At 42.9% G+C, this 72,089-nt stretch overlaps 3 protein-coding genes across 3 annotated transcripts; 1 reads left to right on the forward strand and 2 right to left on the reverse strand.

Annotated features, from left to right (window-relative positions):
• Positions 1–4,070: 4,070 nt before the first annotated feature.
• On the reverse strand, positions 4,071–5,553 carry LOC125722869 (kelch-like protein 10; the record flags this gene model as incomplete). Its single annotated transcript, XM_048999074.1, has 3 exons — positions 4,071–4,082; positions 4,613–4,711; positions 5,086–5,553. Coding segments are annotated over 3 exons (579 nt in total), but the record flags the coding sequence as incomplete, so codon positions are not given.
• A 5,471-nt stretch (positions 5,554–11,024) lies between these two features.
• LOC125722853 (kelch-like protein 10) lies at positions 11,025–15,340 on the reverse strand. Its single transcript, XM_048999030.1, has 6 exons — positions 15,154–15,340; positions 14,127–14,616; positions 13,153–13,761; positions 12,483–12,632; positions 11,488–11,848; positions 11,025–11,400 (listed from the first exon to the last, which is right to left on the reverse strand). Exons 1-5 carry the CDS (start codon positions 15,312–15,314, stop codon positions 11,543–11,545), a joined length of 1,716 nt encoding a protein of 571 aa, XP_048854987.1. The 5' UTR covers positions 15,315–15,340; the 3' UTR covers positions 11,025–11,400; positions 11,488–11,542.
• An 11,156-nt stretch (positions 15,341–26,496) lies between these two features.
• On the forward strand, positions 26,497–40,214 carry LOC125722870 (kinesin-like protein KIF12). Its single transcript, XM_048999075.1, has 5 exons — positions 26,497–26,526; positions 29,408–29,438; positions 39,562–39,653; positions 39,791–39,932; positions 40,030–40,214. Exons 1-5 carry the CDS (start codon positions 26,497–26,499, stop codon positions 40,200–40,202), a joined length of 468 nt encoding a protein of 155 aa, XP_048855032.1. The 3' UTR covers positions 40,203–40,214.
• The last annotated feature ends 31,875 nt before the right edge of the window (positions 40,215–72,089 follow it).

Consider the following 72,089-nt stretch of genomic DNA (forward strand, 5'->3'; position numbering starts at 1 on the left):
TTAAAGCTGGAGCAGAAGTGATGTCTCTGACTAATTGCTGGTTGTTAGAGACGTACTCAGAATAATGAGAAATAAAGTAAGAATTGTGAGGGAAAAAAAAATCAGAATTTTGACTGAATAAGTCAGAATTCTGAGATAAATGTGTGTTTTTTTTCTACTCCAGATGGCAGAAAACTCTAAAATCAACAAAGCACAAGAGTCATAATTCAGAATGTGTTCATTTAGATCAGAAACAGCTCTGTGGGATGCTTTCATCTAATCAGACTGTACCACATGGTTCATATGTAACACTTTTCTGGAGACCGCAACAAATGGGGGATTCTGAAACTGCCCGTTTGTTTGGAAAATTCCAGTCACCCTGAGTGAAAAAGGGTAGAACTCTCCCTCCTGTCCCACTGGCCTATGATTGATTGCCTGATAGCAGGAAGAGACGGTCTATAGGGGAAAGTAACCTTCAGTTTAACTCACAGAAAGACAATAAATAGTAGCACTTAACAAATGAGAGAATATCAATTGACTAGGACAAACTGAGATGAGCAACAGGAAATATAACTGTAAGCTGATAAGAGAAAAAGAAGGTGAAGGGGAAAATGGAGGGAAATTTGCTGCTTCTGATTGGATGCAAGCATGCAGGTCAGCTGATCCACCTGAATATTTCCAACTCAGCAATCGGTGATGAAGGGTCAGTAGATTGGCTAAGTGCTGGAACCAGAAGCAGAAGCTGGCTTTCATGCTCAGGAGGGTCCTGTGGCATGAAACCTTAGCCAGTTCTTTACGGATATGATGCTCCTTTAGGGGGTGCCATAGACATTCGGTCTGCATATATATTATGTTTTATCAGTGTTTCTTGTGGACCCTCAGACAGTCCATGTTTTTGCTCTCTCCCAGCACCAGCTGTCTGGCAAGGAGCAAAAACGTGGACGGACTGGGGGTTCCTGTGGATCAGGTCGAAGAACATTGTTCTGTATTGTTTTTGTTAAATGACTGATAATCAGAATTTATTTTTGGGGCTTTGGCTGCATCTTGGTTATAATGTTTAATTGAGATATGAATTAATATGGAGAACACCACACACACGGCACAAATTCTATGAAGATACTACTCATGAAATTAATATACCACATGTGATAAAAATACAAATATAAGGGCTTTATTTGTATGAATAAAGCATTTCACATATCTAACACATGTGTCCCCAACAACCGTAGCCAGATATTAAATCCGTTCTAGAAGAGCACACTCATTGCTTGCTGTAAAAGCATGCAGGAGGTCCCAGCTGAGCTCTGCTATAGTTGTGCTCTGTGTATTATTCATTTGGCAGATGCTCTAAGACAGAGAAATGGTTGGAGAGAACAAGGCAATTAACAAATGCATGCAAACAAGTGGCATGTTACCCAACAGGAGCAAACCGCTACAGCATCCGATAACAAAGGAAAGCAATTGTCTTGCCATAATTGCATTTTGATAGCTGTTCTAGTGCCTTAACCTCTATGCTCTGACTCCACTGTAAGGTCCAAGTTCTGTTCCCTCAGTCCATTATTCAAGAGGCATTTTCCTTATTTTGGTGAATGTTTCTGATTCTTGTTAGTGTCCACTGTTTCTGTTGATTAAGTCCAGTGCTGCTAGCCACACCGGCAGATGCGTAACCTGGTTACCCACCAGGCAGGCAGATGGGGGCAGGTGGGCGAGGTGCAGCGTACTGTACGATGCAGGGGGGCACTGTGCAGCAGCTGAAGTTCCTCTTGGGCGTAATCATGTCCTGCGCACGGTACCAGCTGCCTTTCTCTGCATCATAGCATTCCACCTTGGCAGTGACTCTGAACCCATCAGACGCCCATTGCAAACAGCAAGCCGTCCAGCACTGCGATGCCGAAGTAGCTTCTTGGTTTTGTCATGGGAGGCGCAGCGTGCCATTGGTTAGTTGCAGGGTCATAAACCTCCATACTCCACACTGGATGAGCCCCGTTGGTACCGCCCACCTGCGAGACACCAATGGTAAGTGATCACTCAGGTACCAAACGGATAAGTAAATATCAGCTTTCTCAAAGTCAGGAACTCTTAAGGAATTATCGCCCTATAATAGCAGGCTGCACAGAACCTCCCATTGTCTATATAGGACACAAGCTTATAACTAATTTGTGTTCAACATACATGTCAACATAACTGCAGTGAAAAAAGGGGATTTGGGCAACAGAAAATCTGTACAATTCAGTGAAAACTGTCATCCATCAAAAAAAGATATGAGATATAAAAAAAATAATACTTGTAGTCAGACCCTGGAAAAAACAACAACCAGAGCAATTATGTGTGGAACTACAGAATATAACTGTAATCAAAAATCTAAGCTTTACTACCCAAGAATATTCGTTTATAACCCTGATATGCAGGGAGCATACAGTATGTGTATTGAGATGGGCCTTCCCAGCAGGTGATTTTATCCACTGAATTCTTTTGTTTGATTTAAGCGCATTACAATCTGTGACACAGCAGCAGTGACAAAAAATATGAGTCTCAGATAAATCTTGAGATTTGACTCCTTTGTTTCAGAGTACAAGAAAGGAATCACTCACCACATAGATCTTTCCCTGATATGCCACTACTCCAAGGCCATGTCGGCGAGTGCTCATTGGGGTGATCAAGGTCCATTCGCCCGTGAGTGGATCATAGCACTCGGCAGTGGAATTAGTCTGAGCTCCCTTGCTACCCCCACAAATATATATCTAGGAAAAATGGTTCAAAAGTGATGTGTGTTATGCTGTACATGATTGGAGATGGAGATCTAGAAAGCGTAAATGTACATTTAGCTAATGGATGTTTAATCCATCCATCTTCCATAAAAGTTTATTCGGTACAGGGTGGTGGTGAACCTGGAACCTACCACAGGAAGCATATGGGCAAAGGTAGGGAATTTACAGTTAGTTGTGATCATTTCCCTTGTGAACCGCAGCTTAATCAGCTAATTAAGTTCACTAGGTTTGTTTGAATAGGGAAATCTGCAAATTGTTTAGGATTCTGACCCTCCAGGACTGGAATTGGGTAAAGCTCCTATGTTAACACCAGTTATTGTATCTCACAAGTCTTGGGCTGTGGGCAAAATTGCAAAAACACAGAGCTGGACACCACAGCACTGCCCAATGTGCCACTAATGCAGAGCAACAATGCAAGGTCATTTATGTTTTATCTAAACACTGACGTTTACTGAACTTAACAATTATGGATTGAAATCAAGCATTTGAAGACAAAGCGAGCTACTGAGTATGTAACATAATCAATTTCAAGGAGAAAATGTAGGGGGTAACCACAGTCAGACGCCCTCCTATTAACCTACCTTTCCATTCAGGGTGGTGGCACTGGCATCCTGTCGCTCCTCGTTCATGGGCTGGATGATGGTCCATTCGTTGGCTTCTTGGTCGTATCACTCGATTATGATTAGAGGCGAGAAGCGTAAATGGCCACCCATTACATAGATGGAACCATTAATTACGGCCACGCTAACATTTCAGTGGCACCAGTGCATCGGTGCCATGTGCTGCCATGTCCGTGCGACGGGGTCAAATCTGCGTACAATTGTGGCCATCAAAACCCCCAAAACAATACACGAAGCCATTTAAGTACACACTGCCATGGGCGGACTGGCGAGTCTCCTGCCCCTCCGTTACATCGACCCAGTGGTCGGCCCGGGTGTCATAGGCTTCAATCCAATTGGTTTTGCGGAAATTCCAGCCACCAATGGCCAATAAGATGTCAGCGGGCAGGAGTGGGCGGATCAGTGGCCTTTCTTTTTCTTTTAGTGTGTGTGGGGAGCCACAGCCCCATCCCTCAGGACATGAAGCAGACACGGAGGAGGCCCGGAACCCAGACCGCCAGAGGCCCCCCAGGGCATGGGAGCCCCCGGAGGACCACCGCAGGGAGAATAGCAGCCCCTCACCCAGAAAAGGGCAGAGGAGAGCTCCGGAGGGAGGCCATCCGGCAGCCACCGTGCAGGAGCCCCAGGGGGCCGTGGCGGCGAGCCCGCAGGCTCCACTGGCGGCCGGCCCCACCACGGCAAACCAGGCCCTGGGCCCAGAGAATCAAGGGCCCCCCTACCCCCCAGCAAGGGCCCGACAGAGCCAGGAGGGCCAAATCCCGCCAGGCAACCGCCGAGGGCGAGCCAGCACCCACCCGAGCACCCAGCCCCGGACATCGAGAACCACCAACGCACCAGCGGCCGGGGGCCCCATCCACCGGCAGGGAGTGTGGCGGGGGGGAATAGAGCCCGAGATGTTATTTCGGGTGGAGTCTAGGACCCAACCTGACACATGCGTATAGACAAACAGGCACACACATACACAAGCATACGTTCCCACCCTCATGCACACATAAACAAATATTTACACATTCACCCAACATAGAGATACACAGAAATGAACGCTGTACACATACTCTCACTCCCCATATATACTCTATGTGGACCCCATTTTTGTCCTCTGGCGAGGAGACCAGAAGACCACCCCAGACCCCGCAGCAGCCGAGAAGCGCACCAGCCCAGACCCCGACCAGACGGCCAGATCAGTGGCCTTTCAAAGTCAGATTGTGGACTTTTATCGTCGAGATCATATATGATCTTCAATACATCACTGATAATTGGCCTGCACGCCGCATTGGCCTTCACCAGATCGTTAGCTTTGACGATCTTCATAAAGTACGCCGGATCCATACGAGCCATGCGAACCTACACAGGAAACAAGAATGAGAGAATTTCCATGAGTTCCTTTGTGCTTTCTGTGAATCTCTGGAGATGAGCAATTTCTAACATTAAGAATACAGCAGTAAGTGCAAATTGTAATTTCTTTAGCTGAAGCCATTTACATAGAAAGTCTCAGATGTGTCAGCTAACACTTGTTTAATGTAAGATATTTGAGTGTGTTGTTTTCCATTATTTGTTACACTCTCCTCCCAGGTGTAATACCTGGAAGCCTTGGTTGTAGACTTATCGGACATGGAAATGGAGGTTCGGTCTCTAGCTACAGTAATAAGGACTTCACTCAATGAGCATTCTATTGTTATATACACAAGTCAATGCGAACATAGTATAACTATACTCACCTTGGGCAACAGAACTGAAATGTGGGCCTCTCGGGTGGCAGGCTCGTGCTCGATCCACTGGAGGATGGCCTCAAACACCGCATCTTCCTGTTTCACATTCAGCTCATCCTTCTCAATAATGTCGCAAAGTTCTTGCAGGGACAGATCTATGAACTCCTCTGAGATGCTGGCAACCTCCTTGAAGTTCTTAAGGATAAAGCTGAAAACAGACTGGTGCAGCTCGCTGAGGCCGTAACCATCGGCAGTTTTTAAAAGGCCAATGCAGTTCTGAAGGCAGAGCTGCTCATGCAGGAAATCACAGCAGCGCTGCACGATGCCCAGGACACTGAGATAATCAGCAGCTGCCAGGAGGTTCTCCACATTGTCAGCTGTGATGACCACAGAGTACGTGTAGGCGTACTCTATGACCTGCCTCAGTGTTTCTGGGGAAATGCCTGGGAGTTGGTACTCTCGCTTTCCTGAATCACTCCAGCCACTGGCGAACAGAGCCCTGAAACACAATCCAGAAGTGACTCATCTAATAAATATGGGTTTTGCAGGCAAAGTTAAATAAGGGGTTTTCTAAATCTTCTGAACCAGGGACCCCCATATGGAAATCAACCAGAGATAAGGACCCTCTGCTACAGATGATCAAATAGGCATCTAAGAACTAGGGACCAGGGGCTTTAATTCTTATTTTTCCAACATTAGCTCCCCCTTTAATATTTTTCACTTGGGCTGGTGGCCAAGTGCCCCGGAATACTTTGTTTTGCCTGTTTGACATGGTCCCCTTTTCATATCTATACCATTATTATTGTTGTTATTATTATTATTATTATATGTTAAAAGTTAAGGTGGTACACTTAGAAATATTTCTGATCAGCACTGACCTACATTAACATAATTTAATATAATATATATTAATATAAACGTTCTGTCATCGTAGAGCCTTATTGCCAAGGAGAAATCATTGCTAACGAGAGATAAAAACTGACTCCTTGCTGTTTTGGCATCGTCATATATGGGTCACAGCTACTTACTGGAAGTAGGAGCTACAGCCACACAGAATCACTCTATGGGCGTTGAACTGAACACCGTCTGTGATGAGGACCACGTCACAAAGCTGTCCTGCCAGCCGAAGCTTGTTGAACACTTCGAACGCCGGGGACATCAGTACTCGCTCCATGTCGTGTGCCATCATTATTCAAAAATGTGGATGTCTCGTCTCTTTCTCCTTTTTATATCATGTAATGACCAGCAACGGACGTGTACATCAGCATAGTGACGATATGTTCTAAAACGCAAACACTGCACTTTTGTGTCAGTGTCCTAACATACTGATTTTTTTTATTTTTATTCATCTATATTTGCGATTCGAAATTGATTGACCAGATAGTCATGCGCCCTGCTTTTTATTTTTAACAAAATGTGGAAGCCAATGAGAGACTTGCCGATCAAGTTTTCTAACACAGCTACTTTTGAAAAACCGACTTATCCCAGATGAGTTTCACCGGCATTAACTCATTCAAGATGAGGCATCTGATCTCAGATAATTTAATATTACGTAAAATACACCGGTAGGAAAATACCCCCAGTTACAAATTTATTGTGAAAAAATATTTTGTTTGCACAATCAGCTGTACAAGAAGACCAAGTGAAATGTTTTTGGTACATGTATACTATGTTCATCTCAGAATTTATGTTTTAGTTTTGCATTATGTATGAATAGTCAAATCACAAATTCCCCAGATTAAAACACCAATAAATCTAAAATTATTAAATGTATAATATTTTGTCCTCCTGTCTTTTCACTTCGGTTAAGATTCCACAAATTAAAAAAAAATGTACCCTGAATGTACCCTTCACATCTATTTCAGCGAGGCTGCAGAATCATGTGTCGTTAATCGACGTGGGAAATTGCAGCGGGAATGAAACCGTTTCATTTTCATTTGAGAATAGCTTTGTATATTATGTATAAGAATATAAGAAATTCACAAACGAGAGGAGGCCATTTGGCCATCAAGCTCATTTGGGGAGAAGTTAACTAATAGCTCAGAGTTGTTAAAATCTTATCTAGTTCTGATTTAAAGGAAACCAGGGTTTTAGCTTGTGCTACACTAACAGGAAGACTATACCATACTCTAACTACATGCTTTGTAAAGAAGTGCTTCCTCAAATTTGTTTTAAAATGTCCTCCCGCTAATTTCCAGTTATGGCCACGAGATCTGGTATTTAAACTAATATTAAAATAGCCATTTGGCTGAACAGCATCCAGACCTGTTAGAATCTTATACACCTGGATCATGTCCCCCCATAGTCTCCTTTGCTCGAGGCTAAACAGATTCAGCTCAGCTAACCTCTCCTCATAAAACATTCCTCTAAGACCAGGAATTATTCTCGTGGCCCTACGTTGCACCTTTTCCAAGGCAGCAGTGTCCTTCTTAAGGTATGGTGACCAAACCTGCACACAATATTCTAGGTGGGGTCTTACCAAGGAATTTATACGCTGCTCAAAAAATTAAAGGAACACTTTGAAAACACATCAGACATCAATGGGGAAAAAAATCATGCTGGATATCTATACTGATGTAGACTGGGTAATGTGTTAGGAATGAAAGGATGCCACATCGATTGATGGAAATGAAATTATCAACCTACAGAGAGCTGAACTCAAAGCCACCACGAAAATCAAAGTGAAAAATGATGCGGTAGGCTAGTCCATTGGCTGTCATTTTATTACAGTAGCTCAGAATCATACTCAGTAGTTTGTATGCCCCCCACATGGTTGTATGCATGCCTGACAATATCGATCCATGGTCCTAATGAGACCACGGATGGTGTCCTGGGGGGGATCTCCTCTCAGATCTGGACCAGGGTATCTCACAGCTTCTGGACAGTCTGAGGTGCAACCTGGTGCCATTGGATGGATGAAACATAATGTCCCAGAGGTGTTCTATTGGATTTAGGTCAGGCGAGCGTGGGGGGCAGTCAATGGTATCAATTCCTTCATCCTCCAGGAACTGCCTACATGCTCTTGCCACATGAGGCCGGGCATTGTCGTGCACCAGCATAGGGTCTAACAGTGGGTTCAAGGATTTCATCCTGATACCTAATGGCAGTCAAGGTGCCGTTGTCTAGCCTGTAGAGGTCTGTGCGTCCCTCCATGGATATGCCTCCCCAGACCATCACTGACCCACCACCAAACCGGTTGTACTGTAATACGGTGGCCCTCAGCGGCTGGATTTACAGTGAGAAAGACTACCCCAAATGCAGTGGAACAACACGTATTTATTTTCCATGCAGCTCTTCTTACAAGCATCTCACACGTCGAGCGTCTTCACAGCAAAAAAGAAAAAAAAAAACAAAACCCTCTAATGACAACTGGCAGCCTTCAATACTTTCAGCTGTCACAGACTAAACCATTCTTCCACTCACAGGTAATTTCTTAAATCCCCCCCTTCCACCATAGTACACAACACATCAACCTACATAAATAAATATACAACTACATTTCACATTTTCATATTAATAAACATCTTCCTCTTTAATCTTACCCAAAAAACCCATATTATAAAACCCCAAACCCCAGCACAAAAGATTCCCCACCCTTCCTTAAGCCATGGTCTCTCCCGGAACCTTTAAATGGTGTCTGGACCCTAGGGAAATATTTGCCCAAACACCTTGGAGAGAACACAGGAAAGAAAGGTGAGTAACTACATCTTACAATTACTTCTTTGCACCCCCTTTAATTCTAGATCTTTCACCCCCACCCATCTGCATTAGTTGTCCTTACTGGTAAACCTTATTCTCCCTCAATCACCATTCCTTTTCACAGACACCACCACCTTCCTTGATGAGGAGCCGCTGTGCAGTATCTGAAACAAGGCTACCAACTGATTTTAAAATTCCCAATAAATATTCAATAAATAAACTTTGTTTGCAACTGTTCTGTGCAAATCCATGGTTAAAGTCCGAAGCTAAATAAAGTGCTGTTATTAAAAAGGAGGATGTGCTGCTAACGTGCTATACAAATTACAATATAAATAATAGTAAGGGAGTCCTCTTCCTTACACTGGTCATGCTGAACAATGCTGCAGGCAGCATAATGTTCTCCATAGGCTCTCCAGACCCTTTCACATCTGTCACATGTGCTCAGGATGAACCTGCTCTCATCTGTGAAAAGCACAGGGTGCCAGTGGCAGACCTGCAAATTCTGGTATTCTATGGCAAATGGCAATCGAGCTCCATGGTGCTGGGCAGTGAGCACAGGGCCCACTAGAGGACGTTGGGGCCTCAAGCCACCCTCATGAAGTCTGTCTCTGACCAAACAATCAGAAACATTCACACCAGTGGCCTGATGGAGGTCATTTTGTAGGGCTTCAGCAGTGTTCATCCTGTTCCTCCTTGCACAAAAGAGCAGATACCGGTCCTGTTGATGGATTAAGGACCTTCTATGGCCCTCTCCAGCTCTCCTAGAGTAACTGCCTGTCTCCTGGGATCTCCTCCATGCCCTTGAGACTGTGCTGGGAGACACAGCAAACCTTCTGGCAATGGCACGTATTGATGTGCCATCCTGGAGGAGTTGGACTACCTGTGCAACCTCTGTAGGGTCCAGGTATCGCCTCATGCTACCAGTAGTGACACTGACCGTCGCCAAATGCAAAACTAGTGAAAAAACCACCAGAAAAGATGATGAGGGAAAAATGCCAGTGGCCTCCACCTGTTAAACCATTCCTGTTTTGGGGGTCGTCTCATTGTTACCCCTCTAGTTCACCTGTTCATAATTTCATTAGCACCAAAGCAGCTGAAACTGATTAACCACCCCCTCCACTACTTAACTGACCAGATCAATATCCCAGAAGTTTAATGGACTTGATGCTATACTCTAATTAAAAAGTGTTCCTTAAATTTTTTTGAGCAATGTATAATCGTAGCATCACTTCCCTTGTCTTAAACTCCACACACCTAGAGTTGTAACCCAACATCCTATTGGCCTTTTTATTGCTTCCCCACACTGGCGAAAGTGGGACATGGAAGCATCAACATACACACCGAGATCTTTCTCATAATCAGCTACCTTTATTTCAGTGGGACCCGTAAAATATCTGTACTTTATATTTCTGCTCTCTGAATGATTATCTTACATGTATCTACTGTATGTTAAATTTCATCTGACAGGTATCAGCCCAGTCGCTAATTAAATCCAGATCCCGTTGTAGCCTCTCCGCTGCTAGATCAATATCTGCTACGCCACCCACCCTGGTGTCGTCTGCAAATGTAACCAGTTTACTGTATGTATTGGTGTCAATATCATTAATGTAAATTAGGAACAGTACTGGTCCTAAAATTGAACCCTACGGTACCCCACTATGAACGCAGGCCCACTGTCATGCCCGGCTCATACGATCGTTGTGTGCCACGCCCCCTGATTATCCACGTGTGCTTCCCCTATCATGCCCAGCTGTACCTTGTCGTTTCGCCATGTCTTTTGTCTATATCAGTCCACATCTTGCCCTGTCCGATGTCCGTCATTGATGTTAGTGCTGTTGTCATGTCCCGTTCTGCCCATAGCCGTCTTCCCCCTAATAAAACCCCAGTTTTCCCCGTATTCTACCTCCCTGCTTCGTCCTTCCCTGCCTCCTTCCTGCCAGCCTGCCCGTTCGCACACGCAAACTCTGACACCCACAATATAATATTGTGTACAGTACATACTGTAATCAATCCAGAGGTAACATCACTTCTCCAAATTCAAGTTGCCAGTTATGTTTACTGTAGGTCCCAGGGGAAGGGGCTGCACTAAACCAGTATTTCAATTGATTACGAAAAACCTTAGTGCTTAATTAGTAATCACAGATGGTTGCAGCGGAATTTCTGAAGAGAACCGTCAAACGAGAACGAAGGAGTATATTCAAACAACATTTATCCAAAATGGGAAATTTATGACGCTTTCACAAACTAGATAATATAAAAAAGAGAACTTTATTTTAAGTATGCAATGTCAGGAGAAGATTCAACTCCGACCTCCAGCAGAGCTTCTCCCATGTCCTGGAGGACGCAGGGGACATTGAGTCCGAATGGGCCTTGTTCCATGCCTCCGTTGTGGAGGCGGCTGACTGGAGCTGTGGCCGTAAGGTGGTCGGTGCCTGTTGTGGCGGCATTCCCCGAACCCGCTGGTGGACAGCGGTGATGAAATGATGGAATGCGGCTTCGGCGGTCGTCGAGGCAAAAACTCAGGTGTGGGAGGAGCTTAGCGAGGCCATGGAAAATGACTTCCGGACAGCCTTGACTTCAAAGACCTCGATCCCACCAACACACCTTCCAATGAGGAAGCAGAGTCTGGGGAAAAAAAGAGGTGTCAATAGAAACTCACTGTATATTATAGGGAAAGAATTCGGGGTTGGGGGTGTAAATGAGGTTACGTACTGGGCATGCTGTTGTGGGCAGATGGGTTTCTCTCCTCCTTGGTGGCCGTTAGGGACTAACGAGGTGAAGCGTATTTTATGATGCGGGGGTGCGCAGGCACTACGCAGCAGCTGAAGTGTTTTCTGGCTCTGCTCATGTCCTGCGCACGATACCAGCTGCCTGTCCCCGCATCATAACACTCCACCTTGTTAGTTACCCTAAACCCATCGTGGCCGCCCATCACAAACAGGAGGTCGTCCACCACTGCGATGCCAAATTCACTGCGCGGTGTGGACATGGGTGCCACAGCATGCCAGCGGTTTGTGGTAGGGTCATAGACCTCCATGGTCTGCAGGTCATCAGGCCTGTTGATACCGCCCACCTGAGAGATGCCAAAGATTCATTATCACTTGGTTGCCAAAAGGATGGGCAAACATCAACTTTCCCAAAGTCATGAACTCTTAAGCAATTTTCACCCTATGAAGGCAGGCTCTTTAGAACCTCCCATTGTCTATAAATGACACAAGCTTATATACACATGTCAACCTATATGCAATGAAAACATGGATTTGGGCAACAGAATACTTGTATGATTCGGTGAAAACTGTGAGCCTTCAAAAATGACTCCTTATGCTAATATATTTTGCTTTTTTATTGTTATTACTTAAAACGAACACTTGAAGCTAATCAGACACTGAAAAAAACAACAATCTGACCAATTATATCTGGAACTAGGGAAAATAATTAATAAAAAATCTAAACTTTACAGCCCGAGCTAGTAGCAGAGACCCCCAGCAGATCCATTTATAACCCAGAAATAAATGCAGGGAGGCTAAAGAGGGTAGCATATATGTTTTTTATGTGTATTAAGATAAGCCTTTGCAGCAGGTATTTCTGGCATTTAACTGTTTTGTTTGGTTTAAATGCATCACAATGAAAGACACAGCAGCAAAGACAAAAAAACCATGAGTCTTACAGGTAAAATGTGAGATTTGACACAGAAAGGAATCACTCACCGCATAGATCTTCCCTCTATACGCCGTGACTCCAAGGCTGTGACGGGGAGTGCTCATTGGAGTGATCAAGCTCCATTCATTAGTGAGGGGGTCAAAGCACTCCACTGTAGAAAGGCTCTCTGTTCCATTGAAGCCCCCACAGATGTATATCTATGAAAAACAATTTAACTGTGAACACCGTTATACTGTATATGACTGGGGTTTGGAGGTTACAGATGAAGTTCATTGTGACTCAAAAATAAAAGTATATGCTATGCATAGTGTATGACAGGGTTCCCCAGTTCCGGTCCTGGCGGAACACAGTTTGCAGATTTCCCTTCTCAAACACACCATAATCAGCTAATTTTCAGGTTTAGTATGGCTGTTTGAAAAGGGAAATCTGCAAAGAGTTTTGAATTCTGCTCCGCCAGGAACAGAATAAAGGAAACCTGACATGGGAACACCATTTCATCTATCTCACAAGTCTTGGATATGACACCACAGCACTACCCAATGTGCCCCTAATGGAGACCAATAATGCATTTATGCAAATACTTAAATTTATTGAACATAGTAATTATGGATTAAAATCAGCAATCTGAAGAGAAAGAGAACTTATGATTGAGTAAAATACTCAATTTCAAGGGGAAAATGAAGGTAAACACAGGCAGACGCCCTCCCATTACCCTACCTTGCCATTCAGGGTGGTGGCACTGGCATCGTTTCGCCTCTCATTCATGGGCTCGATCTGGGTCCATTTGTTGGTTACTGGGTTGTACCGCTCTACTTTATTGAGGGGCCTGAAACCAATATGGCCACCCATGGCGTAGATGAACCCATCAAGCACGACCACACTAATATTGCAGCGCTGCCAGTGCATTGGGGCCATCTGCTGCCATGCTCGTGTGATCGGGTCATATCTGCGCACGGTATTAATAGAGTTTTGGCCATCAAACCCCCCAATGCAGTACACAAATCCATTATGGTACACCATGCCATGACCAGCTAGGTTGGTCTGCTCCTCCTGCGTGATATCCACCCAGCGGTCGGCCCGTGTGTCATACGCATCGATGCAGTTGGTAGTGCGCATGTTCCAACCACCAACAGCCAGCAAAATGTCAGAGGGCAAGCGTGGGCGGATCAGCGGGTTCTCAAAGTCAGAGAGTGGACTTTCGTCAAGATCATAGATGACCTTTAAGACATCGCTGATAATTCGCCTGCACGCCGCATTGGCCTTCACTAGATCGTTGTTTTTGACGATCTTCATAAAATATTCTGGATCCATACGAGCCATGCGAACCTACACAGAAATCAAGAATGAGAGAATTCCCATGAGTTCCTTAGTGCTTTCTGTGAATCTCTGGAGATGAGCAATTCCTAACATTAAGGATACAGCAGGAAGTGCAAATTTTAATTTCTTTAGCTGTAGCCATTTACATAGAAAGTCTCAGATGTGTCAGCTAACACTTATTTTATGTCAGTGTGTTGTTTTCCATTATTTGTTACACTCTCCTCCCAAGTGTAATACCTGGAAGCCTTGGTTATAGACTTATGGGACATGGAAATGAAGGTTCAGTCTCTAGCTACAGTAATAAAGACTTCACTCAATGAGCATTCTATTGTTATATACACAAGTCAATGCGAACATAGTATAACTATACTCACCTTGGGCAACAGAACTGAAATGTGGGCCTCTCGGGTGGCAGGCTCGTGCTCGATCCAACGGAGGATGGCGTCAAACACCACATCTTCTTCTCTGACATTCAGTTCATCCCGCTCCATGATGTCACAAAGTTCTTCGAGCGTGAGTTCTAGGAAATCGTTTGATGTGATGGCAACCTCCTTAAAGTTCTTCAGGAGGAATTTGAATGCAGACTGGTGCAGCTCATTGAGGCAGTAGACTTCTCCGATTTTGACAAGCCCAACACAGTTGTCAAGGCAGAGATGCTCATGCAGGAAGTCACAGCAGCGCTGTACGATGCCCAGGACACTGAGATAATCAGCAGCTGCCAGGAGGTTCTCCACATTGTCAGCTGTGATGACCACAGAGTATGTGTAGGCGTACTCGATGACCTGCCTCAATGTTTCAGGGGAAATGCCTGGGAGTTGGTACTCCCGCTTTCCTGAATCACTCCAGTCACTGGCGAACAGAGCCCTGAAACACAATCCAGAAGTGACTCATCTAATAAATATGGGTTTTGCAGGCAAAGTTAATTAAGGGGTTTTCTAAATCTTCTGAACCAGGGACCCCCAAATGGAAATAAACCAGAGATAAGGACGCCCTGCTACAGATGATCACATAGGCATCAAAGAACTAGGGACCAGGGGCTTTAACTCTTATTTTTCCAACAGTAGCTCCCCCTTTAATATATTTTAGTTGGGCTGGTGGGCAAGTCCCCTGGAATACTTTGTTTTTCCTGTTTGACATGGTCCCCTTTTTATATATTTATACCATTATTATTGTTATTATTATTATTATTATTATTATATGGTAAAAGTTAAGGTGGTACACTTATCAGAAATATTTCTGATCAGCACTGACCTACATTAATATAATTTAATATAATATATATTAATATAAACTTTCTGTCATCCTAGAGCCTTATTGCCAAGGAGAAGTCATTGCTAATGAGAGATAAAAACTGACTCCTTGCTGTTTTCGCATCTTCATATATGGGTCACAGCTACTTACTGGAAGTAGGAGCTACAGCCACACAGAATCACTCTATGGGCGTTGAACTGAACACCGTCTGCGATGAGGACCATGTCACAGAGCTGTCCTGCCAGCCGAAGCTTGTTGAACACTTCGAACGCCGGGGACATCAGTACTCGCTCCATGTCGTGTGCCATCATTATTCAAAAATGTGGATGTCTCGTCTCTTTCTCCTTTTTATACCACTCGAAATGACGTACATACGTTCTAATACGCAAAAACCGCACTTTTGCGTCACAGTGTTCTAAGATACCGTAACGTTTATTTTTAAATCTATATTTGAGATTCGAAATTTATTGGGGGGAAATATTTTCTATGCGCAATCAGCTGTACAAGAAGAACAAGTGAAATGTTTTTAATATCACTTTTGGTAAATGTATACCGTGCTTATCTTAGCATTTACGTTTTGTATTATGTATGAATTGTCAAATCACGAATTCCCGAAATAAATAAAATAGTTCCTTAATTAATAAAAAAAAAATAAATCATATTTTTTCTCCTCAGCTGCGTTTCTAAAACTGAAAAACAAAAACGGTCCTTCACATGTCTGTCAGGAACGAGGTTAAAGTTCGTATCTTATTCCCTAGTTTCCACCTTAAACATAAGCCACTGAGCAACAAATGTCCACAGGACATTATTTTATGGGCTAAATCTGGTCGGCCCGTTGTGGCCTTTATTTAGAACAAAAATGGTCCTTGAAAATTGGGCTGCGTAGTCCGTCTGTTTTGGTCCACATTTAGCACAAGGCGGACGTATTTATCGGACCGCATATATCCCCAATACAGTCATGAAAACGTATTGCAGCAAGTGTGGAATTATCACAATGATTATTGTGCTGTGTACACTTCACCCAAATCCTGAACGCTATTGCATATAATCGATTATATATTATAGAGCAGTTATGTTACAATCAAGGTACAGTGTGCAATATCACTCCATGTGCTATTGACCATTTTCCTGTTTTATGATCTTTTCTTGAGAAATCGTTTTTTTTTTTTTGTAATTCCTCACTTCTGCCGACTAACTCCTCCACGTTTAATATATTTCCGTGCAGGTTTATAAGTTTGTTTTCCTGCAGCTTCACGGCACCCATCGTTCTTGCGCACCCCCACACAGATGGACGAGTTAAGTTAGAAGTGGATGGGAGTAGCGGCAGGACAGATATTCCGAGGGCGCCCATTGAACGATGTGAGTAATTATTATTTCTCGTTAGAATTCTCACTTAACACAGAATGTTGTGTTTGGCTGAAGTTTAAACAGTCGAGCTGAATTGTGGCAAGATAAGCTGAAGCTGTTCGCGTCCGTCGCTAATGCTCGCGCCATGACTAGCCAGCACATAGTGAAATGGCGAATGGATTTGGCGACATTTTCCGTTTGAATTGAGCACAGAGACGTATTTGGTGTTTTATTTGTGGCCCTGCTTTTACAGTGGACGTGTAGCAAAGTGAAGTTGGGATCAGCTTGCGTCTTTTGCAGCTAACATCACACTCGATATAGCCTAGCCGCAGTGTATGGTGGAATCGTCATTTTTGGTGTACACAACGCAAGAGCGCACGAGTGTTTTATATATTTATATATATATAAACAATTCTACTCTGGCTGAGTTTTTTTATTATTATTATTTTTCATGCTATACTATATACAAACGTTGTACAAGTACATCTTAGGATATAGTTCACTGTGACAATATAAATGGTAGGATGGAACTGAAACAGCAACGACTGTGTTTATGTAATTATTTAGGTCTGTGTATAATATCTTACTGTATCTAAAATCCCAAAGTAAATTAATTACTTTTACCCACCCACACACACACAAGACATATTAAGGATTGTACATTAACATATTTTATCGTAAAAAAAAACTGTTGTCCGAAACATACTGAATTTAACTGGATATAGATATATGCACACACAAACAAACATAATAACTAACATATAAATATAACGTTAAATATAAAACAAGCACACACAGAAGTCAAAATATGACATACATATAAAATGTATGGTCGGTTGATGGCCAGTTTTTCGCTGGTACTTGTGACTAGTGACATGGTGTATTGCAACAGCAATAAAGGGTTCTCATCATCATCTCATCATCAAATAGAACTTTAAATAAATATAACTTTAAATATAAAACAAGCACGCACAGAAGTCAAAATAAGACATACATATAAAATTATTATATTAAATAAGTATAAAAGGCAGATACAATTAAAATAAGGCATTCCTAAATGACACAATTAACATGATTGCACTTTGCACAACACACAGTGATATGAAATAATTGTCATCTATATCAGGACCTTCCTTGACTTCCTTGATGCAAAGTCATCAATAATGTCATCATATGAAATCTGGCCAGCAATTGCATGATTAATGCTGATGATAGCAAGGCCAGTGAGGCGTTCTTGAGACATAGTGGACCTCAGATATGTCTTCACAAGTTTCAGCTTTGAAAAGCTCCTCTCTGCTGAAGCCACAGTTACAGGTAGAGTAACTGCAATTCTCAGAGCAATGCACAAATTTGGGTATATTTCTGAGAGTTCGCTGTCATGCACAAAGTTCAGCAGCTCAAGACAGGTCATAGATTTTGATGGTAAGTCAGACGAATTCTTAATCTCCTGTGCAAGCTCTCCGGCATCCAAGTCTGATTGGTCCTGAAAAAGCTAAGTAGCACCGAGGGTCTTACACTGTTCAGTGAGGTCATCATTTGAGAGATTTGGAAAATGTGTCAGTCCTCCAAATTTCTGTCCCACATTTTCCAATGTGGTGAATCTCTCTTGGATGGAAGACACTGCAGCATCAACAACAACATTAAAAAAGGTCACCTCCAGGTTCTTTAAGTCATCACTCAATGGCTCATCAAATGATTTGTGAGAGAAGTGCCGCTTTGTAGTTCTCTGTCTTTTCTGCTGTAGAACAGCCTCTACGTTCATGTCCTCACACATATCTTTGGCTGACATTTGTGCAGATGCAAAGCCTGTTGCCCTGTACTTGCGGAGACCTCTCTCTGTCTTTTTGAGGAGATTGCCCGCTACATCCACATGCATGTTGGGAGACTGCATGAGCTTGCTCACATGGTGGGTTTGGTTCAGGATGTCACACCACACCACTGTACAAATGCTGAATCTGTCTGATCCCACCTCCTCCTCAATGACTGACTGCAAGTGCCTTTCTGGACACGGTTAATATGCTCTTGCATTATGGGATCAAACCTTGCCATGAGTTCAACTTCTTTTAGAAAATTGCCATTTGATGGAGAAAACAATGTTTCTGTGTGTCCCCTTAGTGCTTAATTTCTGATTGCGAGAGACTGAGTGATAATAGTGAGACGAGTCAGCGCCGCTCTCCATCTTATTTTCTCAGCCTGCAGAAGTGCCATCTCTTGTTTGTTAATTGTTTCACCATTTTTAATCCTCACTACCAGCTCTTTCCATGCTTTCATGGAGTTATGGTGTTCAGGACTATTGTCACGTGAGGTGAGAAGAGAACTGGCATGCTTCCAATCTATCAGCCCAGAACTTGTTAAACGGATGTGTCTTTTAGAAAACAAAAAAAAGCAAAAAAGGCTGTTGTTTTTCTCAGAATATACTAGCCAGCTTTTAGGCATCTTTTCACCGCTAACTAGTGTTTTCTTAAAATACTGCTGGTGGCAACTTCTTCCATCACCCTCATTTCTAGGAAAAACAAAGTCAGGTGCTACCTTACTTGGTCCTTTGCAAAACCAGCGGTATTCGAATGCTGTCAGTGATATCTGAAGGCCAGTTTGCAGGTTCTGTAGGCATGGGCTTATCCTCAGGGGGTTCAGCTCCAGGCATTTCTATGAGCATACATTTGCATTAGCATACACAAGTTATTTTGAATACACAGCATTCATGGTGGCGGAACAGTCTTTGCAAAATATTTTGCCACACACACACTCAGGCAACGCACAATCACACCTGAAGTGGCTGCTATTGGCTCTTCATCCTCGGGATCAGACATTTGTGGAGACACATATGTGGCTGAGGAGGTGGACGGCTCCTCATCTTGGGCGGTGGCAGTGGCAGAGGGTGCTCCAAAATGTTTCAGAAGTGCCCCTGAATAGAAACCCACTATAAAACTCTGATACATGCATGCATCATTTTCATGTTTAAAACAAACATATGATTTTGCCCAATTTATCAAATATTCAGAATTATATGTATAACAAGCATTTAATTGAATAGGCTATCACAACATCAGTGTTTGGAAGCAATGCATTACTCTGTAATTACACTAAGGTGACTTTCCTAAATAATAAAAAAATAATAATAATAATAATCCTTATAGTGTAAGGGATTTTTTTTGCTAAGTCAGCTAGACTACAACAGAATTCTGTCGTCCGGTTTTCGCATAAGATAGTATGCAAACGGCTAACAAACAGCCATTATAATTCGTCATACACTGAGAATAGGACACAAATCAAAAGTACTTGTCCATCTTCCATCTGTGTTAATTTTGCACTCCAATATCAACACCCATCCCCCAGCCCGAGAGTCTGGTGCTTTTGTCTTTGTTTCTTTGTTTTTATTTTGCTTTATTTTGCGCGCTGGTTATTTGACGCCACTCCAGCCAGCCGGAGAATCCCCCGCCGCCCCGCCCATCCTCTCTCCTCTCCGCCCCTCCCCTCTCCTCCCTGTGTGGCAGGCAGCAGGCACACCCCACAAATGGAGGGCACCCTCACTCCCCACAATAGGGCAATATAAAACCAGTCAGTGCCCATGAAATCCCAAAAATGCGCTGGCATGATGTCGGGGCAGCATGGGAGTGCAAAAATATATATATATTTTTTTGCCGATACCCATGATGCTATGAGGCACCAACAACCTTACGGCCACAGCTCCACACTGTTGCCTCAATAATGGAGTCCTGGGACATGGTTCATTCAGGCTCAATATCCCCTGACTATCTGGGGATGCAAGAGAAGTTCTGCCGGAGATGTGAGTTAAAGATTTCCTGGACGAGGACCTCCGCCAGACACTCCCTATGCACCATCACCAGTGCTTGGTCCCATACATCCATCCATCCATCCATCCATTGTCCAAACTGCTTAACCTACTGGGTTGCGGGGGGGTCCAGAGCTTATCCCGGAAGCAATGGGCATGAGGCAGGGAACAACCCAGGATGGGGGGCCAGCCCATTGCAGGGCACACTCACACACCATGCATTCACACATGCACATCTACGGGCAATTTAGCATGCTTGGTCCCCTTGTTAAATATTGAGATTGGGAAAATCTATTGTAGCATTATTTTTAGGGGATTTCCCCAGTCCTAGTCAACTCCATTTCCTGGATGGAACCGTGAGACAGTCAGAGAGACAAACCAAGAAACAAAACTAACGGTGGGTGTTTTCGAATATTATGACTTATGACAAAAATAAATATTTATTAAAATAAGATTTCAGTTTGTACTTTATTCAATTTTTCACATTTCTCATGTTCTGAAAGGGCAACTCTGATGGAATTTTATGCATTGAAATAAAGAAATGACTTGAATTATGAATTTACAGAGTGTACAATATTTCAATTTGAAAATACTGTTGACTGTAGCAATGCCAATGTAGGCCCATACAACTGTAAATAAGAGGGTTCCTTTTTTATTCAGTTTCTTTAATGTGCAAAAGGAACATATCAGTTCAGTCGTGTCATTTGCAAAACATGAAGATTAGAGTTTACACCTGTTCTGTATATTACACAATTAAATGTAATACTGTGACCTGGTTTGAACCCATATGAGACACAGTTTGTTCCGTGCTTTTGGGTTACACGATCAATCTCCTCCCCCGCCTGCAAATTTTATTTGTTCAGACCAAATGTGCCAACTTGAGTGAAGATTGATAGTTTGATCAATGAAGCCATGCATCTCCAGGTAATGGGGGCACATTACCTGCATTGTGAGGGATTGTCAGTTAGGGCACTACGGCCATGTGGCGCGTTTCCCTGAGGGTGATCCGGGTCGCAGGATCCTCATTGCTGAGGACCCAAGCGGCTGGACCAGACCAAGGGGACGCCCACGTACATGTAACACCTACTGTAGCTGTGGCAGATGGATGGCCGATGGATTGGTAGAACTGGACCGTGTATTTGCCTGGGGGATCGCCGGCCAGGATCCCGAGGAGATTCGCTGTGTGGTGGTTGACTTCATACATACAGATTCGATTTTATATCTTACATGAAATGCAAAACACAACAATAATCCTGATGTAGTTTTCTGAAAATCTGTAACAATAGAGTGAAGGAACTGATCAAAGGCTGGGTTACTCATATATGGTATGATGAATACAATTAAGTGTTTGTTTAACCCTTTAGCTAAAAAACACACACACAAATTCCATAGCACAACTGATTATATATATTTTATATATTTTAATCATCCAGCGATATTGTTTAACGTTGTTTCGTTGTTCACATTTCGTGGTGTGTCAACAATGATCAATGAAAAACAAATTAAATTGTTGTTATTCCAGTCCTCCTGCCTGTCGTCTGCCTCAGTCTGTCTGTGGCTGAAGGAGCACAGATGCCCTCCCCAGCTTCCAGATGTCTCTGTATGGTAAAGTGCAGCAGTGTCTATTGGTATCATGGTCTCAGAAAAGAACAGCAGAAAATGACAGGAACAAATGTCCATCATCTGATACTCGGACTCCTGGTGACAGACAAGTAGTCTCTTCCCGCCTCCCAGCCCAGCATTCACCAAATAGCTATAGAGACACTGTTGCATATGCATGAGCTCCTACATAATTGTTAGACTGAACATGTTTCCTTTGTGTGGTTACATTGCAGCATTCTTAGAAAACTAAGAAAGTATCCCAGTGTTCTGTAAGCACTGTACATTTTAGGGAAAGAATTTGAGGGGGGGTGTACTTGAGGTTACCCACCAGGCAGGTGGGTTTATCTCCTCCTGGGTGGCCATGGGGCTACCGAGGTGCAGCGTGCTGTACGATGCAGGGGTGCGCAGGCACTACGCAGCAGCTGAAGTCTCTGTTGGCTCTGCTCATGTCCTGGGCGCTAAACCAGCTGCCTGTCCCCGCATCGTAACACTCCACCTTGGTTGTAACCCAGACGTCATCAGAGCCGCCCATCACAAACAGTAGGTCATCCACCACTGCGATGCCAAAACGGCCTCGTGCCGTGAACATGGGGACCACAGCACGCCAGTGGTTCATCGCAGGGTCATAGGCCTCGACGCTCCGCAGGTAATGTGACCCGTTGGAACCGCCCACCGGGGAGACACCAAAAGCAAGTGATCACTCAGGTACCAAAAGGATAAGCAAATATCAGCTTTACCAAAGTCTCAAACTTTTCAGGAATTTTAGTCCTATGAAAGCAGGCTTCCATTGTCTCACAAGCTTATAACTCATTTGTGTTAAAGACACGTGAACCTAACTGTACCAAAGACAGGGATTAGGGTGGAGGGAAAACCAGCAGAATTAGGGGAAAATCATGAGCCTTCAAAAAAGACTCCTTATGCTCATATATTTTGCTTTTATTATTATTATTACTAAAAATGGCATTTGTAGTTAAACAGACACTGACAAAAACAACAATTATGTCTGGAACTAGAGAATATAAAACTGTGATCAGAAATCGAAACTTTACTACCCGAGCTTGTAGCAGAGTCCCCCAACATATTCGTTTATAACCCAGAAATGAATGCAGGGAGGCTAAAGAGGGTGGTATATATTTTGTACATGCATTCAGATAAGCCTTCACAGTGAGTTATTCTGACAGTGAACATTTTGTTTGGTTTAAGGGAATCACAATCCATGACAGTAGCAAAGACAGATAGGTAAAACTTGAAACTTGTCACCTATGGTTCAAGGTGCAAGAAAGGAGTCACTCACCACATAAATTTTCCCGTGATAAGCAGCGACCCTAAGGCCACGTGGGCGAGTGCTCATGAGAGCGATTATGGTCCATTCGCCAGTGAGTGGGTCATAGCACTCCACAGTAGCATGTGTATCAGCTCCATTGTAGCCGCCACAGATATATATCTAAGAAAACCAATTCAAAAGTGATGAGTGTCATGATGTAAATGATTGAGATGGAGATCCAAAAAGTACAGGGTCGTAGTGAAGCTGGAGCCGACCACAGGAAGCACATGGCACAAGGTAGGAGATTTACAGATAAAGTTCACCGTGACACAAACATAGAAGTATGTGCAATGGATAGTGTAGGACAGGGTTCCCCAATTTCCGTACTAGCGGGCCAGAATCCAATGCAGCTTGCAGATTTCCCATCTCGAGCAAACTATAATCAGCTAATTAACAAGTTTACTAGGTGTGTTTGAATAGGGAAATTTATCTGCAAACTGTTTGGAATCTGGCCCCCAGGGCCGGTATTGGGGAACACCATTTCATCTATCTCACAAGTCTTGGACTTGAGAATGAGGGTAAACACAGTCAGACGCCCTCCCATTAACCTACCTTGCCATTTAAGGTGGTGGCACTGGCATCGTGTCGCCGCTCATGCATGGGCTGGATAATGGTCCGTTCATTAGTTTCCGGGTCGTAGCGCTCGGCTGTGTTGAAGCGCATGAAGCCGTCAAACCCCCCAATGCAGTACACGTATCCATTTAAGTATACTGTGCCATGGCCGGACTGGCGCCTCTCCACCTGCGTAACATCCACCCAGCGGTCGGCCCGGGAGTCGTACGCATCAATCCAGGTGGTTGGGTGGTCAACCCAGCCACCAATAGCCAACAGGATGTCAGAGGGCTGGCGTGGGCGGGTCAACGGGTTTTCAGAATTTGGGCTTTTAAATTCAAGTTCATACATGGCCCTTAAGACATCGTTGACAATGGGCTTGCACGCCGCATTGGCCTTCACTAGATCGTTCATTTTAATGTTCTTCATAAAATATTCCAGATCCATGCGAGCCATCTGAACCTACACAGGAAACAAGAACAAGAGAATGTCCATGAGTTCTTTGATGTTTTTTTTATATATCACTGGAAAAGAGGAACTCTTGAGATAAAAGATCGAACAGCATGTCCAAATTGTAATTTCTCATTTTCATAAGGCTTTAGCTGAAGCCATTTACTTTGAAAGTCTCACTTGTGTCAGCTACAACTTTTTTTAATGTAAGACATTTGAGTGTGTTGTTTTGGAAGCCCAGGTTGTAGACTTATGGGACATGAAAATCTCTAACTACAGTAAAGGAATTTGGTGAATGAACATTTTATTGTTATATCCACATGTCAGTAAGAATGTTGTATAATTATAGTCACCTTGGGCAACATAACTGAAATGTGGGCCTCTCGGGTGGCAGGCTCGTGCTCGATCCACCGGAGGATGGCGTCAAACACAACATCCTCCTGTCTGACATTCAACTCAACCTTCTCAATGATGACACAAAGCTGTTGGAGGGACAGATCCATGAACTCCTCTGAGTTGGTGGCAACCTCATTGAAGTTCTTCAGAATGAAGCTGAAGGCAGACTGGTGCAGCTCGTTGAGGCAGTAGCCATCAGCGAGTTTAAAAAGGCTAATGCAGTTCTGGGTTAGGGTTAGGGTTGGTCGTGCAGGAAGTCGCTACAGAGCTGCACAATGCCCAGGATGTTCAGCTGATCGGCGGCCGCCAGGAGGTTCTCCACGTTGTCAGTCGTGACGAGCACAGAGTACGCGTAGGCGTACTCGATGATCTGCTGCATCGTATCTGGGGAAACGCCTGGGAAGTGGTAGTCCCGTTTTCCTGAATCCTTCCAGTCACCGGTTAACAGAGCCCTGAAGGACAGTACAGATGTGAGTCATGTAATTAATAATAGGGTTTGCAGACAAAGTTAACAAGGGATTTTCTAATTCTTAAGTTGAGGAACCTCCACTACAGATAATCACATATGTACTTAAGAACTAGGAACCAGGACAGAAAGGACTTTAATATTTTTTTTTTGCGGCAGTGGGTCCCCATAAAATTTTTCACTTGGATCTGTGGGCAGTCACCTGCAATATTAGTTTGCCTTTGATTGACGTGGTCCCATTTCAATATTTTTATACTACTACTATAATAATAATAATTATTATACTAATAATTTTAAGTATTATTTTTATTATCATTATATGTCCAATGTTAAGGTGGTTCACTTAATAACTAGCTCAGAAATATTTCTTATTAGCCCTGTACTCTAATTTAACACAATTATGCATTTATGAAACTTTCTGTCATCACAGACGCTCATTGCCGGGGACAAATCATTGCTAAAGAAACAAAACTAACATTGAATGTAAGAAAACAATATATGTGATGTTTAGTAAATTCATTTGAGTTAAAATTGTGTTAAAATTTCTAACACCGATGTTTAAAGGGACTTTAAGGGACTAGTTCATATGTATGCACGTGTATTTTGTGACAAATGTTTTATCACCTATGGAAAAAAAAATAAAGTACATGTATAATTAAAAAGTTTTAGATTTTTCCTATAGGCTTTTCCTTTGAGTAAAAAAAAGCAGTGAAAACGGGCTTTCAGGTAATTTACCTGGAAAAATAAAGTTTAAATAAATGAAATAAATGCTCTAATAGTACACGTAAGTTAGTGGTTTATTTATTGTTAGTTACTGTAATGTTGTGCTGCTTTATTTCTTTAATCGTCTAGTCTATGAGGAAGGCATTCAAGTACGAATTGCAATGTATTTTGTACATGACAATAAACTCTGAATCCTTGGAATAAATGTATTTGATCTTTTTCCTGGCAACTCTCTTTTTATACAGGGCCATTATATACAATAGTAAATTTTTTTCACTGCTGAGAATTTGTACCAGGACTTGGTTATTGTAAATTTAATGTGCATGCAGGTGTTATTTGTATAGATTCATCTACACCCTTCTGGCAGTGCTGCTATCGCAGTCAGGTCTCGCACACTTCGAGCAGTAGTTTTTACTCCACCCCTGCAGCCGCCGGCAGATGGCGCTCCACGTCCCGTCAGCTGCACACAGACCTAAGTCCAAGTCGTTAGTCCAACGCACCCATAGTCTTGTGATGACATGTGATTGAGAAAATGTCATCAGGTGGCTGTTTAGCGGTTCAGAGGATTAGCTGGACTTGATTTTGATTGAATGATACCTGGAGGAAGTTTTAAGGGTAGAGGACCTTGTTTAGAAGCAAGAAGGGGAGAGAGACGGCGGGGTTGTTTCATGAGGCAGGGACGGTGTTGGATGCTCAGTTGACAAGAAAGGATGTTTTGTGCCATGTTGGATTGACTTTCGGATGGAGTGACCAGCGAGGGACGTGTGGAAAGACTTTGTGTGCGTTTTCGGTGGGCTTTTGGGACGCAGATACCCACAGACTGATCTACGGACATACGGGATGGTCTTGGCGGCTACTGGACAGAGGGAAGTTCGGTTGTTGTTTTAATCTTAGATCCTGTGAGTGTGAGTGTGTGTGTGTGTGTGTGTGTGTGTGAGAGAGAGAGAGAGAGAGAGAGAGAGGGAGGTATATTTACTATGGTTTAGCGTGGAAAGTGGGTGGCTTATTGGGAATGTTTTATGTATTGAGCATTTATTTATGCATAATAACGAGGTATGTTAGTCTAACCTATCCCTGCTTTAGACCTTTTGGGGGGTGTGCAACACTGCATGATGGTGGGTGGCGCTAGCTGCTGGCTTGGTGCTCCGTAGGTTAGATAGCATAACCCGTATTCCTGCCTGCATTCACTTAAACCTGGTATCTTTTATGAACAGTATATTTAGTAAAGAATAAAGGAAAGTGTATTTGTTACCGTGTTCTGTGTGGGTTTTTGTGAGGAATCTAGGGACGACGACCTGACCGGTTAAAAGAGGCGGTGGCAGCGTAAGGAAATTGCTGTGACATTACAGTCTATTGGGTGGGTTTCCTGGTAACGGTGACTCTTAGCATCTTGCGAAGACTTCAAAGGTAAACCTTACAACGAGAACACGTGTGTACTTTTCTAGGCGTGCTTCCAGAACAATCCCATAAGACGTTGCTTAAGGGACAGCTTGACTGCGGAATGAAAGAATGTGGTGTTCTCTGTAAATACAACACTGCAGGAAAGCTTCACAAACAGGATTGAGGAGAGCCTAAAAATGAGACGCAATTTGAATAATCTAACCGTAAATTAGATTTTCGCTGATCGGGTGCAGGATCCCGCCTTCCCAGCTTGTAGTATCACAGCTTTTTATTTGTGTGCATACGTTCTTTAAAATGCCTGGTGCGCATGTCATTTGTTTTTGGGATGAGCAATGCCACGATAGCCGAAAGATTGTGTTACTGTTATAACGTAAAAGAATGTACAATGTGCGTTGATTACCTCATTAGTACTATTCCAGGGTGCTTTCTTAGGGAAAAAATATTAAACTTGTATGAAATGAACCTGCAGTGTCGACTCAACCTTATCAACCAAAGTTTTGTTATACCGCGACAAGGCTGAAGTTGTCTTCTAATTCTCCAGCTTCTTCGCAGGATCCGTGCCTCCTTAAAAGGGGATGCCGTTTCGACCGAATCCACTAGAGGGCGCTGCTAAATTGAAGACTCCATAAATGTATTCCTTATCTCTGAAATTTGTTCTCTTAAATTAAATTTGGAATCTGAGCTGTGTATTTGATTTCTCAGATATTATTTGAAGATACGTCACTACAATTTTCAGTTTAATTCCCTCTGAAATTGGAAGTCTTTCATTAAGATGTACTGCACAAGCTGCAGTTTCTGTAACTTGTCGGATTTAAGGTACCGCAGTTTAAATGGACTTCATATTCGTTCACTTACATTTTGCCCAGACTACCTCAAGTTCGACAAGATACCCCGATAAGCCAGTAACTCCGCTTCGTAGTACAGGCCGCTGTTCTCGTCTAGCTCCATTTATTTTTGTTCCTTGTTATAACAGTGTAGTCTTCAGAGTTTTATAATCCTGCTCCCTCTGTTATACCTCGTCTGTGTATATGTATGTGTGTGTGGCGAGACACATTAGGGGATGACAAGAGGTTCAATATTAACTTCAGCTCCGGGTCTAACGCACACACACTCAACTTCACTGTGTTGCCTTCTTCGACTTCCCTCCTGTGCTGCCTATAACTATACGCTACTACTGCCCTCTCGTGGTTGAATCCAAGCTATTACAGTATCTATGTATGTGTGTATTTATATGTATGTATGTATAATATAGTGTGTGTGTGTGCAGGAATATTTCAAAGACAAGTCTGGTGGTACCTGAAGCACAGCCGTCTCTGTGTTGCACAGTTGGTTTCAGTATCCAAATGTCCCTTCAATTACAGTACGTGCTTCATTCTGATAACGCGAGATATTTTTAATGATACGGTTTGTTCTTTATAAATGTATATAATTTCTTTCAGTATTTCATTAAACAGTATGATTGAGTGAAAGGATCAGATGCTATAATAAAACATATATTGACCAGTTCTTGTCTTTTTATCAATCTTGGAGGGACTTCCAGTTCTTGGTGACTCTGCGGTGTGTTTCATGGTATCTAATGCCGTGGAAACTTGCCCTTCCTGCTGACACACCTTTCTGCAATATGATCCTTTTCATGTTTTGTAAGCTTTCTGTGAAATATGACTTTTGGTGTAAGATACAACTGAGTAAAGGTCATGAGAGAACCTACCTGGACAGCTGAGCTTTATTTGGGGTTAATCAGTCACTTAACTGATGGCAGGTGTGTCCCCAAAAAGCCTGAATGCTGTAATTAAATCAAAATCTGCTCCAACATAATATTAGTTTATGGGTGTGCGCACTTAGCTAGCTTATTGTACGTTTCTTATTAAAAAAAATTTCCCCCCAAACACATTTTTGTTTTTCGGTTGAATTGTATAGGTTTTAGGTCACGTTAAAACTTTTTCCACTTTTGAAATGACTTATTGTGGTCAAATTTTTTTTACATCATGAAAACCTGGTATGTTAACAGGGATGTGTACATTTTATCTCCACTGTACCAGGGCATATCAGTGTGGAACAACTAAAATAACCAATCAGCACAGGACAACAAGAAGCAGATGGCGTAACAAGGACCGAAAGTAAGAAACCTTAAACACTAAGGGTTAATAACGCTAGAGAAGACTTGGAATAAGAGTCTAAGCAGAACAAAGTTAGACAAGCAGGTTACACCTTAAACAGGGACACAAAGAGAGACAAAAGATACTAAGGAAACCAAAAACCAATAAAACCTTGAGAGGTGAACTCATGACTGGAGGGGTTTAGCCTCTAAGCCATTTACTCAACCCACTGAGCGACACCTGCTGATCAAAAGGACACAAGACACACAGGACAGGATCGGACAGGTACTGGCGCAAACGTTTAATTGTCTGGTAAAATTTAACTTCATAGAGGTTTAGGAACTGAAGTGGTGTCCATTTAGCCATCCAACAAGATATCAGTAACTTTTTGGAGAACAGAACAAATTCTTGTTAGTTTTTGTTTTACTTTTTTTTCTGAGCATTTTACTAAGCTTTCTAGCCCCATAAATAGCTTTAAACATTTTCTTTTACTGCCTACGACTTTTCTTCAGTACTGTGTATGCGTCTACATGCATTTCCTCAGACAGAAAAATGACCTGGAACATGTCGTCCTTGGTTAAATTTGAGGCATTTCTGTATGCGATTGACAGGTAATCTGGGTGTTTAATGTCATTGCATGCTTGTTGATTTTGACTCCACTCTTCTTTGTACACATTATTCTCACAAATAGAACATGACAGCTGTACAGCCAAAGGATTTATAGCATCTGCTTTACCCTGAGACACATGGGGCTCTGAGGCTCACAGCTGGGACTCAAAATGCTAAATGAGAATCACTGAATATTTACTACCACATGTATGTATGATGCCCTTATTCTTTTAAAAGTTGCACAATTTCATTTTCGTAAATACATTAATAAAACAAACCTGAGCAATTTCATAATAGGAAATAAATGCTTTTGCATGATTATTTGTCCAGCTATGGACATTCAGTGGCACCCCCAGAAAATATAGATTTAGATCCTTCCCTGAAGACACCCACAGCGTCAGGACCAGTAATATTACTTTTAAGGAGGAAAAGTTGCAACTACTTGAAGCTAGTCCATAGCCATACTAACAACTGAAGCTTACTTTATGTTCCTCATTGGAGTTGGTACGTTCCAGCGGTCTCTTCTGCAAGCTCAGTCAGTGATGCAAACAAGAGATGTGATTAGTGCGGATATTTCTGGATGTTTGGCGCAGATTATGGTTGAGTTTCGATACAGAGAACTGTCTATACAGCATGCCAGTTACTGATGGAAGAAATCACTGAGCCATTTCTCCAGTTTATTTTAGGAACCTTGGTTCCTGTTTCTGACCTGTGTGTTCCTAGTTTGCATGTTCTCTCTCTCACGCACGGATCTGGCAGTTCTAGATTCCACCTGCAGTCCAAAGACATACAGTGAGGCTGATGGGTATTTCCAAAGTGCCTGGAGGGTGGTTTGCCTCATGATGGTCCCGGGTGAACCCAGCTGTGTGCCCTGTGTTGCCTGATAGACTCTAGTCCAGTCTGTAGTGCTGCACTGTATTCCGTGGTAGGAAGGAAGAAGTGGGGTTTGGTTAGGCTTCAGAAATATTGCATAGAGGTTATAAAAAAATGCAGCCTTGCACAGATGGCACAGAAGGGTGCAGGGGCATGTCAGATGAGCCGTGGTACCTCCTCAATGCCAGTTCTATTGACCAGTTATCAAGCCCAGTCAAGCGGGCAGAGAGGAAATTATTCTTATTCCTCCATAAAAGTTGCTGCTCTCCTCCATGCATGGATGGATGGATGATTGCAGGAGCCCGACCATGACCTGTAGCAGCAGCGTTTGTCACCACTCAAATCACACGTTTGCCTGTGGCCCCCTGTTGGCCAGAAGCAGTTACTACACTAAATATTATGTATACACATTCCTTTTAGGAAATGCTGAAGCAGCCCGATCTGCTAACCAGGATCATGCGCCATGTCAAGCAGCTCATTTAATCTCAGACTGGTTTCTTGAATGAGTTCCCTATATTCAAATGGTCTCTACCGTCACCAGATCTCAAACCAATAGGGCGCCTATGCGGTATGGTGGTGGAATGGGAGATTCACACCATAAAGGTACAGCTAGCAAATCTGCAACGAATTATATCTATTATGATTCTGTCATGTCAACGTGGAACAAAGTCGCTGAACAGTGTTTCGAGCACCTTTTTGAATCTATGCCATGAAGAATTAAGGCAGTTATGAGGACAAAGTGGGTTTCAACCTAATACTAGCAAGGTGTACCCAGTAAAGTAGCCAGTGGGTGTATTTATAGTGGCGGTGGGTGAGTTCTGACCACCAGCACCGTGGCAGTGCCATGCATGTGGATACCAAAGCAGGCTGTCTCATTACATTGTTACTGCAGTATAATAGGCAGCAGACATCAGTTACATTACAGCGATCAGTTATATTACAGCGACAGTGTTTATAGGCTTAGGGACCGTATTTATTGTCTCAAAATAATAATAATAATAATTTATTAATAATTTATTAATGATTTTATTTAAAGGGGACTTTCAAAGCACACAAGGACACAGCACAGAATTACACAACGAATAAGAACAATCAGAATAAAAACTAATTACAAAACTAAAACAGTGTAAAAATGTAAAAGAATTTACAGGGAGAAGGCACTCTTAAACAGATGCACTTTGAGTTTTGATTTAAAAAGAGAAAATAATGTACGTACTGAGTTTTCAGATGTATCTGCGAGGTTTTTACTTTGCCAGAAAACGTCTCGACGTTTAGACCCAAAGGTCTTGTCCGGTGGCCCGGAGCTACACAGACAAGTTAATAATAGCAGTGTGATAGATGCCGGTATTGTGCGATCGTGACAGGCTGGGCCATTTCACACTTTAGTGTCGTCAGCTGGCTGCCGTTGCTCTCCTGTGATTTATAGCACTTCGGAGGCTCAGTGAACCCAGTCAGGTGTGAACATGCTTAAGAGGCGTACAGATCAGTAAAAAGCTGGAGGGTCCCGTAAATTGTAGAAACACAAAGGAAAGGATCATGTATCTAAAGGTACTGTGAGAAAAAGAAGCGTATCGCAGTGTGTTGCTCAGTGGGTTACAACACTGTGTGTGTGATCTGACAGTTGCTAGCTGAAATCCCAGGGTCTGCAGAGACCAAGCCCCCCTAATGGCTTAACCCGTTTTTTCAAACAAATTTCTAAAACTCAGTCAGTACGCAAGGATGCATTTCTGTGGAATTTGTTTTGGAGGTTAAATGAAAGTTTTTTTTGTGGCATTACATGAGGACTGAATGAGATTTTGTTCCCAACACTGTAAGTTTTGATCAGAGAGGCTGACTTTACGTTACTGGTGGTCTCATCTCAAAAGTGATTAAAAAAATGGATCTGGTGAGTTTCGGAAATTTGCTGTTAAATCTGTCCAGGGACCGACTTACCCTTCTTTCTCAGAAATGTACGTTGCTTCGGGTGAAATTGCCAGCTCAATAAATAAGATGTAACAGAACTCTGCCATTCATTCGGATTTTGGGTTGGCCGATGTGTTAGTACAAAGGAAAACGCAGAGATAAAGAGCTCAGTAAACGTGTTTCGCTCTCATTCAGCATCACTGTGGCTCTGGACTGTTCCCCAGTGCGTGCTGTGGGTGCCGTACACAGCTGAGATCCACACACTGCGCTTCACAAGGCACAGCCCTTACACGGCCCCTCATGCCTCTATCCTCTGCTTCACCTTGATAACTTAGCCTATAACTTAACCAGCCTGCTCCCAAATAAAGGCTGATTTACATCCGCTCCCAGGCTGGGCCGTGGACACCCTCCCTCAGCATTACCCCTGACTCGCGCTGTGATAAATCAGATTATGTATTTGGCATTGGTGGCGTGACCTTATGCCACAAAAGGAGCGGGACATCTTGGTTACACACACGTAATATAACAGGGCTCTGTGACATTACCCATTCAGTACAGATTAAAGTGGGGGTTTTACAAGCATTTCGGGGGGGTGGGCAAAGGTCACTCTTTGCATGCTGGAAAGCACATGGCAGGGAATCTGCAGAGATGGCTGATAATTATATGGGCTCAGCTGTGGGCTTTGACCTGAACTCTAAAGTCCAAAATATTGCCTTCCACACACATATACTCTGCAATATGCACTGCTGTCTGGTCTCCGAAAAGGGACCACAGTAAAGGGAACTGACTGAAATCGCACTGCACAGTGATAACACACTGCACTGCAGCGATGAACCTGGTGTCCTGTTACTCTGATACTTCCGGAAGGTGCTTGAAAATTGACATTTTAAATGATGACCGCTATAGCCACCTCACTGTACTCCACTGTACTCCATTGTACTCCACTGTACTACACCAGCCCACAATGTTTAATTTGCATCTTAATTTTACAACTACCGATATCATCACTTTCGTTTTACTGTAATATTTTATGGGTTTTTGTTATTTCAGTCTTAATTATGATAATCTATCTTTTTATATATTTTGTTTTTCCCAGAAGCTGGTGGGAAAATTATTTTGATGCACATATGTACAGTGTATGTTAGTATATGACACGTAAAGTACCCGGATAGAGTAATGATTAATGATATATACATGTAGACTAAATGAAAATGGAAAAATGGAAATTATATAACAGGGACATATGTGCTGTAAGTGAAAATGTAAATGTTTTATGAAACAGGCCTGGGGGCTGAAGCTAATTTAGTGGTAAAGACATGAGCTCGTCTCTTGGAGGTCGACGTTAGGAGGTCTGCACTGGAAAAGACCACACTGAGTGAGTGTACCCTTATTGGTAACTGAAGGGTAACAGCGGGAAGCTGTTACCCTTCAGTCAACTTCACTATCCAATGTTGTGTCAATAGTCATGATCAGCAAGGAACATTCTTAGATATTAAAGTCGTTTACTCTGGTATTTGCGCTCTGGCTGTGAATGCAGCAGGTGTCCACAGTGTAACAGGCAGGCAGGTACACAGACAGACTGACTGGCAAGCAGATAGATAGACAGACAGATGGAGAGGCAGGCAGGCAGGCAGGTAGAGAGATAGACAGACTGACAGATAGACAGACACGCAGAAAGACATGTCTAGGAGGGCAGAATGAGGCTGTGAGACCCTGATAAATACTCCTGCTTCCTGTGAGGTTTTATGTATTTCCTCTCCAGGACCAAAGAGCTCTCTCCCTTCCTCCATCTCTGAGCTACAGGATGGTATATGTCACCTAACCTCTGCACACTGCACACAGTGATTTGCAGTGATTTGCATATGCCATAGGACGCTTGGCCCTTTGCCTCCTTCCTGATCCAAACTTCCAGGGTCTCCATGGGTAACCAGCATCCTGGTGCCATGAAGAGGGTGTTGAGGAAGAGGAGAAGCTTCATGGTGTAGTAATACCAGCCACCTTTAAATCAACATGTAGGAAAAAAAATCACCTGAGCTGCAAAACACATAGCAATCCAGTGGGGGCGCTGTTTGGCACATTGAGTTTGGATGCTACAGTCAGGTCCATAAATATAGGAACATCGACACAATTCTAATCTTTTTGGCTCTATACACCACCTCAATGGATTTGAAATGGAATGAACAAGATGTGCTTTAGCTGCAGACTTTCAGCTTTAATTTGAGGGTATTTACATACAAATCAGGTGAACGGTGTAGGAATTACAGCAGTTTGTATATCTGCCACCCACTTTTTGAGGGATCAAAAGTAATGGGACAAATTAACAATCATAAATCAAACTTTCACTTTTTCACAAATCCTTTGCAGTCAATTACAGCCTGAAGTCCAGAATGCACAGGCATCATCAAACGCTGGGTTACATCCCCTAGTGATGCTCTGCCAGGCCTCTACTGCAACTGTCTTCTGTTCCTGCTTGTTCTTGGGGCATTTCCCCTTCAGTTTTGTCTTTAGCAAGTGAAATACACGCTCAATCGGATTCAGGTCAGGTGATTGACTTGGCCATTGCATAATATTCCACTTCTTTGCCTTAAAAAACCCTTTGGTTGCTTTCGCAATTTGCTTCAGGTCATTGTCCATCTGCACTATGAAGCACCGTCCAATGAGTTCTGAAGCATTTGGCTGAATATGAGCAAATAATATTGCCCGAAACACTTCAGAATTCATCCTGCTGCTTTTGTCAGCAGGCACATCATCAATAAATACAAGGGAACCAGTTCCAGTGGCAGCCATACATGCCCACGCCATGACACTACCACCACCATACTTCACTGATGATGTGGTATGTTTTGGATCGTGAGCAGTTCCTTTCCTTCTCCATACTCTTCTCTTCCCATCACTCTGGTACAAGTTGATCTTTGTCTAATCTGTCCATAGGATGTTGTTCCAGAACTGTAAAGGCTTTTTTAGATGTTGTTTGGCAAACTCTAATCTGGCCTTCCTGTTTTTGAGGCTCACCAATGGTTTACATCTTTAGTTGAACCCTCTGTATTCACTGAAGTCTTCTCTTGATTGTTGACCTTGACACACATACACCTACTTCCTGGAGAGTGTTCTTGATCTGGCCAACTGTTCTGAAGGGGTTTTTCTTCACCAGGGAAAGATTTCTTCGGTCATCCACCACAGTTGTTTTCCGTGGTCTTGCAACTCTTTTGGTGCTGCTGAGCTCACCGGTGCAATCTTTCTTTTTAAGAATGTTCCAAACAGTTGATTTGGCTACACGTAATGTATCTGCTATCTCTCTGATAGGTTTGTTTTTATTTTTCAGCCTAATGACGGCCTGCTTCTGATAGTGATAGGTCTTTGCAATCTCATATTGAGAGTTGACAGCAACGGATTCCAAATGCAAATAGCACACTTGAAATGAACTCTAGACCTTTTATCTGCTCCTTGTAAATTAGATAATGAGGGAATGACACACACTTGGCCATGGAACAGCTGAGCAGCCAATTGTCCCATTACTTTTGGTCCCGTAAAAAGTGGGTGGCAGATATACAAACTGCTGTAATTCCTACACCGTTCACCTGATTTGTATGTAAGTACCCTCAAATTAAAGCTGAAAATCTGCAGTTAAAGCACATCTTGTTCGTTTCGCTTCAAATCCATTGAGGTGGTGTATAGAGCCAAAAAGATTAGAATTGTGTCGATGTCCCAATATTTATGGACCTGACTGTATGTCTATGATGGGAAGGTCACCTGTTCAATGTCACTACTGGGCCCCTCCGTAGGGCCCTTAACCCCCCGTTACTCCAGGCACTGTTTGGCCCTGCTTTCTCAAAAATGTCGCTTTTTATGAAATTGTCTGTTAAATCTAACATTCCTTTAATTGATAGAAATGTGCATCACTGGTGGAAGGTAAGCAAGTACTTAATAACAGTGATAAATTCAGTGTCTTACTTTTAACAGGGTTTTAAATACATATATAAAGCAAGCTGTGATTGGAAAGCAGTTCATACCCAAAATGGTACAGATGGCCAAAAAAATCCATCCGTCTGTGTCTGCACTCGTTCTGCCGTCTCATTCGAAACCAAAGCAGGTCGTACCTCCCACTACACCTGTTGTCAGTCAGAAACATCCATCCATTTTCCTACTGGGTCACGGGGGGTCCGGAGCCTATCCCAGAAGCAATGGGCACGAGGCAGGGAACAACCCAGGATGGGGGGCCAGCCCATCACAGGGCACACTCACACACCATTCACTCACACATGCACACCTAGGGGTAATTTAGCAATTTCAATCAGCCTCAGCATGTTTTTGGACTGTGGGGGGAAACCGGAGTACCCGGAGGAAACCCCACGACGACATGGGGAGAACATGCAAACTCCACACACATGTGACACAGGCAGAGACTCGAACCAGGGTCCCAGAGGTGTGAGGCAAGAGTGCTAACCACTGCACCACCATGCCGCCTCGATTTAATAAATCAACCTGTTTATTTCAAGGCAACACAAGTTTTAGATGGGAATATTTTACATTATTGATTTAGTTTTAATAGCAAGACCCCAAAGCTGGTATCAGTATCAAAGTCAAAATTTTGGTATAAATCCATCACTAATGTGATGTATTCATGACATGCAAAGTCTATACAGACAGGCACAGAGGCACACACACACAGAACATGGCTGGGGTTCGAGTGGCCTGTATACCTGGAAATGGGAGGCCACCATGCTAACACTATATAGTATATGGTTCTTATTTTTAATTATTGAAAATTATCTAATTATTTATATGGACCATAACAGTGTATGCAGAATTATACTCGTATGTGGCATTAATGGCTGATATAATAGGTATGGAATACGTACTGTAGAAGACTGTTGCAACAAGTTGTCAGGTGCCTGACCAAGCCTCTTCTCAAAGGAAAATCAAGAGATTATGAGCTTAAGGGCCAATAAGGCACAGTTTACGTCTCTGCAAGGTAATTAAGGAGAAGCAACTCTCAGCATTATTACTGTACATGCGATGTAATGATCGTGGGCAGCATGGTGGTTAGTGCTGCTGCCTCACAACAAAAAGGTTCTGGGTTTGGACCTGGGTTCTCTCTGTGTGGAGTTTGCACACTCTCCTCATGTGCGTGGGGGTTTTTGCAGGGGCTCCAGTTTCCTCCAACGATCCAAAAGTGTGCAGGATAGGTTGACTGGTGAGTCTAAATTGGCCCTGTGGTGTGTTGGCGACTGCCCAGGTTTGGTTCCTGGGATCGGTCATTATGAGCTTAGCTGAACCTGCTTATGTGATTATTTATTTTTTTGGTTATTCATTCTTGAAAAAAAAAAAAAGGCAAAGTATAATATCGGCAGATTTTGGGGTGAAGGATGGTATCTGAATACACAAATCACGAGTAATAAAATGCCACTATTTACTACTGTAAACATTACTGCACTGTAGAAATGTTTGGTTGGCATGCAATACAACAGTGAAACGACAGGGGGTGCTAAGGCGACAGAAGTACAGTGTAAAGTTGAATTGACATAGAAAAATGTTTTTGTCAGGTGAGAAATCGACATTATGGAGCCCCTGATAGAACCTGTGCAAAAACAAATTGCTCTTACTTTCACACAGTCCCTTCAGGGGCTCCGTAAGACACAGGCAAACTCTGTCAAAATGTAGTTGTCACAGACAAACGCTTTGTCACATAGTCAGTCGACATGGACTGTGTGCTGTTTACATATTTTTGTAACAGAAACACAACAGAAACAATTTCTTAAATTTCACAGGCCATTTATTGCAGTGTAGTCAGTTTATTAATGAAATTGGAATTTTGTAAATATAAGAAAATTATACTTGCTTAGATTTTCATTTTTTTGCAGTAGAGTTACAAAACCTGCTTTCAGGTAAGTCACTTCAGCTTTCATAATCCCTGGTGGATGGATAAATCATTGCAAGTACTTTACACACAAAGAGGTAAGGAGCGGATCATGCCGGCCCCCATGTTCATTACGTCATCGTGGGGGGTCTCATTTTATGGTGTGTTCGATTATCTCTCGGAACTCGGAAATTCCTAGTTGGGTGACATCACATCCGACAATCTCCCGTTCAAGCTACCACAACTCGGAACAAACATGGCTGCCTGCATGAATACGCTGCTGTGTTGTTGCTTTATATTTTAGCAGTTTTGGAGTAAGATTGTTATTTCAGAGAGACAAACAAACAAGAATCAAGAACTAGTCAAACCACATTAAAAGCTTTATAAAGTATTTTAGTACATTCATAGCGATATTCTTTTTTCGAGAGGCAAACAAACTACAAACAAACCAAAAACACTAACAAGTCTGGTAAAAATCTGATATTGCATGTTAGGATACTGTTTACGGTCACGATATGGTATTCCTTCAATTGAACATGTGCAATTGCATTTATAATTATACATTTAACAAAAAAAACATTTTTAAATATTTGCAAAATAGAATTACTGAGGCTTACACACTATTGAGTGTGTAAGCCGCCATGTTGAAATTACGTCACAGGGGCAACTTGGACAAGAAAATTCTGTCCGACATAAAAGAGGCATGTTTCCGAAGGGAAGTGACATTTTTCGTGACGTTTTCGGCCGAGTTCCCAGTTGGAGACAAATAATCGAACGCATCAATAGTCAAGGTTCCACCCAGAACCCAGCAGGGGCCAGTCATGGATCAGCCAATGACCAGCCAAGGCCCCATCATGGAAACAGGGGAAAATTCAAGTGACTGCATCTGTGCTTGATCCTTACAAAACATCCTCGGGAACAACTATGATTCTTTAGGCTTTTATACATGGTGATTATGTTCTTCAGTCTTATGCCCCTGCAGGTTCGGGATCTCCTCACTCCCCTGGTTGACGTCCTCCTTGTCTGTCCACAGAAACCAAACTCAGGGCTTTTATGTGGAGAACTTGTCCACTGTTGGACACTCTGGAGGACTTTACGTTATCTGGATGTGTCTCTGTGGGTTTTTCTGGTTTGCTGACTGCCTTGCCTCCGCACACATTGTTCCAGGTTTGACGAGCAGACACACATCCTCGCAGGCCCAGAATGAGCTCTCCAGCCGCAGCCACTCCATCCTGACAGTCTCCATCAGAGCTAAAGCAGTGAGACGCCTGTCTTTCTACCCTCTGCACATTCCTGTGCTTCTCCTGCTGCACTCTTTAAGAATCCATCTCTGCTTTAATGGGGGCTGATCTTGGGTAGAGTGAACATCCTCCGAAACCTACATCTTCTTTCTTAGGCTAATAGTGATGAAGGCACAGCCACCCAGGGGAAACTGTGCCTAGTGGATGTAGCCAGAAGTGAACAGTTGAGGGGGCCCAGTTCCTCAGAAGATCTCCTGGAAGAGGCTGCCAACATCAACCAAAGTCTCTTGTCTTTGGGTAGGTGTCAGCTGTACAGTATCTGTCTCCGACAGCAAAACAGGATCTTCTAGGTGCCTCATGATCTCCCCTGTGTCTGCTTTCTCTCTCTGTGCAGGCAAGTGCATATCCGCACTAGTGGACCCTAAGAAGAAGAGCGGGCACATTCTGTACTGCGACAGCAAGCTCACCAAGCTGCTCTCTGATTCCCTGGGTGGAGCAGGCATCACACTCATGGTTGGCAAGCTTACCAAGAGGACACGCTTCACAGAACCCTTGCTGCTTGCTTGATGAGCCAGTTTCTTCCCCTCAGATCACCTGTGTGTGACATCAAAGAACTGATTACTGATTGCAGCAACTCAGCCTTTCCACAACATTAAAGCTGCTTATTCCCCCCCCCCATACCATGAAGAAATAATCTCTGTGGCTCCCCTCTCCCCCTCCCTCAGCCCCCAGTCTGACCTGAACATTTGCACTTCCAGTAAAAATGCGCCCCAAACACACTGACACCAAGCTCCCCTGCCCTCCTCTGAACATTATTAAAGCTACACCCTGAACACTCTGTGTGACTGACATGAATGAGAAGCATCTTTATTCATAATCTCTGTAGCGGAGGTCAGAATACAGAGTGTCATTATTCCCGTCTTTCTTCTGTCTCCTGGGTTTTGGCTTCTTAAGGTTCAGGGCAGCGTAATTCAGTGTGTCCTCGTCATGGCACTGTGGAGACAAAGATGGCAGAATTGGATGGATCAAATTGGTTTGCTATTACTTTCACAAATAGCACTTAAAATGCTGATCCCAGGATGGAAATCAGTCTGAGGTTCATTTGTTTTACTGACGATTTGTAATTTGAAATATTTATTACATACTTGCTTGAATGACCATTCCACTTTTGATATATCACTGTTCTTTTCATCTGTTTAAAATATATAACACATCAATATATTATTTAATTTCACACGGTATCATTCAGTGGTCAGATAACATTCCAAATTTTCAAGCAATCAACATCGTTTTTGTCTCAAAAATGAAAGTAAAAATGACTTCTGTCAATGTAAGTGTGCATGTTTGGATATGTGTTATTTGTTCTCAGATATCATATATAATAAAATTGCTATAAAGGAGATCTTGGTAATAAAAGTTATTGATATGCAACTTATTGCAACATGCATATTTCAATATATTTTGCAAAATATGAAAGATATACAAAAATGTAAATCTTGCAGTACAAAAAGTTTTATGTAAATAATGTGAGTTTTTAAACTGGGTTACCTGCAAGAGTGGTTTTAATATGAAAATTTTATCTATCATAAAACAATTTTATATTTCTATAATTTGTTAAAACTACATTTTGTTCTTCTTCTGAGTGCATAAAGCCGGGCAGCGTACCTGCACAGTGTGTACAGGTCAGTTTACATCTCATACAAATGAGAGCAACGTTCAGAATAATGCTGCAAGATAAAACTATCAGCAAGCCAGAGTGAAGAGGATCCAGCAGCTTCTGAAAGCCTGTAACAAAGAGATAGATTTCAGCATAATGATATAGAGACACATTTCCCATTTGCTTACATTACATTAGTTAAAGATCAAATCGATAACACATTACAGCAGTTGTTTTGTAAATAGTCCATTTTTAACATGAACTTCTAGTATTTTGCATTTTAACAATTTCTATTAATATTTGAAATAATTATTAAATTAACATCTGTGTAATTAAATTTAAGCACTTAAATTAGAAAATTCATTACATTAAAATAAGAAATAAATGTCTTAATAGCAGAATAAGCTAAATAAAACTTTGAAGCAGATATACTCTCCACACTGGGTGTTACCATCTATATCCAGCTGTGTGCCGTTCCCAAACAGCATCTCCCCACACTGGGTGTTACCATCTATATCCAGCTGTGTGCCGTTCCCAAACAGCATCTCCCCACACTTGGTGTTACCATCTATTTCCAGCTGTGTGCCGTTCCCAAACAGCATCTCCCCTCACTGGGTGTTACCATCTATATCCAGCTGTGTGCCGTTCCCAAACAGCATCTCCCCACACTGGGTGTTACTGTCTATATCCAGCTGTGTGCCGTTCCCAAACAGCATCTCCCCACACTGGGTGTTACCATCTATATCCAGCTTGGTCCCATTGCCAAACAGCATCTCCCCACACATGGTCACGGCGCAGTAGTAAGTCCCAGCATTGGAGAGGCTGAGGTTCCCCTTGGGGAGGCTGTAGACGCAGCTCCGTGTAGGAGATCCAGCCTCAGGGCTCTTCTCACACTCATCACTGCTGTTTCCGTGGCTGTAAATGACTCCAGGAAGGGATTCTCCTGATCCATGTCTGAACCAGTAAACACTGTGTTCTCCTGCACAGCTCCCAGTCTCTATCGTACACTGCAGGCTCACAGAGTCTCCTGGCTGCAATGTGTCAGACACAGGCTGCTGTACCACAGTCCTGCTGTTGGAGTCTTTACCTGAAAAGCAAAATAGTCATGATGACAGCGCTTTGAGAATAACAATGGAAAATACAGATCCTCAAAAATTGTTCTTACAGATTTTTGGGAACTGAATCGATGTTCTTCTAGCCATCCAAGAAATCAGTAACTTCTTGGAGAACAGCTGACATTCTTGTCTCTTATTATTGTATTACTGCTTATTAGTATATATCCAGTAACACTATACATTAACTGCACCTACATAATACCTAAATAAAAATTATATGACAATAACAAACATTATAATCATATAATGTCTGGTATTAATGTATGAAGATAGATTAATTTAATTAATTTCAAATCAAAGAAATTAAGTGTGTAAACTGTACTTTATATTTTCATGATTTTCGTGACTTTACATTTGGTTTATGTTGCCCCTTTTCCACAGGAAGGTACTTATTGTTTTTGCATATTTAGCTCTTGATGTGTTTTGGTATTTTTGAGCATTTTGCTGTAGTACCTGCATGGTTTAATTCAAGAGCCGAATGTATTATCTTTGCTTCTTACTGTTTGCCGATCTTTTAACATTAAAGAAAAAGAATTCATAGCAAAAGGAATTACTTGGTTTGGTAGTTGCTCCTATTTATTTTCTTATGTGTGGAAAAGTAAGTTTTTTCGTTCAACCATAGCACTACAGCGAAAAGCAAAACGTCATGGCAAATGCAATTATGCTTTATTCCAAAACACATGGCCAATTTTTTATTATTATTACATTTAGTCAGAATAATATCTTATTTAGGATGTAATTTGCAATCTTCTGGCCTGAAATCTTTTCCTGCTACACTGAAGACTCTCTCAGCGTGTGCAGAGAAAGCTGCAGCCAAAGGGTTGGCATCCTCTGATAAACATGGTTGGCTCAGGTATCAGTGACATTATGTGAAGCTTTCATGGCAGGAATAGGCACTAGTTTGACTTTTGATGCAGGAAAAGTGTTTGGGACGTTTCTTAGGTTAGAAACTGCAGTCACTGCAGCCAACACTGACTTCTAAGGAGAGACACTCAGTTCTTCCTATGAGCAGATCCACCATGGTGCACAAAATGACAGTTTAATTATTATTTTAGGTGACACTTCAAATGTTGCATTATTTCATTCTGAACAAAACGACATTTTTATAACAATGATGTATAACAATGTTAATGTGTTTATGTATAATTCATATTTAAATTAAAGTTCATATTTTAGTTAAAAGCTACACCTACAGTACATATATGAACTTGAATTTGAATCCGAACCCTTTTTCGTTCTTCTTCTTTAAAATCAAATATAAATTTCAATGCCACAACCTGTTTTCAACCACAATTCAAATTTAATTCAGATTAACAAAATGAACTGAAATTCAAGTTCATATGCGTATTTCAAAATCCTGAATTTTAAGATACATATTTGAGAATTTCATTCTCAAATCAGTTCTGAATGGTGCACATCCCTAGTTCTTATGTTAAATCATGCTTTTTTTTTCAGAGTGAATACACACTGACTGCTCAGAGAAATAACGTCAAAAATAATTTTCTTTTGTTGCTTAAGATATTTGCACAGTGCTATACATTTTTTTATGTTATTTGTTTTAAAGAGGCTGCAATGTGTAACATTAACATCTCTATAAAGAGAAGGTTAGGCTTTTGGCTGAAGATTACTGACAGCAAGCAAAATGCAACAAATTGTATAATAATAATAGTAATAATAATAATAACAATAAAAATAATAATAAATGATTTTTGTTTGATGTTGTTTAGAAAAACATTTATGGAACAAAGCAGACAATAAGGTATCTTTGCTAGTTTTATATTGAGAAACAACTCAACTGTCATGACCCGGCTCGTCGGCTCCTCGTGTGTGCCACGCCCCCTGATTACCCGCGTGTGCGTCCCTGATTGTTTCCACCCTTGTCTGATTGCTTTGCTTAGTTTTGTCCTGTTTTAAGTCCTGGTCTTGCCTGTTACCCTTGTCCGTCATTGTGGATGATTGTAAGTCCCTGTCCGATGCTTCCTAGTCCCCGTTTCCTTAATAAAACCCCGTTATTCCCCGTACCTGGCTTCCCTTGCCTGTTTCCTGCACGATCGCCGTCTCCAGTATTCCCGGATCGTGACATCAACTGTCAAAATTATTTTACAGGGAATAATCTTACTGACATTATAATAAAGCAAATATGAAAATAGCTGGAATCTCATTTACCTGTGATTATGACAAAGGTTCCATTCCCAAAGGTGACCTCATGAAGAAACACAGCAGCACAATAATACACTGCAGAATCTGATGGCTCCACGTTAGAAATAGTGAGGTTAAAACTCCCCTCTGCATTCAGTAAGGAGTAACGTTTTATGCTTTTATATTCCTTGTAAAATTCACCAGGTACGTAGAGAAGTGCTTTCGCCATGGGCTGGGGCTTCTGACCAGCAGCTTGCTTAAACCAAGCAACAGAAGTTGTTTCTCCTTGACAGAAGCATGTCAGGGTCACACTGTCTCCAAGCTGAACCCTCGTCAGGTGACTGGGATGAACAACATCTGTAGTCAGTGCAGTGTCTGCAAAAACAGAAAAACAAAAAAATCATAATCAACTAAGACATATAATAGTAATCTAAATAACTATTAACTATGATGAAGATTAAATGGCCAAATTCCAATGATAACATCATACCAGAAATGAAAATATTAAAATCCAAAAATAATTTATATTTTAGGGCCTTACTAATGAAAATGAGAAGACCAAAGAGTCTGAACATCTTTGCGGTTCCACTGTTTAGAATAAACTGCTCTGTTACTAAGTGAGAGATCATGGTCGTGGTCGGGATGAAAGGGCAGGAAACAGAGAGGAAACAGAGAGACACACATCAGGCTGATCTGATTGGCTGTTCACATGGGAACTTAAGTAACAGTGAAAAAGCATCCTAATGTGCACTTGCATGACGTTTATTAATTTACTCCTTAACATTCAGTTAAAATGAGAACAATTAGATAAACAAGAGCAGATACTGAGCATATAAAGTTCTTTGTACAGAGTGCTGAGACACTGTGGGAGAGCATTTGCTAATCATCTCTCTCAGACAAGCTCAGCACAGTATGAGTCTGTTATCAATCTGATATTAGACATTCTCTCATACAATAATAATAATTGATACTTTACTGGTCCCTGTGGAGAAATTGTCTTAATTTCTCCCTCAACTTGCTCTCTTTCTTTTAGAGTAAACAGAGTAAGTTGTCTGCGAAGGGCGGCCACCTGTAGTGATGCCCAGTGAGCTGGGTGTTAAGGGCCTCACTCAAGGACCCAGAGATGTGCTGTGGTTGGGTTTGAACCAGCGATCATCTGATTACAAGCACACAGGCATTAGATCTTCTAATCACACTTAAAAGGCAGATTAAATGTTCTTTCCACCATGCAAACCGAACGTAAATTTTAGCTTTACTGCTTACATTTACATTCACACATTTGCATTTAGAGCAACATTTTGATAAGTGATGTACATGAGAGTAAATGAATCAGTTTATTTGCCACTCTACACATTACATTGGCACCCGTTATAAGGAACTGTACAGCGACATTTCAGTTCCTCAGTTGCTTTGATGCATTTCTGGAATCACCCTTAACATCTGCAAAACTGTAAGTGCATTTCCCAAAACAATTCGTGCAAACAGCACCACACAGATGGACTGTCTACAAAAAAGTCATAGAGGCCACCAGCAGCCCGCATACCACACCGTAAGGCCGTATGTTAGGATGCTCTCTATGGCAGAGCGGTAGGAGGCCACCAGCAGCCCGCATACCACACCGTAAGGCCGTATGTTAGGATGCTCTCTATGGCAGAGCGGTAGGAGGCCACCAGCAGCCCGCATACCACACCGTAAGGCCGTATGTTAGGATGCTCTCTATGGCAGAGCGGTAGGAGGCCACCAGCAGCACGCATACCACACCGTAAGGCCGTATGTTAGGATGCTCTCTATGGCAGAGCGGTAGGAGGCCACCAGCAGCCCGCAAACCAAACCGTAAGGCAGGATGTTAGCAGCCCGCACCCAGAATAATAAGCAAACTGTGCAGAATTTGGTTTTGTTATGGTGTTTGTGATTCAATATTAATGGTGCTTTTATTCTGAAAGATAATTTGTTGACATCAAGACACGTTGCAAAATGCTGCCTGTAAGCGGAGTTACACGGCTGTCTATAGAGGTAAAAATATAACTGTAGGCATGAAATAATGCCGCCTCTAAGCAAAGAGTTTAAGACATCGTGGCTTTGACGGCCTTTCGTAATATAACTCCACGTAAAGCAGCATTTTGCAGTGTGGTAACTAGTAATGGTAGTTTGTAAATCCTTTCATATCTTCCCACAATGCAGATAATTGACTGAGAACTGTGTGTCTGGTCAGACTGCACTGTGATGTGCTTAGTGAAGCTGCAGTTGTATTTTAGTGCATATAACCTGCTTTGGCAATGTAGTATTGCCACTGCTTTGCTATATTATCACAACTTTTTATCTTTTACTTAGTCTCGACCACAACTTGTAATTTACTGACAGCCACCAACATCCTATTAATCTTATTATTCTGAATTAAAAATTGGGTTATTAAATAAGAATAGCCTGCTATGAAATAGCTCAAGCCCCCCTCCCTCCAGGCCAAGAATGTTTTTTTCTTTATGGCCCAACTCAAAATAATGTCATCTGCAGAAATACGGAGCACTTGTAATTTATCTGTATTTTAGATGGTAGATGATGAGCTGGGTGACGTCGTGGCTGGACGACTTGCAGTGTAGCTTGTTATCTGTGCATTCTGGGCAGGCTGCTGACTTCTGATTACTTTTGGCATTTGGTTCGATGTTATGTCATTTCTATGTGTGTCGGTGCCCAGTATGAAGCTAATCGCCGCATTATAGGTATGAAAAGAAGACAGAATAACAAAAATATTGAGGCAGAATTAATTCAACAAAGTATCAAAAATATTATTCAAGAAAATGAATCACCTCTTGAGACTGAAGGCGCCTGTATTTGCACAAACGAGCCTCGTGAAAAAGAAATGCATTACTGTCGTCTTTAAATGAAATAGTAGTAAGTGTCACATTTGCGATATTTTACAGGAGCATGTTTATCTTAACTTTGACTGTAAAATATCATAACAAGAAATGTGAGTTTTTAGTCTGCTTAAACAAGACTACCGATGTTACAGCGAGCGGACGCTGCTGCCGCGCAGGAGAAGCGAAGCGACATTGCCTTTAAAATGAGAGATTACATTCCGTGGCAGGGGGACAGTTTACAGCACGACACCGGCATTAGGCAGCAGGATGGGTGGGTTAGGTGATCTCCCAGACTGAAAGGGATTCTGGGGACTCGGGGGACAGTGTCGCCCTGAGGGACTGAGGGCCACGTCAGAGGGGGCCTGATGTAGAGGGGCCCGGACAAGGGATGGCTGGTATAGAGGAGCCAGGTGTGGAGGTGCCACATATTGAGGAACCCTGGTGATCACACTACAGGGGGCCAAATGTCTGACCCACAAACCCACACACTGTCCATGGATGAGAACAGTGCAGACCCTGCACAGTCAAGGTTGGAAACTCCTTCCAATTTTAAAGCACAAGCCACAAGTAAAAGATACCCAAAATCAGACCCTTCATAAACTTTTCTATCTCCAAAAATACTCCATAATGCTGCTTAAAATTAAGCAATGCACGCACAAGTTAAAGCTCTTTTCTTTGTAATGAATGAGGAAAGAAATAGTTTTGGATAAAGAAGTGAATTAGTCTTACTTTATTTTTTCATGTGAGCATCCTCCTGCAGCATTTAAATATGGAAAAGTGGCTGATGGATGGACCTGTATTAAATTTGGGTGGGCCTGAGTGAAGCTCATTACCCTAAATAATACAGCCATGACTGTGGTGTTCTACCTAAAGAGCACCACTAGAGGGAGCTCACACATTCTGTCGTACTTGCCACAGTAACAGCAGTGATGTGTAGGAACAGAGTTAGAAGCCGGTAATACATATAAAAAATGTAATTTCATTAATCTGAATGGGTGGGCCCAGCAGAGCTCACCCAGGCCTATCTATAGCTCCGCCTCTGCATCAGTCCATCTCTTTACAGTCCAAATTGTACGTCTACCAAACTAGACAGAAAATTTACAACCATTCTGTTTTGGTGGTCAGATTTAAGGAATGTCACATTAGTAAATTCACGTTCTACATGAACATCTGAAATTGACAGAGACAAAATCGGCAGTACAGGAAGACCAATGTCTTTGAAACTTTTTCCTTCAGCACCCTCATACTGCAAAACCTCAGTCCAAAATTCTCCATGTTGGTCTTCTCTTTGAAACTGCAACAGGAGAGCTCTCTCCACTGGTTTTATAATTCATGAAGGGAACAGGAAAGGCCCTCTTTTGGTAGACTGCCTACTGCAGGCTCTCTTACCCGGGGATGAGGCATCTCCAGCTTACTCAAGTGACTCTGGAAATTGCATATGATACTGTGTCTGGAAGCAGTCCATGCTGCGCTTAGGAATGACGTCTGTTTTAGTGTAGAATTGACTGTGGAATTTACTGTAAATACCTAGCAAAAAAAAAAGCTGCCAAAAAGGTATTGCAAAATTGCTGTTAATCACTGTAGAACCCCCAGCTCCATGGGTGTCCCTACAGGTGGCTGCCCTTTGCTGCCAGGCTTGCTGTTACCTTTGTCTGTGCCCGTGTGTCAAGTAGAGCAAGATGGGGTAGGTGAAAAGAGAATTTCCCCAAGGAGAGTAACAAAGTATCTTCATTTCATTTAGAAAAGAATTACAAAATGTCTTTTACAGGTTTTGTCGTATGTAAATTACAGCAACTATCTTTTTAAACAGAAAAATTAAAATTAACTGTAATCTGGTTTAAAATATTATCTTGCATTTTACTCAAATTACAGAAGTTACCTTTTCAACTGGAATTGGCAATAAATACTATTAATACTTCACAATACTGTATGTGTCACGGGTGATCGCGGGCAGAGCGGCGATCGTGCGGGTAAGGAGCAGGCAGGCCAGCGGGATACGGGAAAACGGGGGTTTATTCGTGGGAATCGGGGCAAGGGACATCAGACATCAGGAAACATCAATGACGGACAATGCTAACAGGTAAGACCAGGACTTAAAACCAGACAAGACTAATCAAAGTAATCAGATACAGCGGGGTACAATCAGGGAAATACACGTGGGAAGGCAGGGGCGTGGCACACACGAGGAGCGGACGAGCCGGGCATGACAGAGCCCCCCCCCAAAGGCGCGCTTCACCGGGCGCGCCCAGGAGGAGGCGACGAACGGGACGAGGGGACCAAGACCTGAAAAACAAAACCCAAAACCAAGAACAAGAGACCGGGAATTAAACAGAGAGACAGAACAGGCACAAAGACAGGACCAGGGACAAAACCTGACAGAGGACGGGGAACACGGACCGACAGAGAAAGAGAGGGGACACAGAAGGAACCGGCGGGACACAAGGGCCAGGAGTGAACAGAGGGCACAGAGGAGGACGGGTAGCAAAGACAGGAGGAACACGAGGAGCAGAGACGGGCGGAACGAAGGGACGAGCAGAAAACAAAGGGACAGAGACAGGTGGGACAAAGGCAGGGGCAGAGGGAGACAAGGAGGGGGAACAAAGGGGAGCCCGAGGGAGACCCAGCGGGCGACGGGCGGCAGCCGGAGGGGTCGCAGGCGGCCGGGAGGCCGGAGCCGGAGGGGACCTCGGAGGGGCCGAGGAGGCAGGGCGAGGGACCTGCGGAGGGGCCAGGGAGGGAGCAGGAGGGAGCACCGGGGAAGGGGACGAGGGAGCAGGAGGGGCCCACGGCGAAGGCCCGGAGGAGGGGGGAGCCGCAGCAGGCGGCGACGTCCGGTGGAGGGCCGTAGGTAGGGGCCCCGCAGGCAACCGAGAAGCCGCCGTCGGGGAGCCCGCAGGCGACCGACCAGGCTCTGGAGAGGGGAACGAGGCGGGGCGACGAGGCACCGGAGAGGGACCCGCAGGCGACAGCCGACCCGGAGGGCCAGGACCCGCAGGCGCCAACCGAGCCAGAGCGCAGGCGAGGCAGGGCGAGCCAGGGGGCAGGGCGGGCGGGACCGCTCTAGGGGCGGCAGGAGGACTGGACTTCTCCGCACGGAGTCCGCGAGTAGGAGGGGTTCCTCCTCCTCGTCTTCAGACGGGAGCCATAGCCTGGCTAGCGCGCAGGCTCCCAGGCAGATCTCCGGCTCCTTCGGGATCCGTCTTGCCCGCTTGCTTTTCTTTTTGTGGTCCGTCATTCTGTCACGGGTGATCGCGGGCAGAGCGGCGATCGTGCGGGTAAGGAGCAGGCAGGCCAGCGGGATACGGGAAAACGGGGGTTTATTCGTGGGAATCGGGGCAAGGGACATCAGACATCAGGAAACATCAATGACGGACAATGCTAACAGGTAAGACCAGGACTTAAAACCAGACAAGACTAATCAAAGTAATCAGATACAGCGGGGTACAATCAGGGAAATACACGTGGGAAGGCAGGGGGCGTGGCACACACGAGGAGCGGACGAGCCGGGCATGACAGTATGTTGTTGTAGAATGCTTTACAAGTTAATTTTTATTTTTTACATTAGCAACTATGCAATCTATGCATATTGTTAAGTGGTTTAAATGAGACTATGAATAAAATGACAGCCTGAGACAGAGACCCACACAGAACAAACTCACATTAACAGGAAAGATGACATTAACATGAAAATGAGTTGCAACAAAGTCAAGTGTTTTTAAAACTGACCATATTATAGATTAAAGGCTCAATCTTAAATCAGGACCTGAGACAGAAATCTATTAAGAACAACATGACATTAATGTTAGAATAATGTTATGATATTTTTTGCTGGTCTGTAATACAACAACTCTGTTCTAATAGCTCCCTGTTACTTTAATGCTGCATGTGTGTGCAATTTATAACAAGTTAGGCAAGCTACAGATTCAACCATTAAACTGCATTTTCATTCCACATTTTTTAACAGTTCGGTCCAAAAACATATTCCACCAAATCAGCCGTAACAAATTACAATAACTTCAACCTTCAAATGTATTAAAGTTGATCTTTTTCAGTGTGTTCCTAAATCTTACGGTACAAGCAAAAGGTATAAATAAAAGATTAAGAACAATTTCCATTCGAATAGTGGAGAAGAGTCCTCATCTTTTGTACATGTCTCATACTCAGAGTCCATCAATCGCCTGAGGAGAGAGGAGACGTGAGGATTGACTGAGTTGTTCTTCTCAGGCATCGTCCCACTTCTTTGGTTTACAGTCTTCATGCTGCTGGTTGGACTGATTCCAATGAAACATTTGAAACCATAAAATCACATGAATAAAACTTACGCTGACCCTCACTGAAGCGGCCTGGTATCTGTTTCATACCTCACTTTACAACACACAGGACTTTTTTTTTTTTAATTTAAAGGCACAAGTTATTTTACGTCATGGCCAACCCACGTTTGCTAGTTTAATGGCAGAAAAGTAGTCAAAGCCAGACGCCTGGTCCACAAGGGTTGTACTCAGTCACTGGTGTATTTAGGGTGTAAACATGCTATAAACTAATTTTTTCAAACAATTTCTTTAAGAGCTACATGCGCTTGCACCTTGGTGGATTGCTATTATAATGGTGGATTTGCCATGTAGAAGAAAAGATGTGAGTGATATGTTTCAGGAAAAAAGAATTAAAACAAATGTATTTTTTTGTTATCAAACAATTATTTATTTGCATGAGTGAATAGAAAATTACATTAACTCCCTATGACGCCACATGTATCATATTTAAGACCTCTACGTCAGTAATATGATTATCCCTTTCCTCAAAAACCCGTTGTATATAATCATATACCTGTATTCTGCCCTCTGGTGGATGACCTATGTAGTTCAGATGGAAAACGTCTTTTTTTTTTCAAGAATCACTGACGGCTGCAAACACGTTGTAGCCGGCAGGATTTTCGTGGGATAAGAAGTCCTATTTTGGGAACAGTTACAGTAAGCGCAATGTAGCGAAAATTAATTATATTTCAAAATGAATCTTTATTAGTGTGAACTAACTAATAATAACTTAATATATCATGGAATATTTTATAGAAAAACGTGCTGAAAATGTGTGTATCAAATATGATACTACGGGTATGAAAATGTATTATATTTGTCAGTGCATCAGGTGTTAATTTCTTGATTAAATTTTATATCATAATACAAACAACAATTAATTTATAACCGGTACGAGTAGCGACCATATAGCTGAAAAGGGGACCTTTATTTTGATACCCCGAGGGGATTTTTATGATGATATGGGGCGCGGTATTCCATCAGATTTATACCCGCATAATCTCGCGATTCGAATCGAAGTACTGTTTGGTCTTGGAGGTTTCTTGGGAAGAGGGAGTGCGGCAAGTAGCCTAGTCTTCCTCTGGATAAGGCGGACCACTCTTCGTGAAGTTTTGGGGCATTGATGGTGAGGGACGAACGCATTTGCCCAAAGGCACAAGGGGGTGAAGTCGTGTATCCAGAACAAGATTGTTTGCAAAGACAAGGTATGGGTTTTATCTTTTTCCTAACATAGTTCATTGCTATTGAGTCGGACATAGTTTTAATTATTGACTGACGCGATGGTAATATATAAAAGAGCGACCGGAGGTGAAAACCTGATCGGCTGGTATGAGTGCGGGTCCTCTGGAGGTAGATAAACGCTTTTGCTGTGTGGGGTACATGTTGGTTTTATGTTTATTATGAGGAATGGAGTGTGGGTTTTATAATTTCTGTTTTGGCATTTGCAGGAAACCGCAACCTTTGGGGAAAGTTGTACCCACTGTTTCTCTTCCCCTCTTTTAGGGCGCAACGTATATACTGCCTTTGTAAAATTATCTGCGAACGATACACATGTATAACTCCGCTGAGACCGTGGACTTTCTCGGGTGACTCTGTCCGTACCCTCTAGCAGGCTGTCCCTGGGCTTATTAGTTGGAGCCTGGGACCAGTGCTCTGACGACCCCAGTGTGCGTATTGGAGTGGATTTGCTGTGCGCTGTCGGTATTGGTTTTTATTTTGTTTTGTAGTGAGGACTATTTTGTTGTTTTGAGTATATGGTATTTTGATTTGTTTAAACCAGGGGTGCTAATCGAGCAATAGGGTCCCAGCCTGCTGTGAGGATATCTCTGGCTGCCCAGTGGCGCGGGCCGGGGTTTTAAACTACCTACTGGGGGATATACTTCACCGGTGGAAACATCAACCAGGTCACCGGGAGTTATTGAACCCTCCCCTTTTTGTTGTGATTGTTAATAAAACCAATAAATACTTTTATGATCCAGCCCTAATCTCTCCTGTGTGCTCGCTTTGGATACCGCTTGATTAGGGGGGTACTCGCTCAAGGTCACAAATATAATACTCAATTTAAGCTTGATTATTTCTTCCAGTATTCGTTTTGAGAATTTGACGTTTATGCTGTTTTGTCTTGTTTGTCTGTTTTGTCCATGCGGGGCGACGGAACACCAGCGACGTCCATTGTGTCCGTGTGATTCACTTTTACTCTGACACCATGTTTTGTCTTGTTTATAAAGAATTACGGCAGGATAGCTGTGCAGAATCTTTATTGAATGACACGGAGTATATGTTGTACTCCGTACAGGCAGGTAGAACTACTCCGACTGAGTCTCAGCGAGTATGCATTAACAGATCACGTGTGCATTAACCAATCAACATAAAGCTTCTATTTAACACGTACACATCATTTAAATAATCAATTCTGTGTCTACCAAATTATGCAATATATTCTGCACAAATATTACACACTCTATGCAGGATTTTGTATTGTATTAACTGTAAACTGGAATTTCTAATCAGGTTTTTAAACATATCTTAGACCAGAAATTGTGGTCCCAGCTGACTGATAGATCTGCCTCCCATGTTGCAATGAGTCATCCATTTTAGAAAGTGTCCTGTATATTTTAGACAGTAATTTGGGGGGTTTCAGATTAAGGAATTCTGCCACACTTTGCGGTATTTGTAATTTGATTTGATTAGGCCCTAATGTGTGTTTTTTTTTTTTTTACTATAGATTTAACTTGTTGATATTCTAAAAATCTATTCTTGCTAATCCCATATCGTTTAACTAATATGTCAAAGGGAATAAGGTCTTTTCCTTGGAATGTATGTTCCAAGTATTTAATACCTTTACAACTCCAATCTGGGAAGTTTATCATATTATTGTTTATTAGTACGTCAGGGTTGTTCCAAATTGGAGTACGCTTGCATGGGATTAATGAAGACTCAGTCATTTTTAGAAACTCCCAGCACGCTGTCAGAAAAGAGCTGATACTGATGCTTTTGAAGCATTCCTGTCGTTTTGATGTTTGAGCTAATGAATGGTAGATCCGAAATCTCTATCTTATTGCATAGTGTCTGTTCTACGTCTGGCCAAGGCTCATCTAAGAGGGTATGTTTTAACCACCCTGAGATGTTTTGGAGCCTGTTGGCTAAGAAATAGTGGTGAAAATTAGGCCGATCTATTCCTCCTTTGTCCTTAGTCCTTTGCAGTGTTTCTAAGCTAATACGTGGGGGTTTATCTTTCCAGAGGAATTTAGAGATGGCGGAGTCCAGACATCTAAACCAGTCAGGTGATGTTTTGCTCGGGATCATTGCCAATAAATAATTAGTTCTTGGCAAAACCATAATTTTTATTGAGGCATCCCTTCCCATAAGTTATATGGGTACGGACTTCCACCTAACCAGATCATCCGCTACTTTCTTTAAAAGTGGGAAATGGTCTAGTTTAGTTGAATCTGCCAGCCTAGGTGTAACATTAATTCCTAAATATTTAATATCTCCAGACTACAGTGGCGTGGAAGAATTATTCTGGAAGGAGCAATTAATTGGAAGAACTGTAGATTTTAACCAGTTTATCGAATAACCTGAGACTCTTGAGAAAGAGTTTATTAATGCAATCACCTCAGAAAGAGTGGTTTGTGAATGCTGGAGAAAAAGTAACACATCATCCGCATAAAGATTTACCTTATGTTCTACATTCCTGCATTTAATGCCTTTAATCACTGTAGCCTGTCTAATTGCTGCTGCTAGTGGTTCAATAAAAATCGCAAACAATGAGGGGGATAGAGGACATCCGTGGCTGGTGCCCCTCTTGAGACAGAAACTGGAGGATGTTTAGTCATTCGTCCTGACATATGCTGTTGGTGAACTATATAATATTTTGAATCAGTTTATGAAAGAGTTTCTGAAACCAAATTTGCATAAAGCTGCAAATAAAAAATTCCAGTTACTGCAACTCTATCGAATGCTTTTTCTGCATTTAGAGACAACATTGTAATTTGAAGGTTTTTATTGCATGAATAGTCTATCAGATTAAGTAATCTACGTGTATTTGTTGATGAGTGCCTCCCTTATGAAACCAGTTTGGTCAGGATGAATTATGAGAGGGGTTAACTTCTCTTCTTTTTGAGAGAGCTTTGCAGATTATTTTAAGGTCAACGTTTATAAGGGATATTGGACGATAGCTGGTAGGTACTGTAGGATCTTTGCCTGGTTTTAGCAAGAGACTAATGTTGGCAGAATTCATATTTGGTGGTAGCCGACCATTTTCCCTGGTTTCTTGCAACATTCTGCAGAATGTTGATGCCAGAATTGTCCAGAATTCTTTATAGAATTCTGCTGGAAATCAATCTGGACCTGGAGCCGTTTTATTGGGCATACCGTTCAGGGCTTCCTGGAGTTCACCTGGTGTCAGCGGAGAATCCAGTGCCATCGCTTGATTGTCTGATAATTTCGGAAGGGTTATACTATCAAGAAACTGATCAATTTTGTCTTTAGATGGGTTTATCTGTGGTGAATATAAAGATTTGTAAAAGTCCCTGAAAGTGCTGTTTTTTCTGACAGGGTCATATACTGTATCCCCATTTCAGTCTTTAACAGCACATATAGTTGTTTTTTTCCATATTTATTTTTAACTGATTAGCTAAAAATGACCTAATTTGTTACCATGTTCATAATTTTGCCAGCAAAGTCTTGAGTGATTAATAATTTCATTTAAATCTAGTTTTGCTTTACGTATTTTATTCAGCATTTCCTGTTCCTGGGATGCTACGTAGCCTTCTTCTAAGGATATCATGGTGTCATGATCTGCTCGTCGGCTCCTCATGTGTGCCACGCCCCCCTGCTTACCAACGTGTGTTTCCACCCATGTCCGATTAATTTGATCAGTCCTGTGTATTTAAGTCCGAGTCCTGCCTGTGACCGTTGTCCATCATTACATGATCTGTGTGCATGGTGTTGGTCGTATCTAGCTTCGCTTGTCTCCCGTGTCTCCCTTTCCCGAATAAACCCCGATTACCCCGATCCTGCTCGTCAGCCTGGTTTTCTGAACCACCGCCCGCACGATCGCCTGTCCACCCGAATCTTCCCGTGACACATGGTTTCTTCTAAGTCCTGGATACACTTGTTTTCTCTTCTTTTTATGTGATAAGAATGAGATTATTTTACCTCTCATCACAGCTTTGCCTGCTTCCCAGAGAACAGATGCTGATGTTCCAGGCAGGTCATTATAGTCTAAATATAAAGCCCACTCTTTTTTAAAATAGTTAATAAAATCTCCATCTTTAAGCAATGATGTATTAAATCTCCAGTTTCTGCTTGGTGGAATGGCCTTCTTATTTATTAGGGTTAAAGATACAGGAGCATGATCGCTGACAGCTATAGGGTGTATCTCTGTGTCTGAAATGTCACTCAGCAGTGAGCTACTGACTAGGAAATAATCCAGATGAGAGTAAGAGTGATGGACATGTGAGAAGAAAGTATATTCCCTACGGGTGGGGTGAAGTGAACGCCATGCATCGCAAAGTCCGTAGTCGCTCATGTGCTGTTTAACTATATTTGTGGATTCCCAATTGCGCTGAGCAGCTGTACTGAGCCTGTCCATTTCTTTATTTAGTCCAAAGTTGAGGTCGCCCCCAAGAACAAGTGTGCAATCCAGGTGTTCAGAGAGTGTGGTAAAGAAAACGTGGAAGAATGAGGGGTTAGCAATATTTAGGCCATATATACTAACAATACATAACTTTTTGTTAAGTATAGATAATTTAATGATTATAAATCTACCCTGTGGATCTATAATTGTGTTGAGTACTGTGAAATTGACATTTTTATGCATTAGAATGGGGAGGCATGGTGGTGCAGTGGTTAGCACTGTTGCCTCACACCTCTGGGACCCAAAAACATGCTGAGGCTAATTGGAGTTGCTAAATTGCCCTCAGGTGTGCGTGTGAGAGTGAATAGTGTGTGAGTGTGCCCTGCGATGGGCTGGCCCCCCATTCTGGGTTGTTCTCTGCCTCGTGCCCATTGCTTCTGGGACCGGCTATGGACCCCCCACGACCCAGTAGGATAAGCGCTTTGGAAAATGGATGGATGGATGTATTAGAATTGCTACCCCTCTTTGCCTAGAGTTATAGCAGGCTGAGAACACATTAGGAAACTCAGGTGTTTTAAGTTCATCATTTGGCAGGTCTATGAGTCTCTTGTAATAAAACAACGTCTACCTGTAGTTTTTTAAGCTGGCTACCAGGGAGTGGTACTGGGGTCGCCGTACAGCTGCCCATCCATGTAGAGCTGGTCTACGGCGATGAGAGCTCGGGAACCCTTCTAAATAAAGTTGCGTCGGATTGGGAGCAGAACTTTGCGTCGCTCCAGGATCTCTTTGGGGAACTGGTCGTTTACGCCAAAGTCTGTTCCTTTCAGCTCCCAGCCGCGGCTCTTCACCTGCTCCTTCTGCTTAAAATATCCAAATTTAGCCACAATAGGACACGGTCTCAGTGCACCAGGCCTCTTGGCTTCCAGCCGATGGACTCTCTCAAAATAGATGTTTTTCAGTGTCCTCTGAAAGCTTCAGGTGGTTCTTGGTAAAGGCTTTGACAGTAACTTCTGCGTCCTCTTCGGCAGATTCCGGGATGCCTGAAAACACCAGGTTATTTCTCATGCTACAGGCCTGTAGATCGATGAGTCTCTTATTTTTTTATTTTCTTCATTTAGATGGGTCACATTTTCAGTTAGAGACTTCACTGAGTCTCGTAGTGAGGTGTTTTCAGCACGAGTGTTTCCACCTGCTGCTGGTTGAATTCCGAAGATTCCCTCGGGGATTTGAATTCCTGATGTAGAATCTCGACGAGAGCCAACCTCTCGTCAAAGCTGGACAATCGTTTGTCGATTGAATCCAGGATGTCGGCAAAGTCTTTACCAGTCGGCGATGCTGTGCCAGGGGAGTCTGCCGGGCAACTTCTTTTGGAGGACGGCGTCTCGCTTTTGGCTGGAGAAGATGCATCTGCGTTCTTCTTCATGACTATAATGTTGAAGTACCAGTCGATATATTCCACAAGAGATTCCAAATTCCCCTCGCTGTTCATTCAGATTTTCCGCCAAGTCTCCGGCGTCTGACGTCACCTACAGCATTTCCGCCTCTGACGTGCCCTCCAACGTACTCATACTTGTACTTGCAAGATCTCAATTCTGCATTACAGTAGTGTACATTGTCCTGGAGGATATGGGTGTGAGGCAAGGAACAACCCAGCATGGGCCACCAGCATATCGCAGGGCACAGATACCAGTCACACCTACAGGCAATTTGGTAACTCCAATTAGCCTAAGTATGTTTTTGGACTGGGGGGGAACCAGAGAACCTGGAGGAAACCCCACAACAACACAGGAAAAACATGCAAACTTTACACACATGGTGTTATGGCCGCAACTCAAACCCAGCTCCCAGAAGTGTGAGGCAATAATGCTAACCATTGCACCACCATGCTGTACCATAAGTGGAAATCCAACAAGTGAAACTGATTTATTAGGGTTAAGCTAACAGACACCCAGAACAATTAAAATGTAAATCACTGCAGTGCCGTGCAAACCTGTGTGAACAGCCAATCAGATCAGCCTGCTCTGTAGCATGTACCTCCCTGTTTCCGGTCCCTTTGTCAGTTTCTCACTGGCTGATTCAAAAGAAGCGGAACCACTATGATGTTCAAACCCTTTGCTCTTCTCATTTTCATTAGTAAGCTCCTGATCACCGTAACCAGTCTGCATTTAAGACACTTTTCCCACACCCCATTCTCACAATAAAGTCCCCCGTCCTTGTCTGTAGAAGCACCCCTCTTGTTGGCTGTTCTCTCTGCCTGGGCCCCCTCTCCTGCTGCCTCACCTTTGGGTTGAAGTGGCTCCCCATTGCCTCTGTAAAGCTCTTTGTTACATGTATACAACCCTTTTCTAAGATACACATTCATTCATTTATTCGAGGTCCCAGCCAGAAGAGTGCAGTCCCACACTGTCCCCCACAGCCTGAATCAGCTGCATGTTATAGGATTAAGACACTTCCTGCATTAGGCCATTTACCCTCAGTGTATTTCCACATACCCTGACAGGATGGATGACAATACTGTGGCCCTAATTTTCAATACACAGTTTTCACAGGAGTCTCACCCTCATCCACATTCTCTGCATTCCTTATCTCATGCTTCTTTGCCACCCGCATCTCCTCTGCCTGCTTTGTCTCATTTTCCCACAATTGAAACACCTTCCAATTTGTCTCTGTTTTAGTTCTACCACATTAATACCTGAGCAACCAGTCTGATCCCGTTCCTCTAATTTCAAACGCATCTGGCTTATCTGATTGGGACTGAAGCTGCTGTTTCTAGGAAAACCACATTTGTCCCACTGGGGCAGGTCTGACGCCGCGTCCTTCCCATATTTCTCCCATAATTGTTGTAGAGAATTTCAGCTGGAGATCTTTCCCAGAAGCATGTCATTTCACTTTAGCACCTGTTACTAGTAAATGTCAAGTCAAGTAGGTCTTTAATGTTATTTTTAACTTTACACAGTTGAGTATAGTATAGTACAGTTACAAAAGACACTGTTTCCCTCGGACCAAGGTGCTACTTAAATTAACACAAGACTAACACATACCAACCTAGCAACATACTGTATGGTGCATAATGAGCAAAAACTGTGCAAACATTGCAGGACAGTGCAAAAAGAGAGGACAACTGACACCAACGAGCACAAACTGCACAGTAAACCCAATACTGATAAGGTGCAGTTTGGTTGTCCAATGAGGTAGCAATAAAAATAAATAAAAGTAACTGTAAACATGGCTACAATAAGATAAAAAATAGTAGTTAAATAATAAAGTGTGTTAATGAGTGTATGTGTGTGTGGTATCAGATTAGTCCCTGAGAGTTCAGTAGTCTGACGGCATGGGGGATAAAGCTGTTTGAGTCTGGCTGTGAAGGCCTGAATGCTCCGGTACCTATTTCCAGAAGGCAGGAGGGTGAAACGATAATGTGAGGGGTGGGTGGGGTCATCCACAATGGTGGTGGCTTTGCGGATGCAGTGTGTGGTGTGAATATCCGTGATGGAGGGGAGAGATATGTTAGGGTTATCTTCTTCTGAAGATGCGCTGGAAACAAACCAGTCTCTGAACACAGAACAACACAGACAGCTGTGATGACGTTTTACTTGCTGCAAGGTGTAGGGAATCCACTTGCAGAGTCTCCGCAGTTTCAGCAAAATGATGGTTTATTGAACAGCAAAAATAATACAATGTAATACAGTGTAGAGACACACCGGGTACTGAAAGGCAGCTCAGATACAAATTGAAGACAGTTCTTCACCCCCCTTTATACCCAAAAAGGCCCTCCCCACCAAGGTGTTGTGTGTAGGTGTTGTGAGTGAATTTACATATAAAGAGTGACCCCCTGGAGTGTGAGGATCCTGAGACGGGGACAGGACAGAACAGGGTAGAGACTTTTATGATCATTGTAATTAAATTCTTATCACCTTATCTTATCCTTATCACCCTAGTGGTGCCAACTGGAACCCCCATTCTCTCCCTGGCTTCCCCCATGATCATAAATTCCTAACATTGTCTGCATTCAAATGATCAACCAAGAACCTTGGGGCATTTTTACCACTTTTCCTTACAAAGGGAAGCCCGGTCCTGACCTCGAGGTGTCAGCCTCTCAGTCGAACTCGGCCAACTTTGAAAGAGGAACTCCCCTCGCAGTGTCTTTTATTGAGGTACACAAACAGGATATGCAACTGACATTGAACATTGTTTGTCACCATATATGGGGTGGAAATATTCAAGCGACAGTTCTTGAGACGTGTTATTGCTCAATTAAGATCAAGCTGCGGCAGGGTGTTGTTTCCAAGCGTCTAGCAAAATGATAATAAAAAAAGTACATATTTCTCTAACAAGATACTCCAATGATTTTCTCACCTGTCATCACTATCTGTTGTAGGGACTTGCGATCTGAGGCGACACAGTTCCCAAAGCAGACCGTGATGCAGCTGCTCAGGGTGCTTTCAACAGTTCCCCGATAGAGTGTGAGGATGGGAGATGGGCTTTTCTGAGCTTCCGTGGAGAGTAGAGGTGCTGCTGTGCTTTCCTTACTATGGAGCTGATGTTGAAGGACCTGGTGAGATTCTCCGCCAGATGGACAACAAGGAATCTGGTACTCTCTACGATCTCCACAGATGAGCCATCGATGTGCAGCAGAGAGTGGTCACTCTGTGTTTTGTGTTCTTCTAAAGTCAACAACCATCTCTTTGGTCAGCAGTCCGATAGTCATCACACTTCCTCTTTGTATGCTGAGTCACCGTTTTTATTGAGGAGACCCACAGTCTTGTCATCAGCCTGATGTTGATGATGTGATTCGAAATGTGCATTGCTGCTCAGTTGTGAGTTATCGGAGTTAACAGCAGTGGGCTGAGCATAAAGTCCTGGGTTCCTGCTACAGCGTCTGAGCAGCCGCCTTCGTCGCCCGTAGCTCCTGCGTAGCCCGAGCCGCCGCCTCCGCTGCCCCCTGCGGCCCCAGCGCAGCCTGAGCAGCCGCCTCCGCTGCCCCCTGCGGCCCCAGCGCAGCCTGAGCAGCCGCCTCCGCTGCCCCCTGCGGCCCCAGCGCAGCCTGAGCAGCCGCCTCCGCTGCCCCCTACGGCCCCAGCGCAGCCTGAGCAGCCGCCTCCGCTGCCCCCTGCGGCCCCAGCGCAGCCTGAGCAGCCGCCTCCGCTGCCCCCTGCGGCCCCAGCGCAGCCTGAGCAGCCGCCTCCGCTGCCCCCTGCGGCCCCAGAGCCCGAGCAGCCGCCTCCGCTGCCCCCTGCGGCCCCAGAGCCCGAGCAGCCGCCTCCGCTGCCCCCTGCGGCCCCAGAGCCCGAGCAGCCGCCTCCGCTGCCCCCTGCGGCCCTAGAGCCCGAGGCGCTCCCTCTGCCTCAAATGACTGTGCCCCCTGGGGCTCTTGTTCCTGGCCCCACTCCTGTCCCTGACCCAGCTCCAGACTTTCCTGCCCTAGTCCCCGAGGAGGTCCCGGACAGTCCGACCACCGTGTGTGCCACGCCCCCTGATTATCCACGTGTGCTTCCCTGATCGTACCCAGCTGTGTCCGATTATTTTCAATCAGTCCTGTCTATTTGAGTCCATGTCTTACTAGAGTTCAGTGTCCGTCATTGAAGTCCGTCTGCGTGAGATGTTTCCTGCACCCCGTGTTCCTAATAAATCCCCGTATTTCCCCGTATCCTGCCTGCCTTGCCTGTTTCCTGCCCGTCCGCCGCTCCCGTTAAACGGCGATCATGACACAAGGCACACGCACATCAACAAGTACCAATGCAGCAAATACAGATGAACAATTTAGGAGGAATACTAGTCAAAGGAAGGAGGAAAAGCAGCCCACCCTATCTCATGGTCACGGACACAAACATCAGGGAGTGTTATGAAGAAGGCACCACACTTAACACCATTGGTTTTACGCAGTGAATTACACCAGAGAGAGTTTTTGCATTCTAGCTGTGTTACGTAACATTCCTCAGCCTTCAGGTTTTTTCCACACAATGCAGGACACGCAGGGGTGCCAAACAAAACAGCGGAACTGCAGTGTAGCCAATTATTTGTTTCAGTAGTTTTAAGAAAACTAGAACATAAAATGTTTGTTTTACTTAGGTAAAAGTCCAGTTGAAACAGACTTTATTTTTAAAAAGTTAGATTGGCTTTAAGTGATGAAACATGTTGCTTGTGTTAATATTGCTTAATGAAGTGTAGGTGACATAGAAGCATGCAGTTTGATGTTTGGGGGCTGTAGTTTTTAATGGGACTATTTGAATATGGAGTACTAGTGTTGTACTTTTTAAGGGTACAGCACACGAAAAAAATACAGAGTATTAAAAGTGCCTCTCTTTAAAGGAACTGAGTTATCTTAGTGTATTTTACATCACATACACTCTCGGTCCGCTGGGGGAGTCCATCCCGCTGTAGTTGGAGAATGCTGCCATCAGTCGCTCGGTGTAGCACTCGCAGGATTTACCAGGCTCCTGTTTAAACTGATGCATCATGCCCCAGTCCATGCGCAGGAGGACCAGTCTCTGAAGGGCTGTCGCATGGTGAGGCCTGTTCTGCCTGGGGTCCAGCAGGTCACTGGCAATGTCCTTCAACTCCTTCATCTACAGTGTCAGATGAGCAAACCTCATCTCCCCCTTGAGGATTTGGACAAACCAACATAGGCGCAAGAATTTCTGCTACCTCGTCCTGCTGCCTGAGTGTTTCGCCACGGCACTTCATCACAGAGAAGGAGGTAGAGTCGGGTGCTGAATGGTTATGATCCTCGTCTGCAGGGGGGAGAGGGGAAGGGGCAGGGGAACCACTTGCTACTCCTCCCTCGGCGGCATAAGGAGGAAGCTGCTGTTTGGGCAGCAATGCTTGGGCAGGAGCCACACAGTTTATTTCTGGGTATCTAATTAGCGGACACCATTAGGTCCCTTCAGGGGCTCCACAGACAAACTCATTGACAAAATAGAATTGTCACAGAAAAATTCTTTGTCACATTCTCAGTCGACATGGACTGTGTGCTGTTTACATATTTTTGGCACAAACGAAATCTCATATGCATATTGACATATCTTTGGCACAAGTGGACCTCCATCACTTTAAAGAGGGTAAACTCTGATCAGGAAATTTACGACGTCAGAATAAACTGATTTTTAACAGAAGTAACTGACATGCCCTAATAAGGAAATGCATACAATCAGAATACAATATCTGTGGTTTTTAACAGTGGTAACAATCTGATAATGAAAGGAATCAGATCAACATTTCTATAGCATGTAACAGAGCTTGCTCCCCTCCAGAACTCATTGTTCCAGTAGTTATCTGAAATCATCTGCAGGAGCTATTCTTTTATTTGTATATTAAGCGTAATTATTCATGAATATTATTGATGATGTTTATTTGTTTAATGTTTTTATTTATTCGTATTTATTGTTTATAATATAATGTTATATATATATATATATATATATATATATATATAGTATTGTAATACTTGAAACGAGAGGTACTGCCTGCCTTAGTGATCTTTACTATTGTCTAAGTGTATTCCCACCTGTAGGGGGCAGCAATGGTTGTTATTAGAGGTGCTGAGATTACGCGGCTCAGGGCTGAAGGTGCAAAGTGAAACAGTCATTGACCGTATTTGCCGTGTGTGATGGTGTCTGCATATCGACCCTTTCGAGCCAAACAAACCAGTTCAAAGTACTGTGCGTTAATATATCATATGAATAAATCCACTCAAGAACTAAACTCAATATCGTATCCTCATCATTCAACGCGTCCGACTTTTCCACCTCTTACCACAAGGCAGTGGATTACATGGGGAAATTACAAACAAGGAGAATTTAATCTGTTTTTCCTCTACATTGTCGTTATTCAGAATATTACAGACTATGAACAAAAACGGACAATGTAAGAAAATAAAAAAATGTGTATGACAGAAAGCTAGAGTATTTTTGCAGTGGTGAACACTAGCTGGTTTATGTACTAGCTCACACTCAAGAAACAGCATAAATGCTACTCATACACAGTTGGGGGGCAGGGGTCAGTCCTTGTGCCTGTAATGAGAAGGTCACCAGTTGAAACTAACCCAGCCACAGCACGTCTGTGGGTCCTTGAGCAAGGCCCTTAACCCCCAGCTCCCTGGGCGCCCCAACAGGCAGCCGCACTTCGCGGACAATTTACTCCACAAAGAGTAAGTTGAGGGAGACATAAAAAACAATTTCCCCATGGGGATTAATAAAGTCCATCCATCTATGGAATATTATTTAGCACTATCTAACGTAGAATATAAGAATTATGATTTTATAAAAAGTATGCCAAATATCCATGATATAATCATTACAATGTAAACATTGTAATGTAATCAACACAATGGAACCAACTGAGTATGTATTTGCACGTTTTGTTAATCTGAGTTTCTGTTAGCTACTTTATGTTAGTCATGAATCTATGAATATTCACTTTTATTAGCGTATATTTCATCATTATGTAAAAGGACAAATATATTATCAACCTTTTAGTGAGACAATGTGTAAACGGCTGAAAATACCAAGGTTTACTACTGAAGGAAGGGATTCACCTGAGTTCACCAGAAGTTCATGGCTGAGTATTTTTAAAAAACCAAGTGGAGCTGCTCGCGCCACTATTATGTTCAACCGAGAGACCAAACGGTAAAAGAAATGACTATCAAACTTATCACCTAGAGGTGAACATAAATCTATACAAATATCACCTGCATGCACATTACTTCTTTTACAATAACCAACTCCTGATCCATACTGTTAGTCGTGAAAAAAATAACTATTGTGTACATAGAGGCCCTGTGTAAAAAGATAACTGCCAAGGAAAAGATCAAAAACATTTATTTCAAGGATTCAAAGTTTTTATGGTCATGTACAGTGTACAGTGCAGTTCTTATTTGATTAACTTGAATGTCTCCACAGACAAGACGATTAAACAAATAAAGCAGCGCAACATTACAGTAACTAACAACAAACAAACACAGTTCACGAGTACTATTACAGTATTCATATCATTTATTTAAATTTAATTTTACCAAGTAAATTAATTGAAAAGCAGTTACCACCGCTTTACCTGCTTCTCGGGAGAAATAGCAGATATACAAAGGTCATGTATGTAACTAAAATCTTAAGCCAATAAGGGCAAAGTTGTGTCGTAATGCCCACGCTCGCCTCTCCTGCTCCTGTTTCTCTCCCTCTTTTCTCCACTTTCCCCGTTGTAACACCCTCGCTTTCACTAGCTCGCGTCCTGCCTCGTCTTTCAGGCCGCTATGCTCCTTTACCTTACGCCATAAAAGTGCTCCTAATGATTGCCTATCCTCCGGTTTGTATCCTGCACATTTCACTGCAATCCCCATACGCTTCCACGCATCTGCCGTCTCTCTCTCTCGGCCCTTTTCCTGAGCTGTTTTTCCCACTGCTATTTTTAACAGCTGCATCTGTTCACACAGAGGCTTCCACCGCCCGCGCACTGGTGGACCCCAGCCCCCGTCATCCAATTCTCTATCAAATTCGTGATCCATGTTTTAGCTTATCTGACCTACACTTCTCCTGATCCAACAACCCTTGTACCTCAGGGGATGGATTTATCCACCCACACTTAGTACACCTCTTAGTTGTCTCTGAGTGCCCCACTAACAAACACCACCAAAACCTAAACCCACACTCACACACAATCACCGAACCACGCAAAACAGTAAATAGTAAATGGTAAACCCACTCACACACACAACTGGAATAGTGAATAGTAAACACGCACTTACACACGCGAAATAGTAAATAGCGCTGTGTACACTTTTTGGTACCTTGGGACCCCACGTCTCGGGACTTTTTAGCCCGATGCTTTGAGGACTCTAATCTCGGGACTTTAACCCAATACTTTGAGGACTTTCACCTCGGGACTTCAACCCGTTTTAAGGAGGATGAACCTTACTCCTCTGACCAATTTAGCTGTTCGGGGGTCCTGAATTTCCCGGGACGCTCAATCCCAGCTGTCCTACTGCTCGTCAGCAGTAGGTGGGTTGCCAAACCAAGGACATGACAGTGGACTCAAATCCTCCGCCAATAGGTTCTACTACGGGGTCCCGTACCCTCTGTTCACAGGCCGTCAGAGCTACGCACAACAGGCCCTCGCCACAATATTGGTCGACAGATCCTGAGACACTTCCAGCCACTTTATTTAGCAATCGCCAATATGCAGAATTCGATAAAACAGGCTCTGCTCACCTAATTGCTGGGCGCCCGTGGCTGTCTGCGTCCCCAAGACCTCGTCTCTGGTTCCAATCCAAACAACCCTCTCCTCATCCCGGACGAGCCCCCAAATTGTTGGAGTTAGACTCCACCGAGTCCGTTGATGAGGAAAAGATGCATTCGTGAGGCAAAGGATGGTTGTAAGTCAGCTCTCTTTATTTGTTGTACAGATCGATCCGGGAGCCACTCTCAGATGCACAAAAGTACACACCAAGGGAAGCTCAGCTCCCTGTTGTCTGTGTCTAACTTTTATACCCCGTTTAGGGCGTCTACTGTTCTTGTTGGTATCTTTCCAGTTGACGTAACATATAACTATTGTTTGGACATTGCTGGCGTTAGTCCCCACACCCGTTCCCTTTGATCTTATCTTGTTATGTTGCAATTTAGCAGCGTCAGCGACCCCCTCCCTTGTTATGTCCCCGCAGGTCAAGCGTAAGCTTAATGTCACCACGAGCCTGTCAATGTACCTTCTGCTTTCCGGAATTTACTTACACAACGAGGAGGGCTGGAGCCCCCCTTCTCTTCCTGCCTGTGTTCCAGTTTGTTCCCCTTTCTCAGTGTGACAAAGTTTAGCACTCAACCTAGCCCCCCTTCATTCGCCATTTATATTTTCCGCCGGGCACCCGAAATGCTGCCACACAAAAGATTTAAAAGTGTCTGGGGTATCTACTATAGTAATTTAGTCAGATGCCGACATATTCACAGCAGCTAATTTGCAGCGCATTCGTGAAACCGCTTTTCGCTCCAACGAGAAACTCGTCATGTTGTAATATCGCGAGATCTCGTGACGCGTTTCACTCCCACTTCTTAGTAACAGTCATGATTTGATAAAGTGACAACCTGCGTAATAATTGGTAATACATAGAGTTTGCTATTGTTCAGGCTAGCAGACTGTTATGGCTTGAGGTTAATGGTGCCTGTTACTTGGGAATTTTCACATTTGCAGGGATCTTTTGCCTCGTGAACGTGAAACGGATAATTATGCTAAAAGAAGAAAAAAGCAGAACTGCAATGTGTGTAAGGCTGGTGCTGATTTTTCAGTCTGAACACAGTAAAATTTATACAAATTACCTGTATTCAAACTTGTATTCTTTATATAGTTTGGTTAATTACTATTTAAAAGTTTTATCTGCGCTCCATTGTATAACTTGTACTGGAGATTTGTATGTACTTTTTGATTGGAAATGGTTAGTTGTATATACATTGAATATTTTTATGATTAATTTCTTTGTTTATTTAATTTGGCAACAGATTTGCACTTTTAGAAGTATTGCTGTTCATTTTTGTGAAAGTTGTTACTAAAAAAAACAAAAGAAGCAGACTTGTGTAAATCCTATATTGGCCGTGTATTCTTCCTGTAGCGTAGTGACAGCTTTTTGTACGGAAGCCGTGAACGGCTGTGCTTGCAAATATATTTTCTTCTGAATAATTAGAAGGATAAGCATATTTTGTCGCCGCCGCGAGTCATGCCATACACAGCTCTGCTCGTTTTTGTACTGTTACTGTGTTACTTAATTTGCGCGTCCATGAATTTAACGTTGACATTAAGTCAACATTGACATTGACAACGTTGACATTAAGTGTTGCACCTGTCTAGTGTTTTACTGTGAAGGGCATGTTATATCTCGTCTCTAAGTCGCACTATGGTCCAGGGGAATGCTATGTCATATCAGAACATGTGTCGATTATGTGGCAATATAAATATTTTATATTACTGTCAGTTTTAGTTTCAGAAATCCATCATTTGAGAAAAAAGGCCAGTCACGACAAATATATATGGAATATAACAACAGAGTTTAGGCAGCTGTATTTGTTTAAGTGTAAAGATGCACATAGAAACATGCATGAGCTCATCTGAGAATAAACTGAATGCAATGAAGATTTGTGACTCCTGCTGGAAAATGCGAATAGTGGCAGGGTCTTCAAGTAGTACATTTGTCTGAGAGTCAATTAATATTAGGAAAGGCACAGTTTTTTTTCAATGGCGCTAATTATCAAGAAGGAAATGGAGTACCCCAGCACCTGGTTTACGGGCACTGGAAGCTCCAGTATCAGTCAGACTTTCATGTAAGTATATGTGTGTTTAATGACTTAGCAGTTGGTTAAAAAGTAGACTTGTGCATGTTTCATCTTTACCAGGGGCAGAGGGGAAACTCAATAAATAGCCTTCTCTCACACTTCCAGACCTGCAGAACTGAGCATGATCCCTGGTTTTGTGCATATGTCTGTAGGCTTTGAGTTTTTCCTATGGGGGCTTCAATTTCCTCCCAGAGTACAAATACGTGCAGATCAGTTGCATTGGGGAGTCCATACTGTGATGCTGAGTGGGTGTAGGAGGAGATTGAGAGATGAAACTCCGGATGATTTACTCCCTCGGCTAACTAACCAGAACAGGATCGTACCAATACCAAAATGATAAGTTTATAAATGTTTTTCACTACCCTGATTCATTCAGTTATTTCTGTTTGTTAATTCCACCTCCCTAGCAAATACATAAATAAACAAACAAACAAATATTCAGGGGGAATGTGTCATAGGTGATAGAATCAGTGGATGAATCTAAAGAAAAAAAGTTATGATTTCTTTCTCTCCAAAACACAATGCACAAAACTCTTAAGTTAGGTAAGACATTGAAATTTTATGACAGTAGCATGATGCAGAGGAACAACAGAAGGAAAAATCTAACTAAACCTGAGTCAACTAGGACTAATTACACTAAATTAAGTGGAACACACAAAATACCTAAAACCACTTAATAAACAAGCAAGAAATATTACATTTGATTAACTATACTGATGCCTGAGGGAAGTTCTTGTGCTTAATGCAGCAAGTATGTACAGCTGCAGAGACACTACACATAGTGCAAATAAATTAAAAAGTATACAGTACACACACTGATTCCTGAAAAATCAAAATACCATGGAATACTAATGAAATACTTATCAGGATGATGATGATGACGATGATGATGATAATAATAGAAATAATAATGAATTAGTTTAGGGTATTATGCAATTGACATGTACAATTAAAAAAGAAATTGCACCAGACATTTCCTGTGGCAAAGAAGGGTTGCTTTGTGCCACGTTACTCAAGTCAATTCACTTTATTTTGTATAGTGCATTTTCACAGCCTTACATAGTCTCAAAGCACTTTACTTTGTCCCTGCCCAATTGTCCCAGTGAGCAATATCAAGCCTGAAAAATTATAAAGCCACATTGGCAAGGATAAACTCAGTCATAGTAAGAAACCTTTGGAGGAACCAGAGTGAAAGGGGGAGCCCATCCTCCACAGGGCAGAAGTCAGGTTAACAAAGTCCTGATCTATATGGTTCAATTAGTTAAGTCCGGATGTAAATACAGAATAACTGGCAGCAGGGCACACAGGAAAGATGTCACAGGCAGGAGGGTGGCACAGGCAGGACGTAATGGGCAGGAGGGCGGGCAGGCAGGGCAGCACAGACAGAAGGGCTGGCGGGCAGCCAGAACTGTTCTGCCACTGCAGTTTGTTTTACAATTTCATCTGCATTTGTTCCCCCAAGGTATAACAGCAGCTAATTTATGAACATGCTGCTTTTCAGAAAAGAAGTTTAATTTCCAGGAGCATGACCAGTGCAAACATTTAGTGTTGACAGTTCTTTGTAAAATGGATGTTCTGTACTTTTATTGATCTGTCGGTCCGTCCATCCATCCATCCATCCATCCATCCATCCATCCATTTTCTAACTACTTCTGATGAAGTTCCGGGTTATGAGGTATCCTGAAGCCCAGGCAATATGGGACACACACACACATGCACACACATATAGGGTATACCTATCTTTATGGGGCCCGCTCATTCACTTCTATGGGATAAATGCTAACGCTAACTATGACAAGCTTAACCCCCACCCTGCCCTAACCATAACCATAAGTAACCAAGCAAAATACAAGAGGTTTTGCATTTTTAGTTTTTCCATAGCAGTCACAGATTTTTATAAAATAGAGTTTTCCTGGTTTTAAGTTTTCGTGGTCCCCATAAGGGAAAAAAACAGGTATTTATCACGTTATGGGGTAGGATAGGTATACCCGCTCGCACACACACACACACACACATGCACACAAATGGATAGATCAACACAGTTACTATGGATGTCGATCCTGCATTAATGAGACAGAACTATCATACTTAATAGGATCATATCTCTAGTTCTACATATGCATAATTATATTTAAAAAAGATCCCACGCACCCAGCACATGAGATGTTTGAACTTCTGCCCTCTGGTAAACGCAAAATGGAGTGGTAGTTCTATGCCTGACCACTAGAGGCGCGATTTCGAAATGGAGTGGTAGTTCTATGCCTGACCACTAGAGGCGCGATTTCGAAATGGAGTGGTAGTTCTATGCCTGAACACTAGAGGCGCAATTTCGAAATGGAGTGGTAGTTCTATGCCTGACCACTAGAGGCGCGATTTCGAAATGGAGTGGTAGTTCTATGCCTGACCACTAGAGGCGCGATTTCGAAATGGGAGTGGTAGTTCTATGCCTGACCACTAGAGGCGCGATTTCAAAATGGAGTAGTAGTTCTATGGCT

This window comes from Brienomyrus brachyistius, unplaced genomic scaffold, assembly GCF_023856365.1.
Source record: "Brienomyrus brachyistius isolate T26 unplaced genomic scaffold, BBRACH_0.4 scaffold43, whole genome shotgun sequence".
Taxonomy (NCBI): Eukaryota; Metazoa; Chordata; class Actinopteri; order Osteoglossiformes; family Mormyridae; genus Brienomyrus; species Brienomyrus brachyistius.

What these genes read in the sequence shown, in the direction of transcription:
- LOC125722853 (XM_048999030.1), bottom strand. Translation starts at nt 15,314, where the DNA reads ATGATGGCACACGACATGGAGCGAGTACTGATGTCCCCGGCGTTCGAA. An exon ending in TTTCAGTTCTGTTGCCCAAG is followed by an intron (nt 13,762 to 14,126) that starts GTGAGTATAGTT and finishes ATTTCTGTGTAG; the next exon opens with GTTCGCATGGCTCGTATGGA. An exon ending in ATAGAGGGAAGATCTATGCG is followed by an intron (nt 11,849 to 12,482) that starts GTGAGTGATTCC and finishes GGCATCTCTCAG; the next exon opens with GTGGGCGGTATCAACAGGCC.
- LOC125722870 (XM_048999075.1), top strand. Translation starts at nt 26,497, where the DNA reads ATGGTCTTGGCGGCTACTGGACAGAGGGAA. An exon ending in CGGCTACTGGACAGAGGGAA is followed by an intron (nt 26,527 to 29,407) that starts GTTCGGTTGTTG and finishes GCTGATCAAAAG; the next exon opens with GACACAAGACACACAGGACA. An exon ending in TCTCCATCAGAGCTAAAGCA is followed by an intron (nt 39,654 to 39,790) that starts GTGAGACGCCTG and finishes CTTCTTTCTTAG; the next exon opens with GCTAATAGTGATGAAGGCAC.